Source organism: Lacerta agilis, chromosome 3 (genome assembly GCF_009819535.1).
Source record: "Lacerta agilis isolate rLacAgi1 chromosome 3, rLacAgi1.pri, whole genome shotgun sequence".
NCBI lineage: Eukaryota > Metazoa > Chordata > Lepidosauria > Squamata > Lacertidae > Lacerta > Lacerta agilis.
In genome coordinates, this window is record NC_046314.1 from 1,975,659 (window position 1) to 2,047,747 (window position 72,089).

At 43.8% G+C, this 72,089-nt stretch overlaps 1 protein-coding gene across 1 annotated transcript; it reads right to left on the reverse strand.

Annotated features, from left to right (window-relative positions):
• Nucleotides 1-27,311: 27,311 nt before the first annotated feature.
• Nucleotides 27,312-58,897, reverse strand: PELI1 (pellino E3 ubiquitin protein ligase 1). Its single transcript, XM_033145600.1, has 8 exons — nt 58,874-58,897; nt 44,268-44,412; nt 42,338-42,467; nt 34,585-34,686; nt 30,951-31,148; nt 30,646-30,834; nt 28,104-28,754; nt 27,312-28,062 (listed from the first exon to the last, which is right to left on the reverse strand). Exons 2-7 carry the CDS (start codon nt 44,336-44,338, stop codon nt 28,188-28,190), a joined length of 1,257 nt encoding a protein of 418 aa, XP_033001491.1. The 5' UTR covers nt 44,339-44,412; nt 58,874-58,897; the 3' UTR covers nt 27,312-28,062; nt 28,104-28,187.
• Between the last annotated feature and the right edge of the window lie 13,192 nt (nt 58,898-72,089).

Below are 72,089 nucleotides of genomic sequence, written 5' to 3' on the forward strand. Positions count from 1 at the left end.
GGGAACTGTTTGTACGCTCCAAGGACTATAGGAGGCTGGGCTCAGCCTCCGTCATTCTAGACCAAGGGAGGTATCGCCTTACCTGTGTCAATGGCTCATACCTCCTCTTTAGCCATGGAGAGGTATCCAAGAGCCCTAATTGGACTGAAGTGCAGCAAGGTGGGGGCTCCCACACTTTTACTGACACTTCCTCTCCCCCCCCGCAAAACCTCATTTTTGGGTTTCAATGTACCCGCCTGGTACCACCGCCTTCCAGACCCCTGATCCAAGGTATCTGCCTGAGACGTTTCTGTTGCTTATGGGACCTGGGTCCCACCGAGGACTGGAGGGGCTCTGACTACCTGGAGGGCTGGTATCACCCCATCCTACCCTCAGACCCACCAGTTTGGGATCACACCGGACCCCTGCGATGTGGAGGAATTGCCAAGACAGCCTCCCTTTTAAACACCACTGATCCCCTTCACCCGGTTGGAACTGCTCCACGTCGCCTGGCTGCAGACTCTTCTATCCCTGAGCCAGACTTCCTCTCATCATGGGATCAAAACTCCTTCATCCAACTCCTTGGCAAGGTGGCCAAGGAGACAGAATACCCGAACTGTTGGATTTGTGCCCATGCCCCAAGCCACCTCCGGCAAGGACTTCCCCTGGTTCCTTTTGCAGTCACCCTGGAACAGCTCCGCCTAGGAAACGTGGCTTCGTGGAACCTCACTGCCTTAAACCTTACCCACCAGTATCTGTATCTCACTGGTCCTACCCACGGACCCCTCTGCCGTGTTTTCTCTGGAGATGGTGCCTCAGTGGGGACTAGCTCCTGCGACACCTCTCTGGAAATCCACGAGAATGGACAAGTGACTGTTATTACCCAATCAAAATCACATTTGGTTACTGACCTTCCATCAGCCTGGGCGCTGGCAGTAGGTGCCAATCCAGTGGACCAGACCTCGCGCCCCAACATCGGCTTCCTCCACAGCTACGCCTCTGGCAGACTCGGGACTGACCTAGCCGGACTGTGGTGGATCTGTGCCCACCGTGCCTACCGATGGGTAAGCCCCCACATGTCTGGCTCCTGCTACCTAGGGTACATAGTCCCAGGGGTACGCGTCACCCAAGACCTACCTACTGGGAGACTGCGAAATAAGCGGGAGGAGCAGGCCCTCTCCGACCTGTCTGATGTGGCTGCAAATGGAGAGACCTGGGGAAGAGCCCTATTCCCAGCATATGGCGCCGGTTCAAACCACGTTGATATCCTGAGGCTCACCGATGTCCTCCTCAAATTCATGCGGGAGGCTGAGCAAATTACGGATTCGCTGACCACCGAACTCTCACAGGTGAGACAACTTGGAATTCAAAACCGAATTGCTACGGACTTTTTATTATCAGCGGAGGGCGGGACTTGTGCTCTGATTGGCTCCGAGTGTTGCACATATGTGACAGATCAAACCCTGAACATTACAGGACATTTGAACAACATCCACCGCCTGACCTCCACTTTACACGACATTCAACATGAAGGAATGTCAGACTTTGATCTTTGGAGCTGGTTGCCCAACCTGGGGTGGGCAAAACAACTTTTAAAGGGTATTTTTCTGGTCATCATAGTGATAGTGTTGTGCATGTTAGTGATTTGTTGTATCTCTCGTTGCTGGACCCCATGCTGTTCTTTGACCCGCTGTCCTTTAAACCCACCTTCCTCCTCCATGTTTCCCCTCCGGGCTTACTATCATGGCCAGCCCACCTTCCCTGAATACGTCCAGTTAAGACACCTAGGGGAAGGTGAGTACCAAGTTACGGAGGTGTAGGTGTGGAGAAAAGGATTTGTGGTTCTGCGAACCAGATTACAAATCTTATCTCCAAGTGCGGGACTGATAGGGAAATTTACCAGCCATCACCTTCCCCACCGCTATGCCTCCCCGGTAGCGAGTGCGGGACTCGTAAAAATCGCTAAAAGCCCGACGATGAGCGGGCATTCTTTCTCCCCCCTTTTCCGGCCATTCCCCTCCACTTTCCAAGTCACACAAGCACCACATAAAACCCTCGCGATGAAGGGTTCCCCAAAATCCCAATCTGCGTTCCGAAAAGCCCCTGGAAAAGCGCTTCTGTCAAACAGCGCTCCGCTGGTCTCCATTTTCTCAATGAACGGGAAACCCACCAATCAGGAGCATGCATTCAGCTCAGCCTGCAAAATGGAACGTTCAGGTCAGCTACTATGATTCAATCATCACCTTCACGCTTGACTGAACACTAAGTGGGTTTTGACAGGCTCCCTGCTGGGAGAACAATGGAATCGAAACCAAAATGTAACCAGTTGAGGAAACTATTAATTATAACTTGCAACAATGTATCAAATGGACAATTTAGACGCTGGGTGGCCCAATTTTGACAGCTCGAAATATTTATTATTGTAAAAATCCACAACTCCTGAACGCAGTGTCCGATTTGCCTGGTTCGGGTGTCTATTTGCTCCTTGTAAAATAACCTTTCCAACCCCTCGGTCCCCGCCATCCTCCGATCATCAGAAGTATATTATTTCGATGCTGCATAATTTTTGGACTCTCCACTCAGTGGCTTTCATAATCCCCTAAGCAGCGAGTCACGTCCGCAGGAGGAGATACCCCCTCCCGATAATCCAGTCAAGCACCCATCCATCAGCTACCATGGCAGCAGACATCCTCCTAGGAGCTTTCTATTGTCCTGACGCAGAAGAAACCTTCAATGTGTATTACACCCACCCTGGATCCATTCACCGGTTCCTGCCATCCTTCCTGATATGCAAAACTTGTTTTTCCCCTATGTAAATTTTACTGTAACCTCCTCTCTCCCCTCCCATCTCTGACGTTTCTGTGATGTATTTCGCTATGTATTCTGGGCTATCGCGGGAACTTTTAAAAGTCCAGGACACCCTTTGTTCGGGGTTCGGATCCTCCTGAACCTTGTTGCGCAATAAACTCCTTTGCTTTTGCTCCAATCTCCGGCTGGTCTCCATTGCCTCCGCAGCGAACCACGGGCTTCCTCCGTAGGACCGGGAGCTGAGCCTTCTCGACCCGGAAATTTCCGTAACAAGAGGAGGGGAGCCCTACTAAGGCTCTTCCCCGGGTTCATGGACTCCCTTCTGGGGTTGAACCTAATTTTATAACCCGGCCGCTGTTTGAGGGGGAGGGGGAGGGGGAGGCGGTGGGCAAAGGGGTGGACTCGGGTATGGGAGAAACTTTGTTTTTTCTTGCTAATCGGGTTAGCGCCCTTCTTAACCTCCGAAACCTAGAAAAGAAAGAGAAAAATGTCAGAAATGGGGCTCACTCTCCTGATCTACGTCCCCATAGATTTATTGATTACAGCAATGTGAGTGGTATTGGTATTGGCTTAGGCCAGTGAGGGGCCGACCAAAGTTATTGAGCTTTTTTTGGAATTGAAATTGTGGAGGTTTTTTTTTTTAAAGGATTTTACCCCAGGGAATAAACTGACCCAGGGGCTGGATTAAACCGACTGGCGGGCCGGGTTAGGCCCCCGAAACGGACTTTGGACATGCCTGGCTTAGGCATTGGCAAGAACTATATCTGACTCCTGCCCGCCTTGCAGGAAGTCTGGAAGGGTAAACCACCAACAGAGAGAGCTCCATCGATGGCGACCATCTGAAGCTCACCCCGGGGTTCCCGCTGGGTCCTGTCTTCAAAGCTTTTCTCCTTAGGCAAGCCAGAACAGGTAGGTATGAATCAAATTTATCCGTAGAAGCTATTATGATGGTAGCAAAATATTATTCCTTTATTTAACACATTATGCAGATTGTAAGTCCATAAAAGTTCATAAACATAAGAAAATGAATATTGGGGATTGCTTTCTTGAAAGCATCACCACACCAAAGACGATGTGCCAGGCTCCTGGCATGGGCGTAGCCAGGGAGGCGGGGGGGGCAGCTGCCCCCTCTAAATCAATAAAAATACGTAACTAACTGACCAATTGTGTCACAGATAACTTGGCTCTGCCCTTACCCCCCAAATAAAGCCTGCCCCACAATGAATCCTGGTTACACCCATGGCTCCTGGTATCCATTTTCCAAATCCAGGATGGTGCTTTCAAGGACACAATTTCAGCCACATTTATCTTCATCCTTGTGAAGAACTGTTCCCTTCCCCCGTCCTCTTAACAAATACAGTTGGCACGGTGACAGGTTTGATCCTCATATGCGACGGCCATATATTCCTGCACTGAAAGGGGCCTGTTGCTTACAGCTACAGCCAAAGAATGCTAGTTTGAGGAAGGACATTTCTACCCAAAGTATCTACTGTAGGTATTAGTATTTCGTATCCATGTCTTAATAAACAACACAACAGGATTTCGTATCCATCCTTAACAGGATGTCCTTTCAACCAACTTCTGGCTCCCTCCCAGTCCGATTCTGCATCTTATTATTGGAGTCCTGAAAATGAATCGTGTCTCTCGGGCACCACACATTCAGCAGTGCTTGGGAGAACCAACAGGGAAGGACAGGTCTCCTCCTTCCACCACAGGGATACTGTATAGAAGAGAGAGAGAGAGGGAGGGAGAGGGAGGGAGGGAGAGAAAGAGAGACAGAGAGAGAGAGAGAGAGAGAGAGAGGGAGGGAGGGAGAGAGAAAGAGAGGGGGGAGAAAGAGAGAGGGGGGAGGGAGAGGGAGAGAGAGAGAGAGGGAGGGAGAGAGAGAAATAGAGGGAGAGAAAGGGAGAGAGAGGGGGGAGGGAGAGAAAGAGAGAGAGAGAAAGAGAAAGAGAAAGAGAGAGGGAGGGAGAGAGAGAGAGGGAGGGAGGGAGGGGGAGAGAGAGGGAGGGGGAGAGAGGGAGGGAGTGAGAGAGAGAGGGAGGGAGGGAGAGAGAGAGGGAGGGAAGGACAGAGATCTATCTATCTATCTATCTATCTATCTATCTATCTATCTATCTATCTAGGCAGCTGCCCAATTCTGGCCAGAAACTTCCACATGCAGGTTCAGAAGTGGGGGGAAAGGTGCAAGGGGGGGGGGAATGTCCATCAAGCAGCGCAGCTTGACCGGCGCTTTCTGCCCTGCTCTGCATTGCACTGAGGGACGTTCCGTGCAAGAATCTGCTTCCGCTCCGGTTGCTGGAGTAGAAACGGGGCGACTTTCCTTTTTCCTTTTTAAAATTATTTTATACGTTTCCCTCCCTGCCGCCGAAGGGTTTTAATGCGGTTTTTCAGGACAGAAGGAGAAAAGAGACAGTCTAGGGAGGGATAATTTTAATATATTTGACCAGTAAGGGAGGTGTGTGGAAAGGGAACCGTGTGAATAGGCTGCCTGATTAACACAGCACAGTGTTTTTAAAGCACACTGGGAGCGCCTTCTTTGCCTCAAAGAATTCTGGGCATTGTAGTTTTCCCCTCGCAGAACTACCATTCCCAGCAGCACTAGCAGCAGCAAGGGACTCCCGGTGGGCTTCGGAGAGGCGCTCGCTCGGGAGGCAGCAGCGCGCATGCGTGGTGGGGGCGGCCAGGGGGGAGGGGTCTGTTCTGCCGCTGACGCCCCTCCCCCCCCGGCTGCCTCCTTCCCTTTGCCTCTCCGCCCTCCCTCCCTCCCTCCCTCCCTCCTCCTGCGCTGCCGGGGGGGGGAGAGGCACAGTGCCTGAGGGGGGGCCAAGCTCCCGTCTCCATCCCTGGGGGGCCCTCGCTGCTGCTGCTGCTGCTGCTTGGTGGGTGGGGGGCAGCTCCGGATTGATGTGGCCGCACCATTCGTCCATTCTCACTTGATTGAGGGGCGCCCAGGCTTCTGCTGGTTTCTTACTGGTTTCCTGCGCCTTCTAAGCTGAGTTACTATTGCATATTCCTGCATTTCTGTAGAGTCGGACAATCCATATCGATGATGGCCAGTTTATAACCATAAGGCTAAAATAGAAGGGGGGACCCCAAAAAGGGGCTGGGATGGAATGAATGGCCCCTGGCTGAAAACTGATCTCCCAAGGGGGAAATCCTAACTACACTTACCTGGGATTAAGAGCCACTGCATTCAGCAGGGCTTACCTCTGAGTACAGTCATACCTGGGGTTGCGTTCGGCAGGGGGGACAAACACGGAAATACCGCAACGTTTCGGCGCACGCATGCGTAGAAGCGATGAATCGCACTTTGTGCATGTGTGCAACTAGAGGTACTAGTGTATAGAGGATTGGGCTGGATGCTACCGCTAATACTGTTATTCTGAGATTATTCTCTTCCTTTTACCTGGCATTCTTGCATGTAATTACTTGGGAGTAAGCCCCATGGAATTCACAAGGACTTAGTTGAAAATCACATTTCATATCACGAGCAGCTGCGGCACGAAGGGGTGCCCCCCGGCACCCCTGGGGCGTGACGTCGCGTGAGTCATGATGTCATGATGAACGCACCGCCCCCAGGGGTGCCCTTTGGCTTCCCGCCCCCGGCAGCCAAGGGGCTAAGAACGCCCCTGTTTCCGAGTAGCCAGATGGGTGTTTGGCTAAATAACAGATCTGTTACCTCGCTAACAAATAACCTGTGAATGGCTTGGTAGAAAAATGGGTTTACATCCCTCAATGAGGGAATGCAAGAGCTCATAAGGTCGCTCAAAACATAAGCAGTCACATCAGCAGTCTGTCCAAGGGGGCTTCTAATTCCAGCTCATTTTGAAAAGTAATGGCACTAAATATCAGGCAGAAGATCCATTGTGTTCATGAACTTGTCTTTTGGGGAATGGGCACCACTTTAACATCACCAGGCTAGAATTTTGGATCATGCATGTCACACATTTTGACAGCTCCTCTGAAGAGGGGTGTCATCCACACTGCGCTTTCCAGGCACAGGGCTGTGTTTTAACACTCAGAAGCTATACTTCTATCCAACTGAATACCAAGAAAACCAACTCTCAACTCTCCTCTCTCTAAAGGCAGATCTGCACTCGTGGCTTCGAATGTTAGAAATGTCTTATTAAAATGTGACACCAGATGGCGATGCAGAGGAGTGAGCCGCCGGCAAAGGGAAACTGCCATTAAACCTTACAGAACATTATATCTAAGAACTTTTAAAAGATCAATGTAGATCCAGCCCAACTCTCTCTCCTGCTTTTCCTTGTCCCTTCCAAAGCGCTGACTCCGCCCCCCTCTGGCGAGCTGCACTGGCAGCCAATCAGAGGGAGGCTACAGCTCGGCCCTCTGGTGGAATTCCTTGTGTTTTAATACCTTTTAGCTTTCTAAAGCGCTTTTTAGATTTTTGATGCTGGTCTATGACCGTAATAAAGATTTGGATTGGATTGTATGTATCATTCTAATATATGGCATTTTAATTGTACAAGTCAATTTTTTTAAAAAGATGTTGTACACTCATTTTATGAAAATAAAATCTGACCGGCTAGGTGCATTTAGCCCTATTTTTGTTGCTGAAAACCGAAGGTACTGCCTACACATTTTCATATAGCAACATATCCTGAAGATCAGGGTCACTACTCAAATGCAAGTGATTATTTCCTAAGTTTCTCAATCATGGAAAGAAGCAGAGGCCACACAGTCTCTATTATGTCTTGTCCATTTCAACAAAAAAAGCTGGCGTAACGAGTCAAAACATGGCTGGGACATGAATTCAAGTAGTAACCAGCATTTTCTCTGTATAATAATGGCACCAATCCAAGTGACACCTTTAGAAGACCATTAATAGAGGCCCAAATATTGGCTCATTATAGGATGACCAGCTCAATTCCTTTGCCGGCTTCTTAAACTTCCTTCGAGTGTCAGTAATGCTACTATACGCTTAGAATGGAAGATTCCCTCCCTGGAGACTCCCTTGTGGAAACGAATATTTAACTACTGGTTAACCCTTTGGCACAGACTACTCAACCAGTACCTTGTCCAGTGTCTTTGGCGTGACGAATTTGCGAACCCTTGGTCTAGCAAAATTCAAGCCAAACTTTTGCTCCTTAGAATCTCTCCTTCAGATACATTAAAATTAGACCTTGCTTCTGCGAAAAGATTTATTAAACAAAGATTGGACGGTTTGGAGTTACAATGTAACCATATGCTGGGTGGGGGGGGGGTTGTTCACCCCGGAATTTGGGCGTTACCCCAACACACCATGTTCCTTTATCGCCTGTGTTAAAGACATGCTGATGAACGTCCTTTGTTTTATCTTTGGTCCAACTAACATTTTGATGGAGGTTCTTTGTGAATAAATGGCTTTAGTGTCTGGCCCCACTTTGGTTGGAATCTTCCTGTGTACGTGTTGTCGATAGATGTTTATTCGGCGTTTGCGCCCATCATACAATACAATCATACAATACAAAACAAGCAGTCAATCAAAAATCAGGTAAAATCAAATAAAACGATGACCCAATACAAGCCGCGGATATAATAACACAAATCACAGGGACCAATATTATCACTTCGATAAAACATATCTAAAAAAATAAAATAAAACTAAGGTTAAAATTTAGGCACTCAAAACTAAAACCAATGTCTAATTCTATTTTTGAAAAACATATCTAATTATCAGTAATCGGCAGACATCCCATTTTGTCTCTTGTGTGAGATGACGGCTGTTAGGAATCTAGCAACCTGTAGAGTTATATAAGGGTCCACACCTTGGAGAACCCAAGCAAGACGTAGGTCAGCTGGCTTATCAGCAATGGACTGAATTATCGGATTTAATATACTGGCACGTATTGATCTGTACATAGGGCAATTGAACATTACATGCTGTAAAGATTCAGTTGATTTATTTTCACAGGCACACATAGGAGAAACTTGGCCCTTACTAAATCTATGACTCAGCACGTTCGATGGAAAAACATTAAACCTAGCTCTAATGAAGGCATAACGATGTGAAGCAACCGTGAGGTATGTGTTGTCACGTCTCAAGGATTATGGCACCTGGTCACTGTTTGAACGGCCATGCCCCACAAATAACCCAAATTCCTATGCCCCACAAATAACCCAAAGGTGCATTTTAAACAAAAGCACACATTCTACTCATGTAAAAACACCCTGATTCCCAGACCGTCCGCGGACTGGATTGAGAAGGCGATTGGGCCGCATCCGGCCCCCAGGCCTTAGTTTGGGGACCCCTGCCGTAGTAGGACAAAAGCAATTGTCTGCAGTAACTTTCCATTATTGCAGCAGGTGGCAGCCCAACACCATATTTGAAAATGAATGTATTCTGCAACATGGTTGCTTGTTTTCTACCGAAACACTGGCTACAGCTTTGCAGTCAGGACTACAGTGCATGTAATCAATAAGGCCATATTGTCAAAAGGCGCAGAAATGCTTAAAAATTGTGACAAGCAGCTTTTTACCCCAAACTTACCCAAGCTCAGCAACATTCAATATCGTGGAAAGGTTCATTTCTTTCAGTAATTCAGCTTAAAAGGTGAAACTAATATATGAGATAGACTCATGACATGCAAAGCGAGATATGTCAAGCCTTTATTTGTTATAATTGTGATGATTATGGCGTAAAGCTGATGAGAACCCCAAATTAACAATCTCAACTTTGGGCTTTTCATCAGCTGTGTGCTGTAATCATCACAATTATAATAAATAAAGGCTTGACTTATCTCGCTTTGCATGTCATGAGTCTATCTCATATATTAAACTCCAGTAGCTAATGAAAACAATTGCTTACATTAAATTGACTTTTCCACGATATTCTAATTTTTCGAGTTTCACCTGTACATGTGCCTAATTTTTATTCTCTGGCTAGTTTTCCCCTCAATGTCTGTTGCAAACAGTTAAGCAGACTGTTAAGTCTGTGCACCAGGCTCCTGCGAGTGGAAAATTAAATTTGAAACATTGTTAGAATATTCCACTTTTTTGTTCATACTTAGCCTACAAATTAGGTTCGACTGCAGCCCATGTTGGTTTGGAACTATTGATTACTTGTTACCCCAGTGTAGGTTTCTGTGACTGAGGTTTAATATAATCATTCAGTTAGGGAAGCCAGATACTGCTATAGACAATTAGTTCTTTGCTTGTCCTAAATCAAGCTGCCAATCAATTTCATTGATGAACCGGAGTTCCAGTACTGTGAGAACCCCCCCCCCCTAGATGTTAAAAGTGTGGGATAGCTAGTCTAGTATAACCCACAAGTTTAAGATGAAGGGGTTAAAACCATAGAGTAATCTGTCCTACCATACTTTGCCCCCTCACCTTGGGATGAAGGTAATCAAGAAGAGAAGAAGAAGAAGAAGAAGAAGAAGAAGAAGAAGAAGAAGAAGAAGAAGAAGAAGAGTTTGGATTTGATATCCCGCTTTATCACTACCCGAAGGAGTCTCAAAGCGGCTCACATTCTCCTTTCCCTTCCTCCCCCACAACAAACACTCTGTGAGGGGAGTGGGGCTGAGAGACTTCAGAGAAGTGTGACTAGCCCAAGGTCACCCAGCAGCTGCATGTGGAGGAGCGGAGACGCGAACCCGGTTCACCAGATTACAAGTCTACTGCTCTTAACAACTACACCATGCTGGCAATCAAGCGTCCACCTCAGTCTGTGTACTGAGAGGTTTTGAGCTGGTTGCTGCAGCTCAGACTGCATGGCTCTTACAAGCCGTTCTCGTGTTCCCATACCAAGAATTAAAAATAAAATAATCCTTCCAGTAGCACCTTAGAGACCAACTAAGTTTGTTCTTGGTATGAGCTTTCGTGTGCATGCACACTTCTTCACACTTTAGGAACCTAGCCAGGTTTATCACCTATGCAGCTTTTTCTGAATACTACTATATGGAAAAGCATGTGAACCTGACCTTTGGAGAGTTTGTCAAGTAAACCATAGTAAACTTACCAAATGTGTGATCTTTTTCTATGCTAGGAGAAGTAGGAAAATTTGGAAGGGCTTATTTTAAAGATCCAACAGCCTATATTTTCATGCTTTGCTTTGCTGCATATTTTGTGAATTTAAATCTCTGCTGGGTTTCTCTCGCCAAATAGCACCTGCCCCAAACTTGGATCTTGGTAACCAGGGAATTCTCCTGTATTTATACATATTTTTCCTTCAACATAATTTGCATTGCTAATATCCTGTTTAAGAGAACCTCCAGCCATGGGTATTTCCATAGTAACATCTTGGCGATGCAGTATTTGACAACATTCTTAGTATGAATGGCAATAGTATACCTTTAAGATATGTCTCAGGTGCAACCCATTAACTGAGATACAGTAGGATTTGGCATTAAAATCAAGGCACCAGGAACTATTTTTTTCAGTGAGGTTTGTAGGATCATAAGATTGATAAGCAACAATTATTTATGTGCTTTATTATTTCAAGTAATTAAATTATGGCTATAGTAGCTTTTGGAGAATTTTGATATAACTTTTATTGTACTCATGGAATTATTTATATCAGAATAGTCTTATGGTGTAAAAATATTTATAGATGGCATATTGAACAGATATTATTGTTTTGTGTCTTTGTGTTTTGTGTTTACAGTAAATGGTATATACACTGATGAAGGATGCATTTGGAGACCTCTTCAGTCTGGTTTTTGCTCATTAGCATTTGGTGCTTAATACACTACTACTATTTGAATTTTCAAATTGGCCTTTTCATGCATGCTTCTGCTTAGCTTTAATAGCATAAATGGATCATGTGCCTTCTGCTCAGTTTTTATTAGGCCTTTCCATATGAGCCCTTTACAAATGCTCAGACTTTCTACTGACCCCCGACTCTAAATCAGCGTTTCCTAAACTTGGGTTCCCATCATCTCTGACCGCTGGTCCTACTAACTATGGATAATGGGAGTTGTAGTCCAAAAACAGCTGGAGATCCAAGTTTAGGAAACACTGATTTAGATAATATTTAATCACAAATAAAGATGTACCAGTGTGGAACATGGCTCTGCTTGGTTGTGTAAACTTCTCTGAAGAGGATTTTGCCTGCTTTTCACAAAGTAAGTTAACACCTCTTTTTAAAGGCTGCTTTTCTTCTAAAAACATTTCAACATGCATGTTTCATTGTTTTGATGGCAAATTGCATTAACTATAAAAGGAGAAGCAGGATTTATGATTTCACACTTTGTGGTGCAAGATATATTCTTTTCATAAATAGCTCAAACCCTGAATTGGTATATCATCCAGATCCACCTGTGGCAAATATCATATTTCAGCTACATTCAGCCAGGATTGTTATTAAGTCATCTGGTTGCCATTGGTAACTAGAATGTGTGCCCAGCTGATGGGTAAGTCAGAGCTCATCATTCACAGCATACTCCCTAGCCCTTAATGGGTAAAAAATCTAGTACTCATTGGACTTGGAAGAACAGAGATGGTTCCTGTTTTATTTTGCAAAGAGCTCTCAGTGTGCATCATTTTTGCCTTGATTACTCAGCCAGTTTAAGGCCATTTAGTGGAACTGTCCTCTGCATTCTTGGAAGGTGCATTTGCTGCAGAGCCTTTAGGAGAAAACAACTGGGAAACTGCTTTTGCATTAGAAGATTTTGCAAGGCTGCTTATTGGATAGGTAGGATCTATGAAGGGGAGTCAAGGGTAAAAAGGATTCTATGCAAGTGTAGCCATGATTTTTCTGTGAGTCAGTTTGTGTTCCTTGAAAGCTAAACCATAGTGGGAAAATAAGTTCCCGCTTTTATTTTTATTTTTTTTGCTTTGGTTTGAATGTAATTCCAGTGCAGCTGTTTTTAACTCATTTTCTGAAGTCACAGAAATGTTTGGGAAAAAACAGAAGTGGGTTTTGACTTGTATTCAGTGCAACTCTAAGTAAGTGCACTGTTAGTGAAAGGGTTGACTCTTGCTTAGTGGGACTTTCCTCCCTGAAGGGAAGCTTGCTTGCTTGCTTGCTTGGTGCTGCATTGGATACAAGCCTAAAAGCTTATGTAGGCCAGCTCGTATTTGTTTGTTTTTTGGAAGGCTGGTGACTCTTGTGAAGACTACTCACAAGGTTTCTAGCCACATCTTAAATACTTTGAATACAAATATATTGCAATGCAGAAATCTTATGTGTTATTCAGATAGGCCTTTGCTGTTCGAATTCCTTTTACCAACCAGTATTTATTGATACTGGAAGAAGAAGAAGAAGAGTTTGGGATTTGATATCCCGCTTCATCACTACCCGAAGGAGTCTCAAAGCGGCTAACCTTAATTGTAATTGTGTATGATGTAACTACCTTGCTATATTTTTGTGAATGTATGGTTTATAAATATTTAAATACATGCATGTACATACATAAATATGCACAGAGATGTATTTATATTGCAACATGGGAATAATCATCCTGGGTTATATTTTTCTTCCCAAAAAATGCTGGAATACAGACACCTCAAGTAATTTCCACTTTAGGGAGGGAAAATGAATTGACTATGGCATTTTGCAATGGTACAGTATGTATCAACATGTACAAAAATACATCTCCATGGTATCCTAATGTGCTCCAGTATCAGTTCCTAATCTAATGTACGGAACTTGCCTAACTCACTTCCTGGCTCCCTTTTGTTTCTCTCAGTGGAGGAAGAAAACGGAACACCTTGTATACCTTGGTGTTTTCTTGTTTTATTTAAATAAGCAGAAACCCTTCAGTGCTGCAAATGCAAAAAAACAAGGCAACAAAAAACAAACCAAATACATAACATGGAGGGCCAACAGATCGGCACATGGGGCATTCCCGGTCCTTCCCATCTCTCTCTTCTTTGTTCCCCCAGTTGTGGTAGCCATGGACGTGGCCACAGTTCAGGTAAACCCAGGGTTGCTTTTCATCTACAACATCTTTCCTCTTCATACTAGGAAAGGCTAGTGTGTTGAAGCCCACAGGGCATTGAGGTCTAGCGGCATTTATTTCCTGTCTTAGAGCTTCCAGGTGCTTCACGGTGGGAGTGCGCGAAAGGCCTTCTGCAGTGCGCCACAGTAATGTTGCTCCACAGAGGTCAATCAACGAACCATCCTGAAGTTGGTTTGTTTCATTTTCAACCTGGAAGAGAAAACAAATACAAATGTCACAAACGATGACTTAACACTTAATGACGTACCAGTTTTCGCTCCATAAGACGCACCTACAGTGGTACCTCGGGTTAAGTACTTAATTCGTTAACCTGAAGCACCACTTTAGCTAATGGGACCTCCTGCTGCCGCCGCGCCGCCAGAGCACGATTTCTGTTCTTAAGCGGAGTTCTTAACCTGAAGCGTACTTAAGCTGAAGCGTACTTAACCTGAAGTGTACTTAACCCGAGGTACCACATCATCTTCCAATCCGGGAATCTGTAAAATCATCCCAGTGCAATATATTCTGATTGCTACCTTTGGTGCAAACAGGAAATTGAAAAAACAATAGGTGCACATAATTTTTTAAAATTTATTTTACAAATTTATAAATTGCTTAAAAGCCCGAGGCCCTCCAAGCTATGTACAAAAATATAAAATACAAAAATAATATATTCAAAAAATAAATAAAACCATTCCTACAGATAAATTACTGGGTCGCACATTAGGGAGAGCTTTCCGAAATAAAACCTCTTCAAGCTATGCAACATATCCACTACCTGCATCCGTTTGCAGCTCACCTCAGGTGTCAATGGTCGCTTTCATTCCAGGTCTTCTATCTGGAGGTCTTCTAAATGGAAAAGAAGAGAAGGCTAGCAATTAGATCTGCTTGGGTGACTTTCTTGTATACCCTGAACATGTCCTTGGAAATAGACTAGGGTTTCCCGGGGACAGTCCCCAGACAAATTCAGCCCCCGGAATGTCCCCAGATTTCATTAAATGTCCCCGGGAAATGTGGCAGAGGCGGAGCAAGGCGGGTGCAGCATTCTCCGGGTGCCATCCTGACGGGGGCGACACTCGCCATGCTGCCCGCCCGTGCGCAGAGCGCGCACCATTCCCAGCTGGAGGAGGGAGGCAGGCAGGGCAGAGGAGGAGCTGTGTGGGGCTTGACATGCCCCTTCCCCCAGGCTCTGGGTACGCTTGGTGCCAGCGCTCCCAACAGATGATACCACCAAGCTCGATCTGAGCCAGGCGGAGCCTGGGAGTTCTCTCTTCACCATCAGAAGGCGCCCTCTCTCTTTTTTGGCCTCCTCCTCTTCTGCCAGCCAAGGGGAGCCTCCCGGTTTCTGTCTTCCATGACTCTTTTAAATAAAGTCAGGAGAGAGTAAGCAGGAAATCAGGCGGTGGGGTACCGGTAAGCCCTCCGTGCAAGTTGCAGAGGGGAAACAGAAGTTGGCTGGCGCTGCTGCGTAAAGTCTTGCTTTGCTGGGTGGGGAGCTTGCCCTCTGAATCCCCAGCTGCAAGCATGCTGGCCTGCTGGAAAGAAGTACAATTCATCTTGGATCCCCAAAAGGGCTTTGGAAACAGAGTGCGTAGCAGTAGGTTAGACGAGGAAGTTGGCTGGGAATTCGGAGTTCTGGGGTTTCTCAAGAGTGGGGAGATATCTTTGCAGAGGACATGTGGCCTTGTGGTTAGAGCAAGGGCAGCTTATCGTCGATTGGTCAGGAAGAAGCAGCAGCGGGGTGAGAAGGGGACAGCTCTGCAGAGCTGGAGCAGAACCCTGAATTCAGGAGGGCATTGCGGGTAAGAATGGGCGCAGCAATAAAACTGCTGGCACGTTTGCAAAGCTAAGTTTCAAACTGGATGGGGCACCTAGTATTCCTGCATTGCAGGGGGTTGGACTAGATGACCCTCAGGGGTCCCTTCCAACTCTAGAATTCTGTGATTCTTCTGTCATGAGCTGACTGTGAGTGGGAAAATGTATGTGTGTGTATAACTGAGTATTCTGAGAAAACGCAGAATACCAATGAGAGGGCCTCTTGGGAAGCCGCTTGGGACTCTGCTAGCAACTTATGTGGTTGAATGTCAGTGCAATATCTGTGGGAGGAAGCAATTATGAATTCTAGCAGTAAAAAATATAGTATACTTTTAGGTGTCAAATCAGCAGATTTTCCATTTACAAAAACCAACTGAAGCTGAAATTGTTGTGTTGGTGGAAGCAGTGCCATAACTACTGGGGGAGAGGGGCTACCTGGTTTTTTTGCCCCAGATGAAGTGCGGGGGGGGGGGGCGGTGCCATTCAGGCCCCCTGCCTATGTGTGTGTATACACAAATGTGTGTGCCAAACTGGGTCTTTGACCCAGGTGAAATAAAGTCCATTTTTGCCCCTGGATGGAAGCAGTGATTCTATAGGACAGGAATATAATATTACACCAGGGCAAAACTTCTAAGGGCCTGTCCATAGCTCGGCTTAATGTGGATTGTGAACCTCTTGTGCCTCCTTTAATTATGGATAATAAAGCATGAGACCCCCCCCCCCAAAAAAAAGTGTCCCCGGATTTATTGAAAAAAATCTGGTAACCATAAAATAGACCTTACCTTCATCCTTGCTTTGATCTTGCTTCCTCCTGCCATCTTCTTCCGGATCCGGATGGCAGGACGTCTGCAGGGCCTACAGGGAAACAAAGAGCCACATGGAAAATACAGTCAAGTACACAGCACCCCACCCTGGAGGGGAACAATGAACACCCGTTGATGGCTTTCCTGAGGCCAGGTGTTCCCACAGCCCATCCTCGCAAGGCCAGAAGGCAAAAACACGCATCGTTCTTTAGGTGTTAGGAACTTGATCTGATAACTGGGGCAAGTTGAAGAACTTGCGTAACCTCAAGACTCCCTACCCTCCATGTGACATGATGATGATGATGATGATGATGATGATGGTGTATCAGTGACGTATCAATGATGGTTCTGCATAAGTATTCTGGGAAGGGAGGTCCTTACTCTGTATTCTGGGAAGGGAGGTCCTTACTCTGTGTGGAGACCTGTAGCACAGCAATAAAGATTGTGGTCAGCAATAAAGACTGCTGTTTTGCTCCTGCATTTGACTGGAACTTCCTTCTTCTGCTAACGGCAGAAACCCACCTGACCAGTATCCTCGCACCCTGGCATTTTCCATCTCAGAATTCTGCCCACTACCAGTGCCTTAAGAAGGGCCCCAAAATGTGCAAGCGCCAACCCTCCAGGAGAAACCCAAAGTGAGCGGTTTTCATCTCCAAACCCCAGGAGTCAGCCAGAGGGGTCTCACTGCCCCTCAAGAAAGGCATGGGGAAGTCAGTGAGTGGTGGCAGCTACTGAAGAGTGACAGAAGCCCAACATTACCCAGTTGAAGATTAATTTTTATTATTCTTCTTAGATTCTACTCTCAGCATGAGTAAAAGATTGGAAAGTGGTGCTAGACAGAAACTTGAAAATGCTATGATAATGAAGTGAAGACCAAACACTGCTTTCGTGTATCAACCACTCAGCAGTGAAGCTATAATAATAATGATTATTATTTGTACCCCGCAACTCTGGGTGGCTTCCGACAAATATTACAATACATTAAACTATCCCATATTAAAAACTTCCCTAAAGAGGGCTGCCTTCAGGTGCCAACTGCCTTGTAGTTGGTTCAGCTATTCACTCTGAAACAACTACAAGCATTCAACCAGACAAAAACCTCCCTGAAAGAGAAACAGTATACCTGAAGGAGCGTCTCCACCCCCACCGTTCAGCCCGGACACGGAGATCCAGCGCCGAGGGCCTTCTGGCGGTTCCCTCACTGCGAGAAGCAAAGCTACAGGGAAGCAGGCAGAGGGCCTTCTCGGTAGTGGCGCCCGCCCTGTGCAACGCCCTCCCATCAGGGGGCAGAGAGATCAACAACTACCTGTCATTTAGAAAATACCTGAAGGCAGGTATTGTGTTTTAATATTTGTTGGAGGCCGCCCAGAGTGGCCGGGGAGACCCAGCCAGATGGGCGGGGTATAAATAATAATAATAATAATAATAATAATAATAATAATAATAATTATTATTATTATTATTATTATTAGTATATAAACAGTGAAGCAGGATGTGGAACAGCAAGCGGATTATGAGGAAGCAGCCTTGATGCTAGCTCAAACTGAAAATACAGAACTACAGTGGTACCCCGTGTTACGCACACGATCCGTTCCGGATTGCGCTACGTAACGCAGATGTGCGTAACTCGAATGGGGGGGGGGCACAAAAACCCCGGAAGTTTGAGGGTTTTTGCGCTTCTTTGTCCACATCATGAGAAGAGGAGAAGGGGACGACGGACGGTTGGACAGTGTTCTCGAAGCTCCCAACATGAGTCTGACCAAACTGCGGGAGGCAGTGGGAGACAGGAGGGCCTGGCGTGCTCTGGTCCATGGGGTCACGAAGAGTCGGACACCACTCAACGACTCATCAACAACAACAAAATGCCCATCACCATCCTTCGCTTCACTCCATTTGGGGAATCAGCCTTCCATTTTCTTCGAGTCGTGAGGGTGGGGGTGGGGGGAGGGGCTAGGGCCTCTCTTCGTCTAAATCCAGCCCTGCTGAAGGGTCTTACTGTCGCGGTCACTCTCTCAGACCTGAGCAGACGTTTAACGGTCTATTGGTAGCTGCCCCAACGACATATGGTATATCCGCTGCCACCAGCCAGTATTCACTCTGGCAATGAATAACTCACTTCAGATTCGGATTGTGGTAAAAATAAACATAAGTTTCTTTATTGTGTGTACAAAGCGTAATGGTTGCAAATGACTTGGTAAAACGTTTAATATAACTGTATGGTTATTCAGATAAGTATATTTCAACTCTCTACCTAGTATTCCGATAACTATCCCTAATGCCTCCTGTTAATTATTCAACCTGCTCTAGCTCTGCTCTTTCGCTCTCTCCCTCTCTCTATCCCTCTTTAACTCTGACTCAACTCAACTGCCTAACTGCCTAACTGCCCAACTTCCAACCCCTAACTGCCTTCTCTATCCTCTCTAACTGCCATCCTTCCACACTCTCATTGCCTGGAGAGCTCCCTTTGCTCAATCTCCTCCCTGCCAAGTTAAGCCTTGGAGAACCGTTAGGGGTGAAACGCCACACTTACCTTTTCCGACTTCGCAAATAGGGGGCCGCTGGGGGAGGCGGTGGGCAAAGGGGTGGACTCGGGCATGGGAGAAACTTTGTTTTTCCTTGCTAATCGGGTTAGCGCCCTTCTTAACCTCCGAAACCTAGAAAAGAAAGAGAAAAATGTGAGAAATGGGGCCCACTCTCCTGATCTACGTCTCTTCCCCTCTTCCACACTCTCATTGCCTGGATCCCCTAACTGCCATTTCTATCCTCTCTAACTGCCATCCTTCCACACTCTCATTGCCTGGAGAGCTCCCATTGCTCAATCTCCTCCCTGCCAAGTTAAGCCTTGGAGAACCTTTAGGGGTGAAACGCCACACTTACCTTTTCCGACTTCGCAAATAGGGGGCCGCTGTGGGAGGCGGTGGGCAAAGGGGTGGACTCGGGCATGGGAGAAACTTTCTTTCTTCTCGCCAACCGGGTTATTGCCCACCTTAACCTTGAAAATGCCCATCACCATCCTTCGCTTCTCTCCATCTTGTGAATCGGCCTTCCATTTTCTTCGAGTCGTGAGGGTGGGGGTGGGGGGAGGGCCTAGGGCCTCTCTTCGTCTAAATCCAGACCTGCTGAAGGGTCATACCTTTTCCGATTTTTTGAATAGGCGGCCGCTGTTTGAGGGGGAGGGGAGGGGGAGGCGGTGGGCAAAGGGGTGGACTCGGGCATGGGATAAACTTTCTTCCTTCTCGCCAAATGGGTTAGCGCCTGCCTTAACCTCGGAAACCTAGAAAAGAAAGAGAAAAATGTAAGAAATGGGGCTCACTCTCTTGATCTACGTCCCCATAGATTTATTGATTACAGCAATGTGAGTGGTATTGGTATTGGCTTAGGCCAGTGAGGGGCCGGCCAAAGTTATTGAGCTTTTTTTAGAATTGAAGTTGTGGAGGGTTTTTTTTAAAAGGATTTTACCCCAGGGAATAAACTGACCCAGGGGCTGGATTAAACCAACCGGCGGGCCGGATTAGGCCCCCGAAACGGACTTTGGACATGCCTGGCTTAGGCATTGGCAAGAACTATATCTGACTCCTGCCCGCCTTGCAGGAAGTCTGGAAGGGTAAATCAGCAACAGAAGGAGCTCCATCGATGGCGACCATATGAAGCTCACCCCGGGGTTCCCGCTGGGTCCTGTCTTCAAAGCTGATAGACCTTCAAATTTTCTCCTTAGGCAAGCCAGAACAGGTAAGTATGAATCAAAATTATCCGTAGAAGCTATTATGATGGTAGCAAAATATTATTCCTTTATTTAACACATTATGCAGATTGTAAGTCCATAAAAGTTCATAAAACCAAAGAAAATGAATATTGGGGATTGCTTTCTTGAAAGCATCACCACACCAAAGACGATGTGCCAGGCTCCTGGCATGGGCGTAGCCAGGGAGGCGGGGGGGGGGGGCAGCTGCCCCCTCTAAATCAATAAATATACGTAACTAACTGACCAATTGTGTCACAGATAACTGGTATTAGTATTTCGTATCCATCTCTTAATAAACAACACAACAGGATTTCGTATCCATCCTTAACAGGATGTCCTTTCAACCAACTTCTGACGATATAGACGCGAGCTAAGTTTCCACCCTTTAGACACCTTTGATTTTCACAAACTTAAGCAGGTGTGTTAAGTCTAAGAGCTCCACTCTCAATAGCCTTTCATAACCCCAGAAGCTGACATGCTTTTTCAACAGCAGAAGTTTGGTGGGTCCAAAGTGCCAGAGGCTCCCTCCCAGTCCGATTCTGCATCTTATTATAGGAGTCCTGAAAATGAATCGTGTCTCTCGGGCACCACACATTCAGCAGTGCTTGGGAGAACCAACAGGGAAGGACAGGTCTCCTCCTTCCACCACAGGGATACTTGGTAGGTGGGGGGCAGCTCCGGATTGAGGGGCGGGCTGCAAAGACTCCCGAATCCGACGCCCGGGCTCCCTTGGCGGAGCGCAAGTCGGGGCAAGGAGAGGGACGGCCCCTCTCCATGCCCCGGCTCCGCAAGCCAGCCAGCCAGCAGCGGAGCTCGGCAAAGAGGCAAGGGGCAGGCCAGCCAGGAGGGGGTGGCACCCCTTATCGCTGGCCCGCCCCTTGCCTCCATGCCGAGCTGCGCCGCTCGAAGGGGGGGCTATTTTTGGTGCTGCTGGGGCGGAGCCGCAGGGGCGGCCAGCGAGGAGGAGTGTCACCCCCCCTCGCTGGCCGCCCCTGCGGCTCCGCCCCAGCAGTGCTGGAAAAAAAAGTAAAAGAAAATTTTAATAGCCCAGTGGGCGGGGCTGCCCCCGGGCCCCCCTCCCCTCCCCTGCGACGCCCCTGACTGGGGGAGAGGGACTAGCTGGGGTTTTTGCCCCAGATGAAGCGGGGGGGGGGCGGTGCCATTCAGGCCCCCTGCCTATGTGTGTGTATACACAAATGTGTGTGCCAAACTGGGTCTTTGACCCAGGTGAAATAAATTTTGCCCCTGGATGGAAGCAGTGATTCTATAGGACAGGAATATAATATTACACCAGGGCAAAACTTCTAAGGGCCTGTCCATAGCTCGGCTTAATGTGGATTGTGAACCTCTTGTGCCTCCTTTAATTATGGATAATAAAGCATGAACCCACCCCCACCCCCCAAAAAGTGTCCCCGGATTCATTGAAAAAAATCTGGTAACCATAAAATAGACCTTACCTTCTGCATAGGTATTCTGGATCGGGAGGTCTTTGGTGTCCTTCCTCTGTGTGGAGACCTGTTGCACAGCAATAAAGATTGTGGTCTTCTGACTGCTGTTTTGCTCCTGCATTTGACTGGAACTTCCTTCTTCTGGGCCATTCCATGAAAAATGAGCCTGATAAGAATGCTAGATGAGCGCTGGACTTTGGAGAGGAAGATTCCAAACATGCAGTCTAACCATTTTTTTAAACAGCTAAAGACAAAAGAAGTTTATTTTATGGACCTTCTTTTCAAAAGTCCACCCACGTAGTCTTCACAGAAGTGTTCAAGTTAAATGTTTTCTGATGATTGTCCCACCCGTGACAGCATTTTTTCCTTAATTTTGTATCGTTAAATTTCTTAAACTTAATTCCTGATTGCATAGTTGTAACCAATAAACATTGATTTAAACAGAAATGCTGAGTTTATCATTGATTCACCTCCTAACTCACAGAGTTTTTCCATAAATCAAACTTATCTCAAGCTCCATGTCCTTTTTTTGTCCCACCCGTGACAATACTTTTAACATTTAATAAAATTGTCAAAAATATCCATAAAAATAATAAAAAATTAGTAAAATGTACAGTATCTAAGGTTAAAATTTAGGCACTCAAAACTAAAACCAATGTCTAATTCTATTTTTGAAAAACATATCTAATTATCAGTAATCGGCAGACATCCCATTTTGTCTCTTGTGCGAGATGACGGCTGTTAGGAATCTAGCAACCTGTAGAGTTATATAAGGGTCCACACCTTGGAGAACCCAAGCAAGACGCAGGTCAGCTGGCTTATCAGCAATGGACTGAATTATCGGATTTAATATACTGGCACGTATTGATCTGTACATAGGGCAATTGAACATTACATGCTGTAAAGATTCAGTTGATTTATTTTCACAGGCACACATAGGAGAAACTTGGCCCTTACTAAATCTATGACTCAGCACGTTCGATGGAAAAACATTAAACCTAGCTCTAATGAAGGCATAACGATGTGAAGCAACCGTGAGGTATGTGTTGTCACGTTTCAAGGATTATGGCACCTGGTCACTGTTTGAACAGCCATGCCCCACAAATAACCCAAAGGTGCATTTTAAATAAAAGGACACATTCTACTCATGTAAAAACACCCTGATTCCCAGACCGTCCACGGACTGGATTGAGAAGGCGATTGGGCCGCATCCGGCCCCCAGGCCTTAGTTTGGGGACCCCTGCCGTAGTAGGACAAAAGCAATTGTCTGCAGTAACTTTCCATTATTGCAGTAGGTGGCAGGCCAACACCATATTTGAAAATGAACGTATTCTGCAGCTTTGTTGCTTGTTTTCTACTGAAACACTGGCTACAGCTTTGCAGTCAGGACTACAGTGCATGTAATCAATAAGGCCATATTGTCAAAAGGTGCAGAAATGCTTAAAAATTGTGACAAGCAGCTTTTTACCCCAAACTTACCCAAGCTCAGCAACATTCAATGATGAGTGAGAAGTGAGATGTGTGGGTAGTGCAATACTTGATTAATAGTTAATAGCAATAGAAGAGTCTAAAAAGTCTGCGATTCGGCATACAAGCATAATAATATTTTCTTGTACCAACCAATTCTCTAAAGATGCAAATGATCTTGAAAAATTACCCCTAGATGGGACCTCTGTGTATACTCCCTCACCCCCAAATCCCTGGTGGTATTCTACCTATTTTTCTGTTTCTTGGCTTCTTCAGCTGCGAAATTGGGATTTGTAAAAAGCCCTTGCCTCCTTATTCCGTAGCTAAACTCATTACAGGTGAAACTCGCAAAATTAGAATATCGTGGAAAGGTTCATTTCTTTCAGTAATTCAACTTAAAAGGTGAAACTAATATATGAGATAGACTCATGACATGCAAAGCGAGATATGTCAAGCCTTTATTTGTTATAATTGTGATGATTATGGCATACAGCTGATGAGAACCCCAAATTAACAATCTCAACTTTGGGGTTTTCATCAGCTGTGTGCCGTAATCATCACAATTATAATAAATAAAGGCTTGACATATCTCGCTTTGCGAGTGGAAAATTAAATTTGAAACATTGTTAGAATATTCCACTTTTTTGCTCGTACTTAGCCTACAAATTAGGTTCGACTGTAGCCCATGTTGGTGTAGAACTATTGATTACTTGTTACCCCAGTGTAGGTTTCTGTGACTGAGGTTTAATATAATCATTCAGTTAGGGAAGCCAGATACCAGAGGACAGAGCTTTTGTGCTTTTGTCTGCTATAGACAATTAGTTCTTTGCTTGTCCTAAATCAAGCTGACAATCAATTTCACTGATGAACCGGAGTTCCAGTACTGTGAGAACCGCTCCCCCCCCCCAATGTTAAAAGTGTGGGATAGCTAGTCTAGTATAACCCACAAGCTTAAGATGAAGGGGTTAAAACCATAGAGTAATCTGTCCTGAAATACTTTGCCCCCTCACCTTGGGATGAAGGTAATCAAGAAGAGAAGAAGAAGAAAAGTTTGGATTTGATATCCAACTTTATCACTATCCGAAGGAGTCTCAAAGCAGCTCACATTCTCCTTTCCCTTCCTCCCCCACAACAAACACTCTGTGAGGTGAGTGGGGCTGAGAGACTTCAGAGAAGTGTGACTAGCCCAAGGTCACCCAGCAGCTGCATGTGGAGGAGCGGAGACGCGAACCCGGTTCCCCAGATTACAAGTCTACTGCTCTTAACCTCCTTCTTTGGAGGTCTTTAAGCGGAGGCTTAACAGCCATCTGTCAGGAATGCTTTGATGGTGTTTCCTGCTTGGCAGGGGGTTGGACTGGATGGCCCTTGTGGTCTCTTCCAACTCTAGGATTCTATTTGTTATAATTGTGATGGTTATAGCGCACAGCTGATGAAAACACCAAATTCACAATCTCAGAAAATTAGAATATTGTGAAAAGGTGCCGTACTCAATCCATAACATCTGCAAAGGGTTCCTGAGCCTTTAAATGGTCTCTCAGTCTGGTTCAGTAGGAATCACAATCATAGGAAAGGCTGCTGACCTGACAGTTGTGCAGAAAACCATCTTCGAGACCCTCCATAAGGAGGGAAAGCCTCAAAAGGTAATTGCAGAAGAAGTTGGGATGTTCCCAAAATGCTGTATCAAAGCACATTACTGGAAAGTTATGCGGAAGGGGAAAGTGTGGAAGAAAAAAGTGCACAAGCAGCAGGGGTGACCGCAGCCTGGAGAGGATTGTCAGGAAAAGACCATTCAAATGTGTTGGGGACTTGCACAAGGAGTGGACTGAGGTTGGAGTTAGTGCATCAAGAGCCACCACACAGAGACGGATCCTGGAGATGGGCTTCAAATGTCATATTCCTCTTGTCAAGCCACTCCTGAACAAGAAACAATGTCAGAAGCGTCTTACCTGGGCTAAACAAAAAAAGAACTGGTCTGTTGCTCAGTGGTCCCAAGTCCTCTTCTCTGATGAGAGCAACTTTTGCATCTCATTTGGAAACCAAGGACCCAGAGTCTGGAGGAAGAATGGGGAGGCACACAATGCCAGATGCTTGAAGTCCAGTGTGAAGTTTCCACAGTCTGTGTTGATTTGGGGAGCCGTGTCATCTGCTGGTGTTGGTCCACTGTGCTTTATTAAGTCCAGGGTCAACGCAGCCATCTACCAGGAGATTTTGGAGCATTTCATGCTTCCTTCCGCAGATGAGCTTTATGGGGATGCTGACTTCATTTTCCAGCAGGACTTGACACCTGCCCACATTGCCAAAAGTATAAAAACCTGGTTCAATGCCCATGGGATTACTGTGCTTGATTGGCCAGCAAACTCGCCTGACCTGAACCCCACAGAGAATCTATGGGTCATTGCCAAGAGAAAGATGAGAGACATGAGACTGAGCAATGCAGAAGAGCTGAAGGCTGCTATTGGAGCATCCTGGTCTTCCATAACACCTCAGCAGTGCCACAGGCCGATAGCATCCATGCCCCGCCACATTGAGGCTGTAATTGATGCAAAAGGGGCCCAAACCAAGTACTGAGTACATATGCATACTTCTGCTTTTCAGAGGTCCAATATTGTTCTATTTGCAATCCTTGTTTTGTTGATTTCGTTTAATATTCTAATTTTCTGAGATTGTGAATTTGGGCTTTTCATCAGCTGTACGCCATAATTATCACAATTATAACGAATAAAGGCTTGACATCTTTCGCTTTGCATGTCATGAGTCTATCTCATATGTTACTTTCACCTTTTAAGTTGAATTCCTGAAATAAATGTACTTCTCCACGATATTCTAATTTTTTGAGTATCACCTGTATCATCCAGATCCACCTGTGGCAAATATCATATTTCAGCTACATTCAGCCAGGATTGTTATTAAGCCATCTGGTTGCCATTGGTAACTAGAATGTGTGCCCAGCTGATGGGTAAGTCAGAGCTTATCATTCACAGCATACTCCCTAGCCCTTAGTGGGTAAAAAATCTAGTACTCATTGGACTTGGAAGAACAGAGAAGGTTCCTGTTTTATTTTGCAAAGAGCTCTCAGTGTGCATCATTTTTGCCTTGATTACTCAGCCAGTTTAAGGCCATTTAGTGGAACTGTCCTCTGCATTCTTGGAAGGTGCATTTGCTGCAGAGCCTTTAGGAGAAAACAACTGGGAAACTGCTTTTGCATTAGAAGATTTTGCCAGGCTGCTTATTGGATAGGTAGGATCTATGAAGGGGAGTCAAGGGTAAAAAGGATTCTATGCAAGTGTAGCCATGATTTTTCTGTGAGTCAGTTTGTGTTCCTTGAAAGCTAAACCATGGTGGGAAAATAAGTTCCCACATTTATTTTTAATTTTTTTGCTTTGGTTTGAATGTAATTCCAGTGCAGCTGTTTTTAACTCATTTTCTGAAGTCACAGAAATGTTTGAAAAAAACAGAGGTGGGTTTTGACTTGTATTCAGTGCCACTCTAAGTAAGTGCACTGTTAGTGAAAGGGTTGACTCTTGCTTAGTGGGACTTTCCTCCCTGAAGGGAAGCTCGCTTGCTTGCTTGCTTGGTGCTGCATTGGATACAAGCCTAAAAGCTTATGTAGGCCAGCTCGTATTTGTTTGTTTTTTGGAAGGCTGGTGACTCTTGTGAAGACTACTCACAAGGTTTCTAGCCACATCTTAAATACTTTGAATACAAATATATTGCAATGCAGAAATCTTATGTGTTATTCAGATAGGCCTTTGCTGTTCGAATTCCTTTTACCAACCAGTATTTATTGATACTGGAGGAAGAAGAAGAAGAAGAGTTTGGGATTTGATATCCCGCTTCATCACTACCCGAAGGAGTCTCAAAGCGGCTAACCTTAATTGTAATTGTGTATGATGTAACCACCTTGCTATATTTTTGTGAATGTATGGTTTATAAATATTTAAATACATGCATGCATACCACATAAATATGCACAGAGATGTATTTATATCGCAACATGGGAATAATCATCCTGGGTTATAGTTTTCTTCCCATAAAATGCTGGAATACAGACACCTCAAGTAATTTCCACTTTAGGGAGGGAAAATGAATTGACTATGGCATTTTGCAATGGTACAGTATGTATCAACATGTACAAAAATACATCTCCATGGTATCCTAATGTGCTCCAGTATCAGTTCCTAATCTAATGTACCGAACTTGCCAAACTCACTTCCTGGCTCCCTTTTGTTTCTCTCAGTGGAGGAAGAAAACTGAACACCTTGTATACCTTGGTGTTTTCTTTTTTTATTTAAATAAGCAGAAACCCTTCAGTGCTGCAAATGCAAAAAAACAAGGCAACAAAAAACAAACCAAATACATAATATATAACATGGAGGGAGAAAAGAACTTCATTGAGGGCAAATTGCATATTCCAAGTATCAGGTAAATGTTATGTGACCAGTTCATTTTGTTACAGTTCTACCGGACAGAGAAAGAGAAAGAAAATAACAAGGATTTTATCAAGTAATCAAACATGTAGTTAAGCACTTCAAAAAGCACATCAATTTAATTTGCTTTAGTTATGTTTTAAAACCTGCTGCTTTTCTACCAACTCAATATTGATTTAGTCTTTTACAAAATAAAGAAAGCTCACCTATCATATTCCCATCTCCTACCCTTTCCTGATCCAGAACTAATCTACACATCCAGTCAATGGATGCAACACACGACTACCATGCTACTCGATCCAAGTCACCTAGGATAATTTTTCATAGCAAAGATAAATAGAAAAAGGAGTTACTATACATGTTGCTCTATCTTACATGTTTGTATCCAAGCTGTAAACTCATATCCTTTTGAACTGACCACTTTCACCCCTCAATTATATACTTTTTAAAAAGACAAATTTTAGATATTAAAGGCATGTTATTCAAATCATTTACATTGAAGGCAAAGAATGTTATCTTTTCCATCTGAAAAATGATGGGCTAGGAACTACCTTCAGTCTGTTCCAGCTATCCACCACCAATCTTTTCTACATAACCAGCTTCATCCATTATCTACAGAGGAATTCACCACTTAAATAGTAAGTATTCTTCATCTCAAAGTAAACTGTCAAAGCCCAGAGAATGAAAGATAGTTGAATTTTGTTTAAAGGAATTTATTAAATTTTAAATATAGTTGAATTTAAGACGGCAGTTCATTTGAAATTAGAATCTTTTAGCTTATGTATTTGAACGCAGTTCTCAGATAACACAAGTTAGTCAAGCGGTCCTTGGAAAATAAGTCTGATGTAGCCTTGTTCACCAGAAAGCTGATGTGCGCAGAATGGACAGGCTGCATGAAAAGTGTGGGTACCATGAGGAAGAGGTATTTGGGACCAATAGGCAGTTGTCTTTTCTGAGCACACATGTCCACATGGGCTGAACGCGTGAGTTGGAGGGCCAGCATCCACATAAAATCCAGCTTCACATCCAAGCCAGAGCGGCACATAAGGGCCAACAGATCGGCACATGGGGCATTCCCGGTCCTTCCCATCTCTCTCTTCTTTGTTCCCCCAGTTGTGGTAGCCATGGACGTGGCCACAGTTCAGGTAAACCCAGGGTTGCTTTTCATCTACAACATCTTTCCTCTTCATACTAGGAAAGGCTAGTGTGTTGAAGCCCACAGGGCACTGAGGTCTAGCGGCATTTATTTCCTGTCTTAGAGCTTCCAGGTGCTTCACGGTGGGAGTGCGCGAAAGGCCTTCTGCAGTGCGCCACAGTAATGTTGCTCCACAGAGGTCAATCAACGAACCATCCTGAAGTTGGTTTGTTTCATTTTCAACCTGGAAGAGAAAACAAATACAAATGACTTAACGACTTACCGTATTATTCGCCCCATAAGACGCACCTACAGGTGAAACTCGAAAAATCAGAATTTTGTGGAAAAGTTCATTCATGTAAGCAATTGTTTTCATTAGCTACTGTAGTTTAATATATGAGATAGACTCATGACGTGCAAAGCGAGATATGTCAAGCCTTTCTTTATTATAATTGTGATGATTACGGCACACAGCTGATGAAAAGCCCTAATTATAACAAATAAAGGCTTGACATATCTCGGTTTGCATGTCATGAGTCTATCTCAAATATTAGTTTCACCTTTTGAGTTGTATTACTGAAAGAAATGAACCTTTTCACGATATTCTAATTTTTTGAGTTTCACCTGTATTTTTTAAAGGAGGAAAACAAGAAAAAAAAATATTCTGACTCAAACCTGGCTGTGAAGGAGGAGAAAGCAGCTTTTGGGCTGCATGTTCCTCCTCCGCAGCCGCCAGCGGCAAAGGGGACGACGCTATGGCGATTCTCCCCCTGCTTCTCTCCTCCGCTGCCTGCTGCCCCCCGCCTCTCGCCGCGTTCAGTGAGAGGCAGTGGTGGAGATGCTGCTGTTTCCTCCCCGCTGCCTCCATTTGCAAAAGCAGGCTTGTTTTTATGACCGGAGGCGGCGGGGAGGAACCAGCAGCATCTCCTTCGCTGCCCCCCTGCCTACCGCTTGACAGGGAGCCTTCGCTCTATAAGACGCACAGACATTTTCCCTTACGTTTTAGGAGGGAAAAGGTGCGTCTTATGGAACAAAAAATACGGTACTTAATATTTAAGGCCGAGGCACTTAATTTAAAAGAGGCATAGGCAACCTCGGCCCTCGAGATGTTTTGGGACTACAGCTCCCATCGTCCCTAGCTAACAGGTCCAGTGGTCAGGGATGATGGGAGTTGTAGTCCCAAAACATCTCGAGGGCCGAGTTTGCCTACACCTGATTTAAAAAATAAAAAAGGTAAGGAGACCAGAACATTGTTCCTCTGAATGGCTTTATAACACACAGTATAAACACTGGCTTTAACTAAGCACAGAAATAAAAGACTGGAGTTAGGAAAATGGAGTTTGTTCTATAACTGGCTACTTGAAGTAACTTCATAACAGAAGAAACAGTCTTGGTTTCAACAGTTCTTTTAAAACCCATCGCAGAACAGCCCACAACTGTTTTGTTTTAAAACTGCTTTAAAACTGTATGTGGATTTTATGGATTTTAAAACTGTATCTTGATGGCTAAAACTGGTCAGCCTGCTCCGTTCTGTCAATATTTCCACTGGGGCATCTCTGGCCTCACCAAAAATGCCCCACCCTTTACACCCCACCCCAGCCTGGAATTCTATGATGTTTCAGGCAACAGAGTCTAGTCACAATTTATAATTTCCCACAGTGCTTCCAGCATGGCACAAAGCATTTTTCTGTGGAGTTACTGGAAATTTAAAATGCATGACCTCTGGCAATATGTTTCTTATGAAAGATAATAGGTACCAATCTAGGTTTCTGCTTGCATTATATAGGATTGTATAAAGTCCCAGGTAGCAGGTACTGAAAAAGGAACTATATTCCAAATCTGAAAGATGGGAGGAAGGATGGGAGGGGATCGACACTTGGAAAACAAGACAGTGTTTGCAAAGAATGTCTTTTGTACTTCACCTTTCGTTTCACACAGAAAAGCAACAATATTAATTTAACAGCTCTTAGGACCAAATGCAAGGTGCTCATACTAACATAGACCCTCATTCTGCAAATACCTAGTAGTGGATTAGATGCTCTTGGAAATAGGGCAATGTACTCCAATTGTAGCATGACATCTTCACAGACACTGTTTACAGCTGCCTGGCAAACTTGCTATTTTCTCAGACTTACCATTTTCCCCCTCTGCTGAGCAGATCTTGTTTCACGGAGACTGAACACATTCCCACATACAGATATCTCCCTCCATACTCCTGGCTTGGAGTCTTCAGTAAATCCATTGCGCGGATGCATAACAAGAACCCCATTTGTGGTTAACCCATCCATTTGCCCATCCAAAGTCTTCCACTTGGCAGCTTTCTCCTATGGGGGAAACATCAACAAAACAGCTTTCATTCATTGTTTCTTTGCAGATCTGTTGAAAAGCAAGCTAATATGATAAAACCTGCATTGAGCAGCAGAAGGAAGCAGCCCCTTACCCCTAGAAAGATGTTTTTGGAGGAGTCAAAGCCAGCAGCATATATTCTTGCTGTGAAAGGAGGATTTCGTTCACATATGATTCTGCAAGCAAACCTTGAGATAGTGCTCTGAACAGACTGAGTCTCTGAATTGCTCTGGCTTCCGGGAACAGTATCTGTCACTACGAAGTCTATAGGGCTCTCTGTTGATCGTCCAATCTGACAAAAACAAAATGGATAATAGATTTAGATACACAGCACTCTAGCGAAAGTCAACAATTAATATTTCATCCCTGCCCTAACTAAGTCTCAAGTATGTTACCCTATCTCAATCTGTGACTTTTAGAGCCAGTGTGGTGTAGTGGTTGAGAGCGGTAGACTCGTTATCTGGGGAACCGGGTTCGTGTCTCCACTCCTCCACATGCAGCTGCTGGGTGACTTTGGGCTAGTCACACTTCTCTGAAGTCTCTCAGCCCCACTCACCTCACAGAGTGTTTGTTGTGGGGGAGGAAGGGAAAGGAGAATGTTAGCTGCTTTGAGACTCCTTCGGGTAGTGAAAAGCGGGATATCAAATCCAAATCCAAACTCTTCTTTAGTACTGTAAGCCAGACCCAAAGAACAGCCCCTTGAGATCTTTGGAGCAATGGGAAACAATACTATCCATCTATTCATTGAAGAAAGCATGCAGAAATTCCCAATGCAGGCATTTGTGAATCCAAAGTTACATTCCAGCAGCAGTTCTTCAATTAATGCCCTTGCTGTGATGAATCAGAGAGATTCATCACTCTGAGACCCTGGACACATCCCCGCCACGTGGTTGGGAAAATGGTAGCCTGAAATTACGAATGTTCTTTCGACACGCATATAGTCAGAACACAGGTAAGCTGCTCAGTTCCAACATAAACACAGATAGCCTCACACCCTTTTTAATGGCTGAAAACAATGGGTTGCCGGCTGCACTTGGCTGCAATCCAGGAATCCCCTATTAGGTAAAGCAAGCAACACTTTTCAGGTTTTATCAAAAGCTTCTGCAAAACCAAAACATTAATGTCCCTTAAAAAGTGGGGGGGGGGGATTGCAAGGATGTAGCACAGCAGACTCTTACCCAGCATAGCTGTTGAGAATTAAACCCCCTTCCTCTTTTTTAGTTACTGAAATGGGTTAAAATGGGTTTTAATGTATCTATGTGGGCTTTATTGTTTTGTTTGCTTGTTTGTAAGTTGCTTTGGGGTTGTCATGGGGAATGAACAGATTTAATAAATAAATAAAAATAAACTGATTAAGCAGCTATTGGAACCAGCACATCTCAAACGTTGTGTTTTTTATCGCCCTCGGTCAAAGTGACAGCCTCATTTCTGTCAAACCCACCCCCATTTCCAAAGCACCAAAGATGGCACTTTTATTTGCCCTGTTTTGAAGTGATCAAGAGCCAAGAGGTTCTACACGTTGGTCCACACGTGAAGGATCACAGGCAAAATGTTCTGACACCCTCGGCCCATCATGTCAAACAGCAACTGCAGCAAGACTTCTCCTGCTACTGTGATAACCTTTGGCCACTCACCTGGACTGTGTTCCTAGGCCAATATATACTATCAAAAGAAGCTGCCTTAGACTGAGTAAAATCATTGGTCCACTTAGCTCAGTACTGTCTACATTGGGTGGCAGCGCCTCTCTAGAGCAAGCAGGAGTCAGCAACCATTTTCAGCCATGGGCCAGTCCACCGTCCCTCAGACCATGTGGTGGGCCGGACTATATGGGGGGGGGGATGAATGAATTCCTATGCCCCACAAATAACCCAGAGATGCATTTTAAATAAAAGCATACATTCTACTCATGTAAAAACACGCTGATTCCCGGACCGTCCGCAGGCCAGACTGAGAAGGCGACTGGGCCACATCCGTTGCCTACCCCTTAGGTTGCCTACCCCTGCTCTACAGTTTCAGACAAACTTGAGACCTTCTGCAAGCCACTGAGATGGAGCAATGCTTTTTACAAGGCTGCATTATTCAGGCTATGATAAGTTAGAAGGTTTTCCAAAAGATTAAAGTTCCTACAGATAAAAATGGATTATGATGGGGTGAAGGCTGGACTAGAATTCCTTGGTGTGCTCATTTCTATCTGATTCTCTTGTAGGGGATCACTTGAGGCATGCAACTGCCACTTGCAGGCTGAACTGGTAAATGTCAGGGCATAAGCTTTACCACTTTGACTCTTCAGACTGTTTATGGTGTGTTTCTTTTTGTGTTCCCTGCCTGGCAAAAAAAGAGAGGTCTCATCAGGATCAGGTATGTGGCTTGCCGGTGTATTTCATGAACAGAAATGCTGTGTTCAAGAGAATGCATTTACAGCAGCTGCTTCGTTTTGTGGTCCTGTGACAGGCCAGGGCCTTTTCCAGACACCTCACAGCTCAGCCTTCCTCAACCTGGTGTCTTTCAGATGTTTTGGATTACGGCTTCCATCATCCCAGGTTATTGGCTATGCTGGCTGGGGCCAGTGGGGAGACAACATCTGGAGGGCACCAGCTTGGGGCACAGCTGTCAACTTTCCCCCCTTTTTAAGGGACATTCCCTTATTCCGAATAGGATTCCTCGCAAGAAAAGGGAGAAGTTGACAGCTATGGCTTGGGGAAAGCTGGCACATCAGATAGAGGCTATTACCTATGAAGATTCATGCCACAATAGGGCAGTTTGAACCGACACTGTACTTTTTGCCCTCTCCCTGCTGCAGCTATTTTTCTTGGATCTAAATTTAAAACTGCCTGTAGTCCACATTATAACTTACAAAATCTGCAATGTAAAAGTCCTAGGAAGGTAAGACAGAAGAGTAGTATATTTTGGGTGCCATTATAGTACAGTGGTGCCCCGCTAGACGAAAATAATTCGTCCCGTGAAAATTTTCGTCTAGCGGGGTTTTCGTCTTGCGGAGCGGCAATGGGAGCCGCGCTCCGCAAAACGAAAAAGAAAAAAAAAGACGAAATTTTTTTGTCTTGCGAGGCAGCCCCATAGACTTTTTCGTCTAGCGGGGCAGCCTCCCGCTAGACGAATGCTTTCGTCTAGCGAGTTTTTCGTCTAGCGAAGCATTCGTCTAGCGGGGTACCACTGTAATAGAATATTAATAGAGCTTTGAGCAAAAATCATTAAATTTAATCTAGATTAGAAATTAGAACAAAACTCAGGTTTGAAGAAATAGTTCACTGTACCCCCAAGACAGCTTTTCATCAATGTGTAGTGATTGTTTTCAGCTAAGACAAACTTCAAAATTTGCTTGGGAAGGAAGTTCCTTTATAGAAGGGGGGGTGGAGGGTGATACACAAGAAAGGAAGAGAAAGATCAAATTACATGGCCCTAAAAAAATGTTTGCTCTGGCTGTCTGTGGAAAAGAAGAGAACAAAGCCCTGATCCCCTGGCTCTTTTATAGGGACTTCCTTCATTAGCCAATAAACCCCCAAAGGTCTTTTCTAGTTTTATTTTCTCAGGGTTGTTGAGTTGCTGATGTTATTAGCATTAATGGGTCTGGGCAAGCAAAAACAAAAACAAAAACTTATTTTTTCATGTTACTGCAACTATAGTTGCTTCTTTCAACATGAGAACAAGTTCTGATGACAACAGCGGTGTTAATCCCGGGGTGATCTGTAACTCAAGCATACTTTATATACCTGAAACATGTCTGTGTTGCTGTCATGTGTATATTCAACCACCACTGTTTGAACTCGAGATAAGGTGTAGGATATACTATGCTGGTCCTTGTTGCTTATTGCCTGTGGAAAAGAAAAAAAGTGTATTTCTGATTATGATATACCAGACAGATAAAATAGATTAGGAAGAGCAATTCTTTATCCTAACAGAGCACACGCATGCTAGAATAAAGCTGGTGTTAAGGCAGAATTTTGAATGATTGTTAATGTTTTAAATGTCTATTGTTTTAATACTATGTGAACTACATGGAGGACTTTGTTGATAAGGCATTCAAAAAAAAAAAAAGGTTCAAAACACACACAGTTATGATTTCCCAAGTCTCACTATTTCAAATAAGTGTTTTACAGGTCACATAATGAAACTACAGTACTCCATCGCAACTTTCTAATGACCTAGGTTAGGAGAGAAATACTTCAGTATATGATTTCAGCATAACCAATATGACCATTTAACTTCCACTATTACTGCTAAAACCTTCCGATACCTCAAGTTCTCATTATTTGACCAAGAGCTCTGACATTAAATAATAGTAATGTCACGACTTTCTTAATCCATGCTAACTGCATACTTCTCTTTTAATTTCATGCTTATTCACTTACTTACTCACACACGCGCAGCCTGCCATGGCAGTGATTATGCAATATCACCCGACCATTGATATGTCTCAGCATGACCATGACTCTTCTTCCTTTTGTCTGTTATGAAGGCAGCTGATATTTTGGAGCAACCATGGGAAGATGACCCATGTTCATTTGAACCAGGGCTGGAGAACCAGAGGCCCCACAGATGTTGTGGGATTCCCATTCCTATCAGCTCCAGCCAGCGACTACGGGAGTTGTAGTCCATCAAGAGCTGGAGCTGAAATCCCCCACCTCTAATGCAAGCCTTACTTTCATCACTACCCAAACCTTTTGTCATTGCTGGCACCATCCAGGAAGAGTATGACACACCCCTCTCCTTACACTATGTATCGGAGAAGTGGGCTGGGCTCCTGCTGCTACGTTAAATTGGTTGCATTCTGCTCCAGCACAGCCAAGCGAAAGGGGTGGAAACACTCTGCTAACCTCCAAGAATTCATCTGCTTCAATGGCAGTTAAATCATTATTTTTATCGATTGCTATTATACTAATCATTGTGGCAGCAGCCTTCAGTCTCCTGATTATTTTTTTGGCACTGTACTGTATTTTTTAAAATACTTGGATGCAATTAACCTGTTAATATTATCACATGCATTTTTGTGAGCTGCTCTGCACCTTCTCTTTCTAGTGAAAAAGCCAACAGGTAAATAAATAGTTTAAATAAATGAATTAAGGCAAGCGCTATTGGTGGAGAAAGTCCACATGTCCTCTGCTCTGTACCCTGCTTAACCTTTACTTCGGTTTTCTTGTAATCTTTGAAAACCAACCATTCAAAGAAAGGGTACAAATAGACAGGCCTGTGCACAGTTCAAACAATGCAGTGCTTTAAAGTCACATTAGATCCACCACTCTGAGTATGTTAAGCACATTTCTTGGTTACTGTCTTAAAACAGCATTGAGCACATACAACCCAAAGTTAATTGAAGATAACACACAATTGAGAGTTCAGATGTAGTCAACATCATATATCTCAATGCAGGTTTCAAAGAAGGAAACCAAGGCGCAAAATGAACAGTCAAGCCCTTCAAGATCCTGCTTCCAAACGACTCTTAAGGACCACCTGCTTTTGGAGTTCCCTGACAACATCGAGGAACACTGGACCAAGCCAAGAACATCCATTATTGCAACCTGTGAACAACCTATTGCATACCAAACCAAGAAACACCAGGACTGGTTTGATGAGAATGACAGTGAGATTCAACACATTATTCACAAGAAAAGGGAGACCTTTCAGATCTGGCAAAGAGACAGAAACTGCGCCACTAAGAAAAAAAACCTATGCCAACACTGAGGCTGAGGTTCAAAGAAGAACCAGAGAACTAAAGAACACCTGGTGAATTAAAAAAGCTCAAGCCAACACTCATGATGCACAGAGTTTCTTTAAAGCCACAAAGACCATCTATGGGCCAATAAATCATGGCATATGCCCCCTACACTCAACAGATGGCACAACACTTCTAAAAGATAAAGAAGCTATTGCATTGTTCTGGAAAGAACATTACCAGCATCTCCTTAACCGCAACTCCCATGTAGCTGCTGGAGTCCTCTCACAAATTCTGCAAAAACAAATTAGAGATGAGCTTGCGAAATCTGGGAGAGTTGTGTACAGCTATTAAGCAAATGAGAAACAACAAAGCCAGTGGACCCGCCGAAGTCTTCAAATTTTACGTATCACTTGGGAAGAAAGGCAAACTAATGCCAGTGTACTGAAAGAAGCAAAGATCACCAGTGTTGAAGCAATGATTCGTCAACATCAACTTCATTGGACTGGTCATATTGTTCAGATGCCTGATTATTGTCTTCCAAAGCAACTACTCTATTCCAAACTTAAAAATGGAAAGTGTAATGCTGTTGGTCAACAAAAGAAATTTAAAGACTCTCTCAAGGCAAATCTAAAAAAATGTAGTATAAACACAGACAACTAGGAAACGGCCTGTGAGCGCTCCAGTTGGAGAACAGCCTTTACCAAAGATGTCATGGACTTTGAAGACGCTCAAACTCAGGACAAAAGGGAGAAACCTGCTAAGAGGAAGGCATGTTTGGCAAACCCTCTCCGTGATCAACTCCTGTCTGGAAACCTATGTCCCCACTGTGGAAGGACGTGTGGATCCAGAATTGGCCTCCGCAGTCACTTACAGACTTAAGACCATGTTCATGGAAGACAATCTCACTCGGCTACGAGTCATTGGAGGAGGAGGGAGGGCGGGTGTGTATCTAAGGCCGTGAAATCTAACTATCCTGAAGGCCTTGTTCTTGATAGTTTCATAACCTGCTACCCCCTGATGTTGTTGCGAGTCCCCCTTCCAGCAGTCACAGGCAACATGGTTAGGGGTGATTGGAGTTGTAGCCTAGCCCCTCCACCCAAAAAAGGAGAGTGGCAGGTTCTGCATTCCCTGTTTTAATGAGTGCTGGTGAAGTGCTGCAAGGTAATTCCATTTTGAGCAACTATGGAATGAAATGCTGCTATACTCCCTGCACAAAACCCACCTACCTCCCCTAGCACAGCTTTGGAACACGATGAACAGAGAAAACAGATTCTTAAGAGTGATCTACACATATTGCCTTTATTTTATTGCTAGAAGTTCCAGCTCTTTCTGGAGACGCTGTGGAGAGACTTCCATCACTACCAGCATAGAGATATAAAGCATACATTTAGAAGCCTCCTGTTGAGTTCACTGAAAGCCTGAACTCAAGAGACGCTAATTAGGTGCAGGTGTGTCACTTCACAACTATGAATTATAAGCCTTTTTTTTAACTGCATGACTGATCTATCCAACAAAACAGACCCAACTGGTCCCACTTAGTGCTTCACAACAGATCACATGTTGCTATGGAACAAGCATATTAGTCATGCCTACTGTTAGCCATATGCTGGCCTAGACACCCTGAGTGATTAAGATCCTAAGGATGATTAAGTGTCACAAAGGATGAGACACAAATGGTGATGGCTGACAGAGCTTCCTCCCCCATCCTTCCAGCTATTACCACTGGGGACATGGGGAAGAAAAGTGGGGTTTTATCAAAACAGGCCTTTTTACTTAAATACCCTGTGGTGATTAGTAAGTCATTTGGACAAAATGGGAGACGCTAGAAAACAAAAAGAAATAGAAATTTATTCAGTGCAGGTTGGAATAAATTAGCAAAGCACATTAAGTGTGCTATTTGACAGCCTGGAATTGGTGGATATGATGGTAACTTGTTTTGCAAGATAATGCCTAGTTGTCTATAACTGATCAGACACAAACCACTGTGAGAGCTTCAAACTAAGGAGCATGAAAGACTCTTCCTCCTTCAAGGACTACATGCAGAAAGCAATTCTGACTCTTTCCAGTTCATCTTTCACTCTGTATCTTAGTGAGTGGTTGGAAACGAACCTGCTCCTGCCATTTCAGCAGCCAGATCACAGTCAGCTTTCTAAGGAGAATACCAGCATTGTCTATATCGGGGTGGGTGGCCCTTTAGATATTGCAAAACTCTGACTCCCATCAGACTTATCCAAGATTGGGGATGATGGGAGTGGGGAGTCCCATCGTTTCCTCACTCCTGGTCTATATGCAAAGGAGCCACATTTGCTAAAAGGACCATCAAAGCTCCCTCACTCATGGAGGTTGGTGGTATTCAGGACAATCCAAAGTATGGCAAAGAATCATAGTGAATACGAATAATCTGGGACTGTCAGACTGCTAGGAGGCAGAAGCAGCAGTGGCAGAAACAGTTTGCCACGACCGTGGTATGTGTCAGCAGTAGTAGCGACAACCTGCAAGGCCTCGTGATGGAGGAACAAGCAGTGGAGAATTGCGAGGCCTCACAGCAGCGGCAGGAGCTGGTGGCAATAGTGGTGGCAGCCTGCTAGGCCTCATGGTGGTGACAGAGAGTAATGTCAGTAGCAGCAGCTAGCGAGAACACACAGCAGTGATAGGAGGTGGCGGCAGTTGCAGCAGCGGCCTGCAAAGGCCTTGTGGCGGCGATGGAGAGTGGTGGCAATAATGGCAGTGGCCTGCAAGGCCTCGGAGTGACAGCAGCAGACTGTGAGGCCTCACAGCGGCGACGGGAGATGACGGCAATAATAGTGGCAGCCTGCGAGGCCTTGTGGCAACACAAGCAGTGGGGCTTGCAAGAAGTGGCAGCAGTCTGAAAGTCCTACTGGTGGTAGTGGGAGGCGGTGGCAGAAGCTGTAGCAGCCTCCCTTAGCAAGGCCTTGCAGGCCACCCCTGCTTCTGCCACTGTCTCCTGCCGCCATTGGAGGCCTCGCAGGGTGCCATTACTGCCACCGCCATGACAAGGCCTTGCAGGCCACCACTACTGCCGACACCACCGCTGCTTCTGCTGCCGACACCCACTGCCACAGCAAAGCTTTGCAGGCTGCTGAATATTGTGCCGCTGCTTCTCCCCCTCCCCCGTCACTGTTGATTCTGCCACCGCCAGGCAGTCCGACAGTCCCAGATGATTTGTATTCACTATGACCACCATACTTTGGATTGTCGTAAATGCCACCATTTGGTAGCCAAGCCCCAAACCAAAAGTCTCATTTGGATGCATTTTTGGCTTGCCTGCTGATGAAAGTGACCATGAGGTGATTGATAATATCATTTATCAATTTTAGACTTTAGTAGCAGCAGTTGTCAGGACATTGTCCTGTTTGCCTCTGCGTAGTTCCTTCCTTATTTCAGATATCGTGATATATCGATATATTTCTATGTTTCGCTAGTGATATATCGCAATATTGAAAACCAGCTATTGCCCAGCCCTACTGAGAAGGGTATTTTCTTTAGTGGTCCTCCTCTGGGTGCTACTACTACTACTACTTTATTATTAGTACCCCGCCTATCTGACTGGGTTCCCTCAGCCACTCTGGGCTGCTTCCAGCATACATCAAAACATAGTAAAACATTAAACCTAAAAAGCTTCCCTATACAGGGCTGCCTTCAGATGTCTCCTAAAAGATATATAATTACTCATCTCCTTGAGATCTGACGAGAGGGCATTCCACAGGTGGAGGGCACCACTACCAAGAAGGCCCTCCATCTCGTTCCCTGTAGCTTTACTTCTCGCAATGAGAGAACCGCCAGAAGGCTCTACATGCTGGGTCTCTGTGTCCAGGCTGAACGATGGGGGTGGAGATGCTCCTTCAGGTATACTGGGCTGAGGCCATTTAGGGCTTTAAAGGTCAGTACTAACCCTTTGAATTGTGCTCAGAAATGTACTGGGAGCCAGTGAAGATCCTTTCGGACTGGTTTTTTTTTGGTTCCGACTGAGGACTGCTCCCAGTCACCAGTTTAGCTGTTGCATTCTTGAAGTTTCCAAGTCACCTTCAAAGCCCCACATAGAGTGCATTGCCACTCTGGTGAGGCAGTGCACAGGCAGGTAGGGTCTCAGCCGACATACCAGATGGAGCTGGTAAACAGCTGCCCTGGACACAGAATTAACCTGTGACTCCACGGACAGGTATGAGTCCAAAATGACTCCCAGAAACAATATTTCTGTCTTGTCGGTATTCAACCTCAATCCGTTGGTGGCCATCACTACCCTTTGTGGGAGTTAATTAATGTGCTGTGTGAAGGACTTTCCTTTCTCTGACTCTTCCATTTTCATTGGATGGCCTCAAGTTGTACCATCTAAAGAGGGATAGACTCTCCCTGTCCATTCTCTCCAAACCACGCATCATTTTATACACCTCTATAATATTTTTCCATCTTATTCACCTTTCCCCCCTAAACTAAAAAGCTTTCTTCACATGTGAATTGCTCCAATCTCTTGATCATTTTGGTTGCCCTTTTCTGCACCTGCGAGATCTTTTTTGAGGCTTGCTTACCAGAAATGAACACAGCAGTCCGAGTGCAGTTGCAAGAAATATCGATATAATGACATTTTGGTACTGGTATTTTTATTTCCCAGCCCTTTTCTCATTATCCATAACACAGAATTTGCTTTTTCCACAGGTGCTGCTGTATGAACTATAGTCTGATTAAATAAATAAACCATAATTTCCACTGGCTGATTATAAAAAAAATCATATGCATTACAACATTTATTTTGTGGTGGTTGGCTGAGCTGCTTTAGCACCACAGACAAACCAGGGTGGGGTGGGGGGCTGCCCAGATCGGAGGGCCTAGGAAAACACGAGCAGCCAGGGAAGGGGAGCTACAAGTGGCCCAGAAGAGGGAGGGGAAGAGTTCCAGGGTTGGTCACAATTCAAAACTCAGAAATTAAAAATGGTTAAAACAAACTACAGTCACAGAAGAAGTGTGCATGCACACCAAAGCTCATACCAAGAACAAACTGAGTTGGTCTCTAAGGTGCTACTGGAAGGATTTTTTTTAAAAAAAATTATTTTGTTTTGACTACAGTCACAGAAACAGGGTGGGTCCTGAAAAAAGCACATCCCAAGTGCCAAAGGCCAGAGATTGACCAAGGAAACAAACTACCTGCTAACATTGCCTTATCCTAACCTCAGTACTAGTTTAAATGAGCTCTGACCCTCCAGCACTGACAGAACCCCTTCAAAATATGAGATGCATTGTTGCATTTCCCATACAGTACACACCACAAATGTTACATGAATATGGCACTGCTTGAGAAAAATTTTACTCTTAAGAGTGAACGTTTTCAAGAACCAGTGGGTTGCAGTGGTTAAAGCTTTGGATTTTGGTCACCTTCAGATTCAAATCTGTCCAGGAGTTTCAGACAGCACTGCCTGGAGATGCGATGCCAAGCATTGAACCTGGGACCTCTACATGCAAAGCAGATGCTCTACCACTGAAGCTCACTAGGTGGATCTTGGGACACTTCTGTTCTCAGCCCAACCTACTTTGGCAGGGTGGTTGCAAGGACCAAGCCCCATATTCACATACATGTACACTTCCATGACTTCAGTGGAGAAGGGCAGGATGCAAGTGTAAATAATATTATTGAAAATGTCTTCATTTCCATGAACAAGATTAGCTTTTTCAGAAGAACTGGCTTTGCATTGGAATACTTCAGTGAACTTAATTATCAGAATTTGCTGCAAGTGCCGCTGCCAGATAACGAAACAAATGCTGGCCTTTGGTGACAATAGGTCATTAGTCAAGCTTACCTTTGCTGCCTGAGGCGTACAGGCAATGTGCACAGTGCTAGGTTTCACCCCATTTGCTTTGGCTCTTTTAAATAAAGCAAATCTGCTTTTTCTTCTTCCTCGATCTCCATTTGGCAGAGAGCCATTGTACCTGTGGGGAAAGGGTGAATGAAGACATTACAGAGGGTATTTGTGGATGGGTTGCCTCCGAATTAATTTGGACATATTCCTATAAACCTGTGGAATTAAAGATCTTAAAAAGAAAGTGTAGTGTTGTTGTTTTTTAAGTTCTGCATCACTCAAGTAGATACACTGAGTGTGGTGGTGATCTATGCCTTTATGGCCGAAAGGAATTGATGTGGGCAAACAAACTGAAGCTTAATCCTGACACAGTGGTCACAGTCAGTAGAACTGACTCAGTGATTGAGGTTTAACCTGTGTTGGATGTGGCTACACTCCCCTTGAAAATGCAGGTGTGTAGTATGGGGATTTTTCTGTATGTGGCCTTGACCCTGGTTGCCCAGGTGTCCGCCGAGACCAGAAGTGCCTTTGCCCAGCTGAGACTCGGGCACCAACTGTGTGCATTCCTGGAGATGCAGAGCTAGCCATGGCCCTAGCTGCATTACATCTGGATTACTGCAATGTTCTATACATGGAGCTGCCTTTGAAGAGTCCAAGAATGCCATGGCCAAGTTGTTAAAATCAAGCATGCGCTTTTCAAACCTAAACAGCTGCAGTAGCTTCCAATTTGTTTCCAGGAACAATTCAAAGTGCCGGTGATTCCCTTTAAAATCTTTAATGGTTTAAGACAGGGATATCTGAAGGATTGCCTTCTCTCCTGTCTAACATGATCACCATCAAAGGCCCTTCTGTGTGACCCAGAATTGGTTAGAGGGGCTCCCCGCTCCCTGTGGCTGAAATTCCCTCCCGAGAAAGGAACACCTTATCGTCTCTTTAATGGAATTCTGAAAAACTAGTAAGAACCTTCATTTTTAAGAAGGCATTTGGTTTGTAACTGATTGTTTGCCAAATGAATGGGCAGTGGAAGCAGGGCAGGTGGAGATACCCTGGCTACTTAAAATCATAGAATTGTAGAGTTGGAAGAAACCACGAGGGTCATCTAGTCCAACCCCTTGCAATGCAGGAATCCTTTGCCCAACATGGGGCTCGAACCCACGACCCTGAGATTAAGAGTCTCATGCTCAACCCAAAATAAAAGTCTTTGGATATCTGGAATAACTTTTACTGCTGCTGTATTACTGATATTTGGCTGTTTAGTGCTATTTACCTACTGCTGCTGCTTTAGTGTTTTAATTATTTTGTAACTGATTTTTAAATTGTAATTTTTTTTGTTTGTTAGACTACTTGTGCATTTGAATGATAGGGGTTTTAAATATATACATATAAAACGCCCCATGAAGACTGATCGGGAGATGGTAGAGTTGGTATTACACATCCACTGAGGTCCTTCTGAAAATCATTGCAGAAATGTAAAATTTACATGAAACTGTCAACTCAGATGCACTGAAGGGTAGGCTGAGTCCTAGAAGAACAGGTGCTCTCTCTTGCTGACAGGTGTGTTACTTATAGCCTAATGTACCATAAACCAAATACCTTCAAAATAAATGACACAATACAGCCAACATTAAGCCCTATTGATTTCAGTGAGAGGCATACATATATGTTAAATCTCTCCTGCTGGAACTGATGCGAGCTTAGAAAAGTTTAGTGGTGGTTGGATCATGTCCAAAGGAGGGCATATCCTAACTAACCATGTTGTCCGACATTAGTACGATGGCTTTAGCTTGAAGTCAGGGTGCAAGAAGAAAATGGAAGTGGAAATAATCTTCACAGGTCCAGATTGCATTGCATATAGTGACAAGCAAAACTGCTTTTCTTCACAGAGTTAAATGCATTTTCACTGGTTCTTATTTTAATAAGAAATACGTACCCCAACACAATCAGTTCACCGTATTTCACTGGTGCTTTTGACGGATGGTTTTCTTGATCAGGCGAAAACATGAGCCTAGTTAGTTCCTTTATCTCAAAGTCCACTTCTCTGATCAAGAACCTTGGCAAACTTTTTTCATTATTTCCTGGGGAGGGTGGAGAAGTTAAGACATAAATTGGAGTGGCTTAGGAGAAATTAGTTTCACCTATCAGTTTTGCCAAGCACTGCAGACTGACCAACAGTATATTGTTCACCTTCCAGGCCTACTTCATTCATTACAGGAGCCATAGGGTGCCCTTTTTTCTTTGCTCGGCTTTTCTCTGTGGGTTGAAAACTAACTAGAGTCATGCATTACAAAAAGAAATGACAACAACTAGCTTTCTTTCATCTGCTGTTGAGCCCTCTTGTGCAAAAAGTATCCTCCCATTTCACAGGTTGCCTTGGATATCATTAATAATGGTGACATTTGCCACACTTACAGAGAGGCTGTGTGCTGTAGTGGTTACTGTGCTTTGCTAAGAATTGAGAGACTGGAGTTCAAATTCCGATTCAGATATTAAACTTATTGGTCCTGTCACCATCTCTTAGCCTATCATACCCTAACCACATGGGGTTGTTGTGAGGATCAAATGGGGAGGTGGACAACCATGAATGCCACTTTGAGCTCACTGCAGGAAAAGTGGGACAGAAATGTAAGTATAAATAACAGTGTCAGTAGCATGATAGATAGATAGATAGATGAAGGGGCATCCCCCCTCAGACTTTTACGGCTACAAATCTCATCAGCCCCAGCCAGTATGGCTAGGTAGTCCACAAAGTAAAACCTACACACACACACACACACACACACACACACACACACACACACACTTAAAACACACACTGTTTTAATCATAAGCATATTTATTCAGAAGTAGGTAACTGAGATTTATAACCAAATATGGATATTGTATACACAATCACACTCTGCTATTCTATATTCAGCCTGGAATGTTGATATTTCCCCCCCTCCCAATGTGAGAATCTAGTGATCCTATGTTTTAAGAAAAGGAGGGGGCGGAAACTGCTCTTTCTCTCTTCCGTCCCTGACTGCCTGACTGTGTTGGAGAGAGAGTCTTATCTTTGTTATGATAAGATGGGCTGCATGAGAGCTAACTCTCTCATGCAAGTCTTCTGTGTATATAGTAGCTGTAGGAAATAAAAGGAGTTATGCTTCACAACCTCTACAGCTAGTTTCCGCGTTATGTATACTCTGCTAGAGTCTGGTGCTGTTGTGAGTCCAGTGCACCGGGACCTGTTCTCCAGGACTGGAAGGTTGGTGAAGGTGCTCCAGTCGCACTTTATTACCGTATGTAGTCTATACTCTAGTTTCCTAAGGGGCTCAAAGAAAATAACTACTTGAGGACCATTTTCACAGTCAATGTTTAGAGATGCATTTTTAACTATAGCATCCTGCTTCTGAATGGTGCTAAAGGAATAGAAAGTAGGAGATTCAGTTTTGAATTGAGTGTACATATTACATTTGAAGTACAGAGGTGGAAAATACAGAAACCTATTTAAGAGCCACTTGTCAGAATAATCTCCAGCTTACATAAAGTGATACAGGAACTGCACTTAACATATGGAACTGATACACATCTAATTCCCTCTGATCAACTACCGGTAATAATCAGTAAATGGGAGCAAGGCATTGCATTCTTCCTCTTAACCATGGGTGGGAATGAACAAATTATTTTATAACCAGGATTTAGGAGTATCTTTATCATAGTTAGCACAGGTTGTGTGAGGAAGAGGGAAGGTACAAGAAAGATAAGTTCACCCAGCCACTCCTGTGACATGGTAATGTTGAGTGTTATGTCTGCACTGGAGAGAGAACAATGCTTCTTTCAAAGGCTGCATTCAAATGTGGGATTTATTGCATTAGTTTTACTGGTTATAATGCTAGTGCTTCTGTTCTGATTTCTAATGCTCCTTTTACACTGTAGTGCATGTTGTGTTGCGGGATGGTGGCTTTTTGGTCCATATACCACCATCTCGCACTAAATTTTGAACAGAAGCAAAGAACTGCATGCTGGGAAACTACCCCAAACTTTTATCATGTGAAATTACAATGCAAAGCTCCAATGATTTGACAGGGTTGAACTGGATTTTTTCTGGAAGCAACTGACACAGAAATAAGCGCTAAACTTCTGCCAGATTCTACAAGTGGCTTCTAGGTTATTTGATAGGTCACATAAAGCATGAAAAATAGCAAGTATTAATCAATCATTCTCCTTTACTGGCATAGAAAGAGTGTGTTGTATATATGGATCGGAACACAACACAGAACACAAAACACAGTTAGAGGTACGTTAGGATAAAACCATCCAGACGTCGTGAGATACAAAAGTGGCTCTTAGGACCGATGGCATCACTCAAAAATCTTGCCACATTCTCCACAACATCAATCCTACAATTATTCAGCAGATAGGAGACCCTGGAAGTGTCAGTGTGATAGATCCCCTCCTTCAATATGGGGACCAAATATTTATTTATTTATTTATTTATTTATTTATTGCATAAAATGGGCAATGAAATAAAACATGTATGATGGATTCGACCTGTTTTGTGCCACAAGGGGAGTGCTTTTCAGAATATGGGATTTTTGAGAATCCACCTTGCAAAACTCTAAATGACAAAACATTGAATCTTGCAAGGAAAAGAGCTCTGCATTGGTGGGGATCGTAAAGATGATGTAAATATGGAGTGCCCTGACCATACGAGGATGGAATTCCTAATCCCAATGGGGAACAGGTTTTATTGGCTGAGGGACTAAGAGTTTGGAATTCAATCTCTAAAATTCTATGCCTGGTTGTCTTGAATGCTTCCAATTGTGGGAGCATAAGCAGCGACTTGAGTGAGAGGTTACAGGTTTTGATTTTTTTCTCAATGCAAGCTAACCATTTGGAAGGTAGAATTCTGCTGGCATATGGAAAGTTAAAGAAGACAAGTCAGACTTGAAATGTAGGCAGTTAAATTTTATAGTGGTGAGCCACACTTTGGTTTCTAGAAGCCCGTTTCCAGACACATGGCTGCATACAGCACACTTTGGGAGCCCCAGGATTTTGCACAGAAATTTTGATTGGATGTGTTTCAACAACTGGTTAACTGCACCAATCCATAATGGGATGCCATGCATAAGTTGTGGGCCCACTTTTGCATTAAAGACCTTTAGTGCAGCTGGGATGTTATTGATTCCCTCTGTTGAAGAAGAAAACAGGTACCGTAATAAATAGCCAGAGCAAAAGTATCCACCCCGTTAAGTGTGAGCGTACAATGCTATTTTCAGGAGGTGTTATATTGGAAGTGGGGTGCCTAGGTATTTCAAATTTTTAACCTGTCCCAACAGGTTACCACTGATCTCCCACATGTGAGGCTTCCAGATCTTGAAAAAACAAGCACTTTAGATTTTGTGAAGTTCAGTTCCAGGCTGTTAGCTATACATTATTCCTAGCAGCAGCACAGAAGCTGCTTCAAGTCAACTTGTGCGAGACAGAATGACTGCATTGTTAGCATATAGTAAGATGGGAACGTGGATGGAGCTGAGCTTTGGGCAGTGGCCATCCACCCCACGTAAATAGGGAGTGAGGTCTTTTAGGAAAAGATTGAATTAATATGGGGCTAATATGCTACCCTGTTTTATCCCTTTGTAGACGATGATTTTTGGGGTTAGCCTGCCTAATTGAGAGAATTTCACCTGGCACCTCATGGAAGTGTTTAGTTTTCCAATGAGAAAAAGTAACCTTTAGTGGATGTTCATTTTGGACAGTTTATTCCAGAGCAACTCCCTCAGGAATGAGTCAAAGGCTTTTTTTTAGATCCAAAAAGGCGGTATAAAGTTTTTGATTAGGAACCCAGTATAAAGTTTTTGATTAGGAACCCTAGAGTATTTGTTACAGGTAGGTAGCCATGTTGGTCTGCCATAGTTAAAACAAAATAAAAAATTCCTTCCAGTAGCACCTTAGAGACCAACTAAGTTTGTTCTTGGTATGAGCTTTCGTGTGCATGCACACTTCTTCAGATAGAGCATTTGTTCACTAGGTGAGAAAGTATGACACAATGATCCAAGGTAGTTTTTCCCTGACATAAACCCAACAGCTCAGGGCCTGGTAAGGCAAATGGGGACATCCACTGGCTAAGCTTTCCCAAGAGATGTTTAGCATATAGCTTCCCCACTATAGAGAGGAGGCTTATTGGTCTATAGTTAAATGGTAATGTCCGCTCTCCCTTATTGTATATTGAAATGGTAATTGTGCTTGTCCATGCCTCTGGCATAAGTCCGGTCATGTCAACAGGTTGGCCAGCAAGGGGCCCCACCAATCGGGGTGTAGTTTAAGAACACTGGGGCCTATCCCATCTGGGCCAATGGCTTTCCCTTGCTTTAACTGGCCTATTCACATTTTTATTTCATCTGATGAAACTTGGAACTGGAATGTTTCTCGTGCAGGATACCTGAAAAGTAGTGGTACAAACCACTAGGCAAAATGGGTGGAGAGGAGAGAACCAGAATCTCCTTTACTTGTTTGAGGTTATGGCATAAAGGAGCTGTTCCCATTGTTTGTTGGTATGTTCAGATCTCTTTTTTAAATAAAGATGCTGAAACAAATGTTAAGACCTGAAATATTATGGGGATAGGGCGGTTGCCTCTTCCTTATGGTGTTGTCAATAGATATTCTGGATGTGTGCTCTGAGCGCTCTGCATTCCTTATCAAGCCAGACAGCAGCAATGGGCTCCCTGGATTGTTTCCGCACCTTGAATTGTTGTTTTGAAAACTCATTTAGAGATCTTATTAGGATTTCAAATGTTTCAATAGCTTCTTGGGGGTTTACTGAGTTAATTATAGAAGTTCTATGTTCCAACATGGTCTCACTTTGGAGAAGTTTGTGAGGTGAGTCTGTGGTCCAAGGGATCCTAAGCAGAACATCTTTGCTTGCATCAGGGATCAGAGGCAGAGGAAGAGAAGCAAGCATGGACTGTTAAATTTGGTGGCCAAGGTCAAAGATGAATAATTGCTAGTGATGTGGTCGCTCACCGCAAAGTTCATGGCTCAAGCTGAGTCACTTCCATTGACAGGGGGCTCCTGAAGGGGGCGCATGGGAAAGGGGGAGTTGACAGTTAAGATCACAGAGAGGTGACTGCTCTCAATGTGGTCTACCACCTGAACTGTTTCAAACCGACTTATCAGTGCTGAGGACGCTAAGATGTAGTCAATCACACTATTTCCTCTCCAGGAAACAAACGTGAACTCCCCTGGCAGGTCACCTGGTAATGAACCATTCCGGATCACCCTGTCAAAACACACACACACACACACACACAACTTGGCAAGGCAAACTTCAGCATCATTTATAGGAGTATCTTTGGAATGTTGCAGGCCAGAGAGAAGCTCAGGCAGGGGATCCTTGGTGTCAAAGCCCAACTCTCTCACAAGCTTGAAATTGTCTTTAACCACTCTTGCGTGGTAATTAGCAGATCAATGGTGGGGAATTCGGTCTCCAGTTTTTCCAAAATTAACATGTAAGGAAGCATTAGGAAGGTGGAACAAATAACTGTCTGAATGCAGCCAAAGAAATTTCAAGCCACTGGCCAAGCAACTTCTTTTCTGAGGAAAAAGCTATATCCTGCCAACACACAAATAGTCTCCCCACCACACCTTTCAACAGGGTGCCTCCCATGCACTAAAATTTGTGGGTAAGCCTTTCCATATTGAGTTCTCCTGATAGTGGTTATTCTTGAAGCATGATTTACAGAAGCACTTCAATGGCCACCTTAGTTATAACAACCATAGTTGTCCTAAGAGAGTTCAAAGTCACATTTTCAATTTTACAAATTTCCTAACAGATCGTTTGGGCTAAGTGACTTGCTGAAGGTAAGCCCAGGGAGCTTTACAACTAAGCAAGGATTTGAATCTCGGCTTCCCAAATCCAAAACTCTAACACTCTTAACCAAGGGTAGGCAACCTAAGGCCCATGGGCCACAAGCGACCCACGGGCAGCCCCTGAACCGAGCCGTCTGCTCAGCGAGTCTCTGCACGCTGCGCTAAACCGGTGCAGCGCGGTGCGGGGACTCGCTTCTGTGGCGCCGGAAACTGCATCTGCGCAGACGCCGACACCGGTAATCGCGCACGCAATCCGGCCCACAGAGGGATCTCCGCTGGAGTGAACCAGCCCAGGCAAGTTAACCTTGCTGACCCCTGCAGTCTTTACTAGTTTTAAAACAACATAAAGCAATGGTTAAGTTAGCCATTTTTACTAGATGCAACAAAAGGAGAGGGGTGGTAGGAGGAAGATACAGCGTGGAAAAACCCAGTTTCTAGGAAGCTGCATTTTTTTCCCTTTGCTGATACAAAGCTATAGCTCTTCAAAACGGAATGTAAGGAGGTACACATTTGTAAAATAGTTACAAGTATATGCATGCAAGTTTCTTGCACTAATCCTGAGCATGCACTTATTGTGCATGACAAATGTATAGGATATTGTTTAGTGAAGTGGTTATCTTGTTTACTGGTGCTTTGCCTCCTTAAAAAGCTATTAAATGGTTTAAGGACGTGTTTTGCTACTGGGCTTAACTCCACTCACATTATTCTATCTGACTGCATAAGAACTACCGGTAAGCATGCAACATGCAAGGGTTTCACTTTGATAAGAGAGGTTGGCTTATGGAACTACACAACACTGGACAGTATTAATTCTACTTATTGAAAGTTTTTACTTTCAAAATATTGCACCAAGCATTTCTACTTCTCTGATTATCTGGTTCACATAATACTGCCCTGGAAAGTCCTTCTCTTTTAAACTTTCTCTCCTCTTGTCCCTCCTCTCTCTCTCTCTCTCTCCTTTTGTTTGGAAACATCCTGCATGCTCTCACCTCAGAGGCCTTTGTAGGCATAGCTTTAAAGTTACATTCATCTTGTACAGCTCAGGTTGAAACATCCTCAATTCACCCAGTGTAGGCAAGGTTTAAAAAGATAGCAGTAGGTGGAAGTGAAAGTATAATTCTGACACAAATTCACCCTCTCTTCCCTTTGGAAGCATACTAATTTGAAATCTTTAGAACCTAAAAAGTCTCCCATGGCCCACTTTTGTCGGCCAACAACAACATGCCAAGGGGAAATTCAATCACATATCTATTTAAAGGAATTACTAATTCCTAACGGACAACACTGAGTTTCCATGCTGTTTTTTTTTTTTAAGTTGATAATTCAGTACAATTCTGCTGCTTAATTCAGAATCTGGCAGACTCTGAGCACACACATATGAGGGGGCAAGAAAAGAATGCAAAGCCCTTGCATAGCAACAAGACAGCCTGTAAGACTTGGCAGCTATTTTGCAAGTGTGTTTGTTCTTCATTACAATTGTGAGCCTACACCACTTGGCCCAACGCCTGAAGCAACAAGCAGTGCACGGGGACTGAGGTTTCGCACTGCAATGGGAACAGTGCAGAACAACCTTCCCCCAAAACCTATGCAAAGGGCTGCCATAGCCAGTTCGTTACATTAAGGGTTGTTCCTGCTAAATCTGTTCAACCTGTTTTGGGAAATTCATGGACCTGAGAGAAATCTAACATCCATGCTAACTGATCCAAGTATCTGAAGAAGTGTGCATGCACACGAAAGCTCATACCAAGAACAAACTTAGTTGGTCTCTAGGTGCTACTGGAAGGAATTTATTTTTTATTTTGTTTTGATCCAAGTGGTTACTCTATCACAGTGGCCTACTTGATCTGTTTATTAGCACGTGGCCAACACTGCAGAGCATACAGGAATGCTGAGGTAGCTGGAACAAGAGGTTAACTCAGAGCTGCTGCACTTGTATTTAAAAATCAGCACCACAGTAATGACTCTGGTGAAGCAAGTTTCCTTTCTCTCTCATAGTGTCTGCAAAGTGCCATCTCACAAAACAGTTTCAAAAGTAGGGAATGGCCTGATAAATTGAGGGAATCTCTCTCTCGATGGAGCCCACATTAGGTCCATGCACTGAACTAAGTTTGCCAGACAATGTGTGGGCATGTCAAACCACTCATCATGGATTCAAACACCAGCATGCAAATTTAGCCAGGTTTATATAGATTAACTTGCATTAGTTTATCCCACTGATACAAAAGAGGCACCTAAGTGACATAAAGGGGCCCAGAACCAAGTTGGAATCCTATCTTATCTTGTGCATCCTGGTTTGACATTGAATTGTCTTTTGCCATTCAAGCTGGGGTTGCAAAGGAGGAAAGGAAGAATGGGGCCCACACGTGAGCGAGTGCTACTGATTCTTCCTTTGCAGACACAGTTTGCAGCTTGAATCTCCCACCGTTAAAAGATGCCCCATGACTGACAGGTGGGCAGTCCCACTCTCCTGTCAAAGTGGCCTATGGAGGGTTGGCCAGATCCTATTATCCACCCCTGCGTTAGAGGTTGAGGCCAAACACAAAACCTATATAAAGTATATTAACCCGGGAACATTTTGCTGTTATGCAAAAGCAACAGATGATCCTACTCTGAGGAAATCACAACACCATCCTACGTATTATCTGTGATGTTCTCAGCTTCCCACACACAATGTCACAGAATTACATGTATCTTTTTGCACAAGGTGGCTATTTTAAAGTCAGTCAGCAGTGTGCTATTACCATATACCTTTAACTGAGAGTGTGCCTGTGTGGCACTTCTACCTACATAGTTCCTTGTGGGGGGGGGAGGTGCAGTTGGGCACAAATTTGCAGTTGGGTGGGAAGGAAGGGCAGATGGATCAACTGGGGTGGGGGAGAATGAGACACGTTAGGTGTATGTGTTAAAAAGCACTTAAATGACAGGCAATGTCAGGGACAGTATGTACACAAATTACAGAAAGGCTGAATGTGCTCAGTTTACATACATAAACTGCCCAAACTATATTAACACACCTTATTTGGGGCTAGGGCTGCCTCTACTTCACCTTCAGGCAGGTAATGCTTCGTCACCCATGCTAACACATTACAATGGATGCAAAATATCTGTTTCCACAGGCAACTGGGCCTAGCTTTTACTTTTGAGCACAACCCTTGCAGATTGTGCTGCAGCTGCAATAAATTGAGAGAAAGGTTTGAGAAGGGAAGACCTTGCAGGCAATGAAGATTGGGCCTGTCTTGTGGTATTTTCCTAAATAGAGAGAACTAACAGTGAATCTCAGTGTAAGAATTTAGCAAAACCAGGGATGCAGATTGAGCAAGGGGAAACACTTAAGGACAGAGAACTGTAGCTATTGGAAAAACAAAATTTTCTATTCCTTTTTTAAAGCCATGTGTATGCCCTGAAACCACTAACAACCAAACAATAATAATACCACATGGCATCAGGAGATGTTCTCCTTCTGTGAGCTAACAGTAGTCAGTACTAAAAGTCTGTACTACAAGTGCTACTGACTGCAGTGTAAAACGAAGCATCTTGGCAACCAGCTAAGTTGAGCTCAACTTGGTGAAAACTGGAGAAGCCCAGGGCTTGAGAGGTACCAATTTTGGCCCCACAATTTTCATCAGGCAGCAGGAATAGTTATCAAGATGGGATGATCTAATGGACCTTCCACCATTGTGTCACTGAGTTAATATTTACACCACTGCAAAGCCGTTGGACTGTCCTGTTAGTTACAGTATTGTAGATAAGAACTACTGGTTCCTACGGCGAAACCACCACTGACACAGAGTGCAAGCAGGGAGCAAAACGTGCGCTGTGTTCATTTGACTCGGGGGGGGGGGTGTCTCACAGGGAATTTTGCAGTTGGAAAACCTGATTTCAAAACACCCTGGCTGCTTGGAGGCCAGCCTGCCATCAGGGCATGAAGGCAGCAGCCTTCCTCTGTTTCATGGGCCCAGAGTCTGAACATCTGATTTAGCAAATCCCTGGCAAATTGGCATGGAAAAACATTCCTTTCTATCCCTTCCCTCAACATTTTGACATTACCTTCCAACTTACTAACTGAAAATAAATACAGAATTGTCTGTAACTCCAGAGACCAAAAGTACAACTGAGACAGACATAAGTTATTATAAGTATGTTTCGTTCCAATTAGTTTTATACATGATATGTCTACTTTTCAGAACTGTTGTACTTTCGTTTTAATTCTTGTTCTAACCTCTCTTATTTCCACTATTGTTTATTGTTGTTGTTGTTGTTCAGTCGTTCAGTCGTGTCCGACTCTTCGTGACCCCATGGACCAGAGTACGCCAGGCACGCCTATCCTTCACTGCCTCTCGCAGTTTGGCCAAACTCATGTTACTAGCTTCGAGAACACTGTCCAACCATCTCATCCTCTGTCGTCCCCTTCTCCTTGTGCCCTCCATCTTTCCCAACATCAGGGTCTTTTCTAGGGATTCTTCTCTTCTCATGAGGTGGCCAAAGTACTGGAGCCTCAACTTCAGGATCTGTCCTTCTAGTGAGTACTCAGGGCTGATTTCTTTGAGAATGGATAGGTTTGATCTTCTTGCAGTCCACGGGACTCTCAAGAGTCTCCTCCAGCACCATAATTCAAAAGCATCAATTCTACGGCGATCAGCCTTCTTTATGGTCCAGCTCTCACTTCCGTACATTACTACTGTACATTACTACTGTTTATTGTTACTGTTATTAAAATCCCAATAAAGTACTTTTCAACCAGCAGTTTGCTTTTAGCTCCCCATAAAGGTAAGGTAAAGGACCCCAACAGTTAAGTCCAGTTGCCGGAGCAGTACCTATTTACAGTATCTACTTGCACTTTGATGTGCTTTTGAACTGCTAGGCTGGCAGGAGCAACGGGAGCTCATCCCATCACGGGGATTCGAGCCGCCGACCTTCCGATCGGCAAGTCCTTGGCTCAGTGGTTTAGACTACAGCACCACCCGCGTCCATAGCTACTGATAAAGCCATCCTCCATAAATGCTTTAACCCTTCTTTAAAAGGGTATGCATACAACCCCATACATACACACTACCACCACGATCCCTGAAATAAAATGTTTTGCATTTATATCCTACTTTTTTCTCCAATGAGCTCAAGGTAGCAGACATGGTTCTCCCACTCCTCAATTTATCCTCACGACAGCCCTGCGAGGTAGGGTTAGGCTGGGAGATTGTGGCTGCTCCAGGGTCACCCAGAGTTTAATGGATGAAGAGGGATTTGAACTGTGGTATCTCTGGTCCTAGTCCAGCACTCTAACCACTACACAACACTGTTAAAACTCATTGTACATATGGAGATCTACATGCCAGCGAGGGTTCCTTTTGCTCTCCATGCCTATATCTGCACACACAGAGCTTTTCCTGACGTTTTCTAAATGGAAGTTCATTGAAGTATGGCGGTGGTGCATGTGGGTAGTGACCAGCATGTGGCAACTTCAAACTGGGGACTCAGGAGTTTCAGTGATGTATAGTACAGCCTATGCATGTACAGTTGTACCTTGGAAGTCGAATGGAATCTGTTCCGGAAGTCCATTCCACTTTCAAAACGTTCGGAAACTAAAGCGCCACTTCTGATTGGCTGCAGGAAGTTCCTGCAGCCAATTCGAAGCCACGGAAGCCCCGTCAGACATTCGGCTTCCAAAAATAGTTCACAAACTATTCCAAACATTCCATAGTGAAGGATGAGGGAAAGGATTCATTTAGCTTCTCTGCCATCTCCCTGTTCTCCTTCAATACTTTTTATGATCGTTTTTCAATTTCCCAGTTTCACAAGACCCACTTATTTTATTGCTTCCTTCACACGGCTATTTAGCCACACTGGCATCCATTTGGACTTGTGTGAAACTTTCCTAATCTGAGCCTCTGTTATAGTGGTTTTAAATAGTGTTATACACAGGACAAACATATAAATTAATAAATGCTATGATTTTTGTTGTTTGTGGTATGAAGGGAGAATGCAAGCTGCAAATGAATTCCTGGGCTGAGCTTAGCTGGCTGAGGGAAGAGCAGACCTGCTAGCATTACAAAAAGGTGCTGATGGGCGAAAGAAGGGTCATTTGGCCTGGGGAGTCAGATGTCAAAGGTTGCCCAGGGTAACTGTGTTTGAGGGGGACAGGAAAAGAGGAGTGTTGAAGCAGGGGCTTCTGGGCAGAAGGAGGAGGAAAGAAGGCTGAGATCCATCTTGGAGGAGATGTAAAGTTGCCTGCAATGCCATGGGCCGTGCTGTAAGATCCGGACTCTCTCCATGCAAACTGAAGGTGTAAATAGGTGAATAAACCCAATTTATTAAGGCACAGCAGTCTCTGCCATGTCTTCTATTCTCTAATATTCGCACAGAGCACACAAGGGGGAATTAAGATTGTAAGGAGACCCCTGTTGGATCAGGTAAAAGATCCAGCATCCCATTTTCACACAGGGAGGGCCACAAGCAGGGCCTGAGGGCAACAGCATTCTTCTCACTTGTGATACCCAGCAGCTGGTATTCAGAAGCACACTTCTGAAGGGAAGGTGTGTTCACAAAACTTCCACCACACTTAAAATATATGTATTCTTTCACACACAGCCTAATCGCCTCCACAAAACAAGATGATTTGCATAGTATAAATCAACCACGGCACACGTTAAAACCCAAACCCCAGTATAAGTCCAAGTCCAAGGGCTATCCAATTTAAGGAGCAATTTAAAAACAACCCACAGTTGGCTTAAAGACTAGAATGAGACTACAGTCGTACCTCGTGTTGCGCTCACTGCGGGTTGCGAATGGCGCGGGTTACGAACACGCCAAACCCGGAAGCACCGGAACAGGTTACTTCCAGGTTCAGCTGTTCGCGCAGGTGCGTCAAATGACGTCATGCGCAGAAGCGCCGGATCGTGACCCGCGTGTGCGCAGAAGCGGCACTGCAGGTTGCGGACTGCTCATGATGCGAACGGGGCTCCGGAGCAGATCCCTTTCGCATCCAGAGGTACCACTGTACTTGTGCATATTTTTGTTATGCTAAAAGACAAAAGGTAGCTAGATTTTTTAATCTGCCAGATTTTTATTCTGCCTTCTCTCTATACATGTGCAAATATGATTGTGGTTCTTGTGCTCCTGTCACCTAATTACATGTACCTGAAATGGGTGCCTTACAAATGAGGTGTAACATTTATGGCAGTGACACAATGGCTTCTGAGAGGATTGTTAGCAGGGTTGATGACTGAAAATGACTCAATTGTTCTTGCAACCCTCTCTAAGTAAAATCACTCAAAGCTCCAGTTCCAAATATCCTTGGTTAACATCTTAGACCAGGGGTCAGCAAACTTTTTCAGCAGGGGGCCGGTCCACTGTCCCTCAGACCTTGTGGGGGGCCAGACTATATTTTGAAAAAAAATGTGAACGAATTCCTATGCCCCACAAATAACCCAGAGATGCATTTTAAATAAAAGCACACATTCTACTCATGTAAAAACACGCTGATTCCCGGACCGCCCACGGGCTGGATTTAGAAGGCAATTGGGCCACATCTGGCCCCCAGGCCTTAGTTTGGGGACCCCTGTCTTAGACACACACACAATGTTATCCTGCCTCTGCTGTTAAATCAAAGCAAGCAATTTTATACTCCTCTGCCATTCTTCCTCAGCTTTTCCTATTCACTTGCCTTGGCGCCTTCCCTTCTCTCAAACTCCACCCCCACAAAATACTGCCTATTTCAAAGCTAGGCATTCACTATCCCAGATTTTTAAAATGCTATAAGGATTCAGTTGCAAAGTCATCAATTCTGTCGAAAAAGGAAAGTACCCAGAAGCTGGGATAAAACATGAGGCTCTTAATATCAGGTTTGTCGGTTTGAGCCCCATGTTGGGCAAAAGATTCCTGCATTGCATTGCAGGGGGTTGGACTAGATGACCCTTGTGGTCCTTTCAACTCTACAATTCTATGATTCTATTTAGACAGACATTCATTCTGGGATAAAAAAAGAGGTGGATGCTTCAAATGCTGAGTATAAGGGCTTTATCTGGAATGTAAACTTCAAAGAGAGTGAAAAGAACCTGGTGTAATATCTGAATTACATATCATGGGTTCTGTAACATGATGGTTCTCAGTTTGCTTTGTTTCCCTGTGATCAATGTTTATTCATTTTTAAATTCCTTTGAAATAACCAGCCTAGACAAAGAACTGCAATATACTTCCCAATTCACCAGTAACAGCAGATTCTCTTACAAACATATGAAGAGTACCCTTTTCTAAAGTAATCAATTTTTAAAACATGCTTTCCCCCAAAAAGCTATTGAATACTAACAAGCTTACAGATTGCAATCATCTCATTAGGAAATTGCTTTCCCCTGCTAGAAATCTCACTCATACATGAGAAATGAGATAGAAATCACGAAACCTAAATCTAATTAGAATCCATGGCCCAATTTTGTTGATTTTGATGGGATTTACTTTTCAGAACATGCCAGGATTGTGTAGCCTACCACATACAAAACATTTTGTTCTGGTAAAGACAGAAAGAGAGAGAGAAAGAGAGAGAGAGACACGCACACATAAACAGGTATTTGTTGTCAGATCACCTTCTAGCTAATCTTACAATATATGTTTAAGCTATTCTTTGTGCATTCAAAAAAAAAATCTCCCGGAGACAGAAACAAGATATTACAACAAAGACACTTGGACTGAAACACTTACCAGCATGCCTCGCTGTTCTTTGTGCTGTTTGCCCAACCTCCTCCACACAGAGAGACATTCACAATATGCCAACAGAAACAAGAGCGAGAAAGCCAACCTCTTCAAATTAAAAAGGGGGAAGGAAGAGGTGTGTGAATTCCACACAATCCACAGGTACGCTTCAGACGGCTGACTCCCAAGCTAGAGTGCGCCTCGCTCTCACTGCTCTTTTACTCTGGTCACTGGAGACTCGCAAAGGAGGCTGGGCCCAAGTTACGCAAAAGAGGTAAGCGCTTGGCAGAAGCCCAATCCTATGGGCTGGAGTCAGGGCTAGCATCTTGCTTACCTTCCCAGAATGAATCTAGAAACTCCAAAAGGAAGAAAAGGAAGTGGAGGGAGGGCGTGGAATACACTCTTCTCCACCCTGAAAAGACATACTGAATTCCCAACAGCTTGTCAGGTTTGGAGGGAGGGAGGCAGAGACAGAGAGAGACTGTTCTATTTCCTCGTCAGCCTGTGTTACATAACTGTACCAATATATGGTACACTATGGGGCTTTTTTAAAATTAGCATTTACTAGACCAACTAGCTTTCTTCACCTCCCACATCATCGGTGACTTTCTCATGCAGGAGGTATTAGAACAGCAGCAGTTAGAAACGCCTCGAGCACAGGCAGTTTTGAAACAGAGCTACAACACGACTTCCAGCAAACAGGAGATGGCAGCTGTGGCCACCCACTTTTAGAGAGAAACACTTGACTTTAGGGTGCCATCCCTAAAGGTAATGTTTCTGAATACCAGTTGCTGGAAACCAGTTGCAAGTGCTGTGCAGGTTTTCCCATAGGCATCTGGGTGGCCAATGTGAGAACCAGATACTGAACTAGATGGGCCATTGCCCTGATCCAGCTGATTCTCCTTATGCTTTTATGGCAGGGATGGTCAGTACTGTATATGCAGACATACCACTCTCCAGTGTGAAGGTGAGCGCAGGTGGGGGGGAGGAGGAAGTGTGCCTTGTTCCAGGGCCCTTCTATATTTCTCGGTTGTGCACACAAGATTCACAAGACACTAGAGAAAAAGCACTGGTGAGTTAGGCTAGAGACACTGTAACCAAGGTAACAGCAAAATGTGGACTTGCTATAATCTGATTTGTCAAAGTCCCACACACACAAAAAGTGGAGCAAAAAGCTACTAGAATCACACAACTGTAGAGTTGGAAGGGATCCCAAGGGTCATTTGGTCCAACCCTTGCAATGCAGGAATCTCAACATATGATAAACCAATACTGACCAGGAACCTTTCAGAGACTTCTGATGAAACTCTGCTTTCACCAGTAAGGTAGATAGGTAGGAAGACAACAAAAAACTGATAAAAACTTCCATAGATCTGCTCTCAACTGCCGTCACCACCACAAACCCTTAATTTATAAAACAAATAGGAGTTTTACAACCATGACTCATACTCACAAAAGGGAAGTTACCCACAACTTTAAATAAGCATACAACCCTGCTCTCCATAGGACTTCACCACATCGTTCTTGGCTTGTTCCATCTTATCAGCATTTAATTTTCCTGTGTTTTGCAGCCAGATCTGACACCACCTTGAATGGTCTTGCACCAACGCACTAGACATGCTTGGAGCACAGTAAACTTTAAAAGGTGTTCCTGTAAGTAAAATTACTCTAACACCCACATCAGTTATTTTTGCTTGAACTTCCAAATCAAAATACATTCCAAAAGACTACAGGCAATGACCGATTAGTGCGCATCTGAATGACGTGTGATTGCGCATGCATGCAGCGCTGAACCCAAGTCACCTGAAAGAATCACTACCAGGGCATCACTAAAAGAGGAGCCCTAACTGGGGTGGGGCTCCACTGATGCGTGCAGGGGCCAGGAACAGAACCCGCACACAAAATGGACATCGACTGCAGTAAGTTTCTAGTTCTCTTGGAAGTACCACATTCATTATATCCTGAGTGTTAGACTTGGGTGTCCATGAGTGACTATCTCCATATGAGACTTGTTTTTTGGGGGGGAGGGGGCAGCTTGCAGAATTAATTCTTAAAAGTTGAGGGCAACAGGTTTTAGGTAAGCCTAAAACGTATTTTATTAGTCTTCATATATCCTTGCTGCTAATCCATAAAGCCCCATTCCTCTGTTTGCTCTAATATCGCACTGGGTAGATCGCAGTTTATTGCTTTCGTTTTATGGATCAATGGTCTCATTAGATAGTAAAATTCATGTTAAATTGCTGTTTTAGGGGTTGTTTTTAAAAGTCTTGAATGGATTAATCCATTTTGCATTACTTTCTATTGGAAAGCGCACCTTGGTTTTGAAATGGACTTCTGGAACGGATTAAGTTTGAGACCCAAGGTACCACTGTATTCCTCAAGCATGTTTTGTAACGAGAGGTGGAAATTTATATATCCATTAAGAATACCAAAGTATCCAGTAGTCTGACAAGAGGACCTTTCATGCACTGGCTATCTTCTTTCTTATTCTCCTCTAAAAAAAACCCTCAGTGCAAATCTGTTTCATTTGCTAGGAAGTTATGTTACATGGTGTCCAGCAGCATTCACCTTCTCAGCAAAGAAGCTTAAAAACTACCTTAAATCTATCATCCATGACCTAGCTAACTACAAAAACAGGCTGCTATTTTGCCTTCTCTGCTGACATCCTCTACAATGCTGACCCACTGCTCAACAAGCCTAACCAGCATTACTTGAAAACAAATTATATGATTTGCAATACATATTCAGGTACCAGTTCAGCAAGCTTCACTGTGAAATAAAATATAGTGCTATTTGTCTAACATGGAATGTCAACTTTGAGCCCAGTTCTTATATTCCAATGGAGGCCATAGGCAACTACGCATCTGCCTCTTGAGCTCCTATTAGTCCCTGACATGGCGCTAGTTTGGCTCCCTAGGATTTCACCTGCTGGGAATTTGATCCAGTAGGACCACCATTTTAAAACATCTGGGTTGAACTAAGCACGTAGTCCAGGTTATGAATGTAAATTAACAATTAACAACTGAATTTCATTACTAATAATTCAATTTACAGTGGTACCTTGGTTTACGAACTTAATCCATTCTGGAAGTCCGTTCTTAAACCAAAGTGTTCTTAAAGCAAGGCACGCTTTCCCATAGCAGCGGGGGACTCAATTTACAAATGGAACACACTCAACAGGAAGCGAAACATGTTCTTATTCCAAGGCAAAGTTCACAAACCAAAACACCTACTTCCAGGTTTGCAGCGTTCTTAATCCAAGTTGCTCATAAACTAAGCTGTTCTTAAACCAAGGTACCACTGTACAGTATACCCCACCCTTTCTCCTAAAGGAGTCCAGGGCTACAAATGTATCAATTACCGGTAATTCAAAGTGCTGGTTTTGACCTATAAAGCCTTAAACAGCTCAGGACTGCAATACCTCAAGGATCGCCTCTTTCCATTTGAACCTACCAGGACCCTGAGATCATCTTCAGAGGCCCTTCTTTGTGTGCCTCCTTCTCAAGAGGTCCAGAGGGTGGCAACATGAGAACGAGCCTTTTCTGCAGCGGCTCCCCATCTGAGCAATGCTCCTGCCAGGAAGGCTCATCTGGTGCCTTCATTATACACTTTTAGGCGCCAGGCATTCCTTTTTAATCAGGCCTTTAGTTGATTTGATTGACATCCTATGCCCTTTTAAAATGTGTTGGGGGGGGGGGTTATTGGGTTGCTGTTTTTATTTTGATTATTTTACAGTTTTATATTCTGATGTTATTCTGTGAACCGCCCTGAGACCTGCAGGTATAGAGCGGTATATAAATTCAATAAATAAACACTAACAATAATAACAACCAGCAAATATCAATGGCTATGAATATGCAAAGGCATTCAAACTGAAACACGTGCTAAGTAGCAAAGTCATAAATACCAATTCACTGTACTGTCAACATTTTACAAAGTCCACCAGCATGTTCTTGAGAGTTCTCCCAGCAACCATGAACATTAGAAATTTACTTTCAAATACTGTAAGTAGTTTATATTCTCTTGATACTAAACTACAGAGGCAATATATTGAGCTCCTTGGTACAAACCCAGTGTAATTAAATTTCTAGGTTTCTTAAATATGTTACAGTACTATACCCCTATTCTGATGTTCATGTTATTCAGATGTATGCAAACATACGAGGGAGAGCAGAGGCAAGTACTAGCCAGGCTCCCCATCCGGGCACTTCACTTTCCACAGATCTCTTGTAATTCATGGGTTAACATACGACACTCCTCTACTCCATGGAGGTTCTCCACACTATTTAGGACAGTGACAGTGACTAAAATGGCCTGAACAGGGTAGAACTGTCTGTATATTTTTGAGGTACATTTGCCTGCATTTCTTATTGGAGACGTAAGGTTAAGGTATTTGAACCTCTGTATAACTGAAGACTATAGATGGAGGGCACAAGGAGAAGGGGACGACAGAGGATGAGATGGTTGGACAGTGTTCTCGAAGCTACTAACATGAGTCTGACCAAACTGCGAGAGGCAGTGAAGGATAGGCGTGCCTGGCGTGCTCTGGTCCATGGGGTCACGAAGAGTCGGACACGACTTAACGACTGAACAACAACAACAACATTACTGGAAGAGAGGAGAAACCGAGAGCAAGATATGACTTCCATGCCTCATTACAGTTACAAAATAGAGAGTGAGAGTTTGCTGCATGCAGGTACTGGTAGCCTAACAACAGCCATAATAATTGATTCCTAGTCTGCATTCTGAAGTGACACAAACATCACGATATATCACCAGCTAAATATCACAATATGTATTATCTACGACGGCGGACAGCCTTGCCAGGCCTCCCTGTGGCGGCAGAGGTCCCGCTGTACCTCCCCGCGGCAAGGGAAGGTACGCAACGCTTCCCCACAGCAGCCAAAGGCCTTGAGGTTCCCTGCAGCGGTGGAGGGCCTTAAGATGAAAGGAAGTAGTAGATTTAATAAATTTTTAAAGAAACTTCCATGTAATATATTTCATATATTTTCAACTAATTTAAGAGTAGTTTGTGATTTACTAGTCAAGTCGCATCTATTTCCCCACTCCGAGGTCTAAGTGGAATCTATGCATGCCTAAGTCCCACTGAGTTCAACTAAACTTACTTCTTCTTTCCTGGGAGTAAGCCTCACTGAATTCAGTGGGGCTTGCTTGTGAGTAGACATGGATTTGCTTGCGCTGCTTACCAAAAAACAACACTTCCCATCATTCTCACATAGTACCCAACCTTCCATTTCAGCATAAGGCAGCCAGCTAAATCTGGTCGTCCGCCCCCCCCCCCAAGCCCTCATGCCACCAATCTCTCTGTTTTTTATCAAAGGGAGGGTAGGAGGGCAAGCAAGAAGATAGTCTCCTTTAAAAAAATAAATAAAACCTTCCCTTTTTGATAAGGAGGAAAACTACTTAGGGGGAAGCAACAACATAAACTCCACCATAAAATGGAAATAAAAGCATAAGTCCAATACACCTAATTGCAAACCACATTGTACAATTAAGGATTCCCAGGTTCTAGTAGCCAAAGAACCAGCAGTCAATAACCAGTACACAGAAGATTTCACTGAATTAGGCTGGGATATGCAGCATGTTTGCCCAAATGCTTTCTACATCTCAAGACCAGATTTTGAAAAAATAAAAATATTAGCTTTTATTAATACAAACCCCTTTTCTAACTTTTATTGAAATTATACTGAAAGATAAACAAAGTACAGTACACATAGTGTTCTGAAATGGGCACAGAAACTTATTCCACTATGTGTTCCATGTTAGCACTAGCCTACTGTCTAGAGTGAATGCCACGATTTGTTAAACACACATTTCAGGGAGAAAAGCCATCACAGAATGCCATACATTTTAGCTACCAAGGGCTGAAATACTCAGAACCATTTATTGGAAATCTTGCTTAAAACAAACAAGAGACAAAACACTTCCAAAACAACTTATTCTCTAAAACCACATCCAGCTTTCTGTCAGTCAGAGCTCACACTTCCATGAAAGCCATGAAAATCCTGACAGTTTTGGATTTTGGAAGTAGATTAATTAGACTATTACAAGGCAGTCCTGAGATGACATATGTGATTAACACAGTTGGGTCAGATGGCATAAGACTGACTACCGGTATCTACACAGAATGAGATGAGAATGATGTGGCAGAATAAGCCGTACCACCACAGATGAGGCCTCCCCATTTTGAATACCATAAAAAGCATGTAAGCCAAAAACTGGCATTATCAAGAGGTGAGTCTGCCCTTCCCCTGCCCTGCTATTTCTTAAGTGCAAGGAAATTTTATTTTATTTATTAAATTTCTATACCGCTCTTCACCAAAAGATCTCAGGGTGGTTCCTTGACATGCACACCCAGCTTAGTCACCCCACTCTCCTCAGCTGGGAGAATGAGAGTCATCTCCTATGGTTCCCAGTTTTTCCCCCACTTTCCATTTGAATGCATGGTAGCATTAAAAGACTAATCTTCCGTCTGCGTTCTGAAGCGACACAAACCCATTTTACCACCTCAACCTGCAACAAGCTTAGTCCTACCACATCCATCAGTCAACGCATTTCAAGTGATTTCTTTGCTGATTGTTGGAAGAGGCAGGAGCATAGCCAATGTCTCCCAGTCATTTATGCAGATAAAACAAAAATCTAAAGAAAAATAATTGGCAGACAGTAGCAGTTGAGGGAGAGCATTCAAGGCAGTTTGGAAGTCACTGTGAAGTGTGGCTGCACAAACCAGGAAGTGTTCTATTAAGCAAGTGCACAAGGAGAGCAGGGGGAGGGGTGAGGTGGCTGCACAAGTACTACTCATTTCAGATCTTCCAGACCATGGTTTACAGGTAGTTGTATTTTTTGGACATCTTAACCACCACCTTGAAGAGGAAATTTTGTCCTAAAAGCTAATAAAAAGCAAACAAACAGAATTAGCTAGTTAAACCTCACCGTGCAAAAAGAGAGGATGAAACAGGAATCATAGCATGTTCCTGATTCTCCAAACCATGGATCAGGAGAGTAAGCATGTTGCATGCTTACATTTGAACTGACTCCTTGTGCTGCCAGGAGGCAAATAACCAGATAATAAGCAGGTTACAGTTGTAACCAACAACTTTATATATTTTTTCTATGTTTACAGATGTACTCCTCCAGGATCTGAAAAAAGCCCTCAGACGTTTAATGGGCAAAGAAACACACATAAAATATACTCAGGCTTGAAACAGAAACTGACCTCCAAAGTTGTGGCAGGGATAGTTATTGATCTCCAGACTTTTGAAGGTTTCAATCGTCTCCAATAAAACATTGCAATAAGTAGAACTAGCTGTTTAATTTGGTCATGTTTCTATGACTCAGGACAACTAGATACTCCGGATGATGTTTCACCAGAGAGAAGGCAAGGCAAGGCAGGTGCCGCCTTACTCATTGCCAACCTACTTAGTCCCGAAAGCTTTTAGCAGCAATGTTATACTACCAATTAGTCTGTAACAAAAAAATTAAGGCTAAAATCTAAAACAGCCTGGTGCTCTTCAGGAATTTTGGACTGCAATCCACATTCCCAGCCAGCAGAGCCAATGGTCAGGGTTGAGGGGAGTTAAAAGTCCAAAACATCTTGAATGCACCAGGATGGGGAAAGCTGTCTGAAAGCTTTTAAGCCAGGCATGGCCAAACTTGGCCCTCCAGATGTTTTGAGACTACAATTCCCATCATCCCTGACCACTGGTCCTGTTAGCTAGGGATGATGGGAGTTGTAGTCCCAAAACATCTGGAGGGCCAAGTTTGGCCATGCCTGTTTTAAGCAAATAAAAAAGACGAGTTAATTGGTAACTTAATGCAATAATGTCTATTAACAGAACAAAAAACCCATGTCCAATCCCTTTTCTACTCTCCATAAATTTTATGGTTAATACTCTCAGCAGATATACATCAGTTTTAACTCAGTGTCCGGAAACTGGTTTCCCAAGATCAAAAAGTCAGGACTATCACTACTGTCTTTTGGTTGGTGTTTAATTTAATGTTTGAAATTTGGTTAAAAGACTAAAAGGAGAATTCCCTAGATCCAGGTTTGGGCCAAATACTCTCCTGGTAAGCGAGCCCCAGCAGAGATTTAAAATCACAAAACATGCAGCAAAGAAAAGAGTGGAAATATAGGCTGTTAAACCTTTTAAATATCCCCTTCTGAGTTGCTTCCAAAGTTCTCCTTCCCCTTTAACCTAGAAAGACCATGTTTGGCAAGTTCAAAATGGTTTACTTACAAACTACTCTTCAAAGCTCAAATTCATGAGCTTTTCCATACAGCAGCAATAAAAACCTGGCACTACATCAGCTTAGTTTCAAAATTGGTACATGTTTCTAAATTATTTGTACTGTATAACACAAAGATGACTTGCTTAAGCCACACGGTCTGGACTTGGAGCAATTAGCCCAGATGTCCTTTCTGGTATGATTCACATGGTGAAAGAGGAACGGCTTTTGGTAACCTTTACTCTCTAGGTGAGGCTGTGTGACTTAGTTGAGTCTGGCAGGATTGTTTATAGTCTTAACCCATTCATGTATTAACTAGAGCTAAGCATGCTGGTTATACGAGGCTAATATTTATCTCGCACTTTTGATTAATTAAAAGATAATGTGTGTTGTGAGGTTCAAGGACTATTTTATTGGATCATGCTGGAAGCTTCTGCTAGTGGAAGGATTTTTTAAAAAAAATAACCCTCTCCACTAAAATCTTCTGAAACCTTGATTATGAATAAATTTTGGAAATGCAACCATTCCTTTTAATAAGTGCATTTTGACAGAACAATAATGATTAGCAGCTGCCTTGGCTCAAAACCTAGAGCAGGTTCTACAGAACCTTTGAACATCTTTTCAAAACATTAAGACCTTTCTTTTTAGAACAACTTTTGGGGTGGCAGAGTTAAGTTTATACTCAAGTTGCTTTTCTCCACTGCCAACTTGTCGTTAATACATACCTGAAGTTAGAACTGCGCCTTCACTTACATTGCATTTCACCTGCCATTCTCTTTCCTAGTTTGGAGAGCTTCCTTGGTTTGAAACCTTACAAATAAATAACACTCTGCAAACTTGGTTATCTCATCACAAGATCACTTGAATAAAGAAAAAGTTAAAACACCACATCTTAATACAAAGGTAAACAAGAGGCAGTCACAATCTTGAATGCAGTCCACAGTTCAACTGCTGGTAAGTTTCCAATTCCCCACTCCATTTTACAACTACCACAGCCATTACAATAGCCATTTTACTACCATCCCAACCTGATGCAGACCCTGGTTGCTGCTCATTTGGGGCTTATCCACAACAAAGCTGTTTCCTAGTTCTGTTGCATCCCTCAGTCCTACACTGGTCGTAAAGGATCTTCACTGGCTCCCAGTATGTTTCCAAGCACAATTCAAATTATTGGTGCTGACCTTTAAAGCCCTAAATGGCCTTGGCCCAGTATACCTGAAGGAGCATCTCCACACCCATCCATCAGCCCAGACACTAAAGTCCTCCTGCCAAGGGTCTTCTGGCAGTTCCCTCACTGCAGGAAGTGAAGTTACAGAGAACCAGATGGAGGGCCTTCTTGGTAGTGGCACCCTCCCTGTGGAACGCCCTCCCATCCAATTTCGAGGAGATAAAGAACAACACAACTTCTAGAAGGCATCTGAAGGCAGCCCTGTATCAGCAAGTTTTTAATGTTTGACATTTTACTATGTTTATGTCGCCCAGAGTGACTGGGGAAACCCAGCCAGATGTGCAGGGTATAAATGATGATGATGATGATATTAATAATAATAATAATTTTATTAACTGTTTGCCCTTCCACTTTCCTCCAGGAAAACCCACAGTTTAACAGTGAATTGGAACAAACTGCAATCAAGTTTTCTGTAAATTGCCATTTGTTCTGATTCAGCACTAAAGAACGGGTTTCCTGGGGAAAAGCAACAGGAATAAGGCAAGACCACTCGGACCCAATGCCTAGAAAGCACAGGGCAAGTAGAAAACCATGCAGACCTGTGCTTTCTAGGCATGGGACACACAGAAGTGTGGCCAAGCCCTTTAACCAGTCACTCCAGCGGCCAACATTGCTTTCAGCCCGTGGAAGTGACGCTGATCTAAGGAACTCTCCCTAGTGGCCGGGTGGAACTGCTACTGAATGTGGGCCTCTGAGCAGCCAAGGTACCGTCAATGAATACGTGCCTGCATATGGCAGATGCATCAACAAGCAAGATGATATTTATCCAGGGGCCAAAGTGCTTGAGATCTTTGCCCAGAACATTGGGACGGGGAAGAGAAGGGGGAAAATTCCATCTGGCAAAGTTAGGTGCTTGCACAGATGGGACATTCATCATAGCACAATGTTCAATTCCACCCTATGAAAACTAAACCATTTTTTTTGTAGAAATGAATGTGGTAATGCTCTGGAGAGCTACTACTTATGGGTCTTATTATAAAACGGATAATTTTTTACTTTAACATATTATTACAACTGCTATGTTATAGTACCGGTACTACTGTACCAATAATAGAAGTAGAAGTAATCAGTAGAATAGATATCAAAAGTAAGGTGAGAGAATGATCCCTAAAAATTTAATTACATTACTAAACAAGAAACATGTCAATTCAGTGTCACGATTTTAGATATTCAAACGTAAGTCACTACTGAGTCTTATACATCCCACAACCTCAGTTATCTGATTGACTGTTAATTTTCTTTTCTAAACCAGACCAAAATAGAAAGAATGGAATGGATAAATGTGAACAGAACAAAAGATTGTTAAGCAATATATTCTTATTGCCAGGAAATTTTCATTTCTTTTATAATCCAGACCAAATCAGAAATAATGGATAAAATTTTACAGACCAAAAAAATATTAAATGAAATTTATATTTTTTGCAAGGAAAATTTGCATTTCAGCATTCTCTGGCAATAGAGACACCATTTGTCTTTGAACATTGCCAGCCATTCTGAACACACTTTCAGATGGCACACTTGTTCCTCGGATAGCCCAAAACTTATTTGCAAGCACCTTCAACATTGGGAAGGATGCCTCATGTCTCTTCCATCATATCAAAGGGCATTCAACAGGGTGGATTTGATTTACCGGTAATTCAAACTGATTTAAATCACTAGTCAGTAAGGCTCAGGGCCGATTTAAATTAAAAAAATCCGATTTAAATTGGATTTTTTTATTTTAAATTGGATTTTTTTGATTTAAATCGGCCCTGAGCCTTACTGACTAGTGATTTAAATCGTGATTTAAATCAGTTTAATTTAAATCAAATCCACCCTGGCATTCAACAATGTCCACTGTTGGCATAGACATATGAGTTCTAAGGTAGGGAGTGGGAGTGGAGGAGAAAATGGGGGGCATAACAAGGGGGGAGACACAGGTGCCGATAGGGGGATAGAGGAGGTTCAAACAGCAGAGCAGGGTGCTTTTCTTCTTTTGCTCTGATGCAACTTGCAAGCCAACAAGCATCTTGAGAGTGCTTGGACTGAGGAGGGGAAAGACTGAAGTTTTACAGAGTTAACATGGGGCTGGTGGCTGCATATGCTAGGTTAATTAAGAAACCTATGGGCTGCTTCTGCCCCCCCTCCAAGAAAGGTGCACACAACAAACACAGGGGGTCCCCCTCTTTTATTCTGAAGCAACTTGCAAGCCAAGCATGGGGGGGGGGAGTTCCCTCCTACCGGTACTTGCAAGAGAGCAAAGCACAGCAGCATCCCACAGAAGTTCCTTGGAAGCTCAGAAGGGAAGCAGTTAACACACACCACACACACACACACACACACACACTGAGAGAGAGAGAGAGAGAGAAGCAGCACAATCCAAAAGAAAGCACAATTTTTGCTCAGCTTTTAACTAGTTAGCAAAGGCGATTTTTGCAGCAGCATAACCAAAAGAGGCTGTGATTTTTTGTGCAGCAATGGCAGGGAAGAGCTGACTGAGGGGGAATTAGCAAGGGCTACACACACAGGAAGAAGCATCGGCTTCCCAGTTTTTCCTAATATTGTGCTTTTTGAATGCCACACACAGAATTCACAATATATTGCAGGGTCATTTTTTTTAAAGTTATGATTTGATTTAAAATTTACTATCAGACGATATATCGATTTATAGCACAGCCCTAGACATGGGTGGCGCTGTGGGTTAAACCACTGAGCCTAGGGCTTGCCGATCAGAAATCGGCAGTTCAAATCCCCGCAAAGGGGTGAGCTCCCGTTGCTCGGTCCCTGCTCCTGCCAACCTAGCAGTTCGAAAGCACGTCAAAGTGCAAGTAGATAAATAGGTACCGCTCCAGTGGGAAGGTAAACGGTGTTTCCATGCGCTGCTCTGGTTCGCCAGAAGTGTCTTAGTCATGCTGGCCACATGACCTGGAAGCTGTACGCCGGCTCCCTCGATCAGTAAAGCGAGATGAGCGCCGCAACCCCAGAGTCATCCGTGACTGTACCTAATGGTCAAGGGTCCCTTTAGCTTTAGACATGATATTAAGTTCCTCCCTTCACAGTTTACCCACTTGTGTGAAGGCAGGAACAGAGCAGAAGTGCTTGAGCTGTGTGCACCATAGAGCTTACTAAACCAAAGTTTAGCATTACATGGAAACATAGCCTTACTGGCTACCTGAAACAAATAAAACTATAGGCTAGCCAAAAGTTTCACAGAACTAATTAACCGTCTCAGCTTTTTAAACCGCCTGCGGAATAATTGCATAATGATGTTAAGATATTAATAACAAACAAACCTGACAAGTTTAATCAGAGCCTCTTAATTGTGATTTCCACCACAAAGTAGCTCAATCCAATGACACTCCTTTGAATGAAGAAGGTTACTGTATTTTTTTTTTATTTCTGTGCACCAGTATTGACTGGTGAAGCCTAAAATCCTCCATGAAAATCAAGAATCAAAGGGAATTTAATAAAACTAGATGCAGAGTACAAAACTGAACAAAATCTGGTTTGGGTGCTTTCAGTACATGCAATACTCTAAATCGGGCACAAGCCCTGCAGAACACGAAGTACTTGCAGGCAGAGTCTGCCAAGAGCCAGGAATACAGCAGCTATGGCTTTGAAGAACAAAAGCAGGACTTGCTAATCATTCCCACTTGAAGCTCCCCACCACCAGCACCCTTGGAAAATACCCATCAATGTGATCTCTGAAGGAAATATTAGAGTTAAATGGCAAAGCATGACTAAATGCTGCACACTGATTGGCAGAGGACC

Bases quoted from the DNA above. Each gene is read 5' to 3' on its own strand.
- PELI1 (XM_033145600.1), bottom strand. From the start codon at position 44,338: ATGTTTTCGCCTGATCAAGAAAACCATCCGTCAAAAGCACCAGTGAAA. The intron at 30,835-30,950 runs GTAAGGGGCTGC...TTTCCCCCATAG, and splicing joins CCAAAAACATCTTTCTAGGG to GAGAAAGCTGCCAAGTGGAA. The intron at 28,755-30,645 runs GTAAGTCTGAGA...TTTCTCTTCCAG, and splicing joins CTCAGCAGAGGGGGAAAATG to GTTGAAAATGAAACAAACCA.